This window comes from Triticum dicoccoides, chromosome 6A (genome assembly GCF_002162155.2).
Source record: "Triticum dicoccoides isolate Atlit2015 ecotype Zavitan chromosome 6A, WEW_v2.0, whole genome shotgun sequence".
Taxonomy (NCBI): domain Eukaryota; kingdom Viridiplantae; phylum Streptophyta; class Magnoliopsida; order Poales; family Poaceae; genus Triticum; species Triticum dicoccoides.
The window spans coordinates 597,008,718-597,077,431 of record NC_041390.1 but is presented as its reverse complement, the minus strand read 5'-3'; the positions used below and the strand labels follow the sequence as shown (position 1 = coordinate 597,077,431).

Here is a 68,714-nt window from a genome sequence, read left to right as displayed (position 1 = left end):
TTGACGAACAGCTCGCTCACACACGGAGTCGCCATTGTCGACGTGAGGTTAGCCCCTGATCCTTTCAGTTGTCCACCTCATGGATCATGGATCGTTGATGTCCTGCATTGTTTTTGCAGATGTCTTGCTCGGTTGCTCCGCTAGTTTCGAGTAGGATGAACAAGGGCTGGATGGAGTGCCATAGGTCCAGATAGACAAGCCGGAAAGGAGTCATAGAGACAACCACCATGATTACATCCAGCCAGAAAAAAATATGTACCAGCGGCCCATGTCGTCAACTGCAGCCAGTACGCACATGCCTCAACTTGGTGCCGCCTCCGTACGTCATGTAGTAGTAGACTCGTGTACTAGGGTAGTCGTGCGACCCACGCACAATACATCGTTTTCGGGAGCTCGCGGCTAAAACATTGAATGCGCTGGCAACATGTCAGATCAGGTTGATATATGGTCTTAGATATAGGACCATATGGTAGTATGACCCATATTGCCGCTCTCACTAACAATGATTGTTCTAAAAAATATTAGACCCTTTTTAACCTCTTTTGCAACTTGGGTACATTTGCACCCATACTGACCATGGTATTTTCTCTTTCCAGAGAACAATTATTTTTCTTCAACTTAGTATAATCGCAGATGCTCACATACACACACACAACTTTTTTAAGATAGTACATATTCAGATGCTTACAAATATGAGAAAATCCAAGACACGGGCCCAACAAATCTTGAGATTGACGATCACCCCTGGTGCCTCGTAGTCGGAGAAATGTCATTTACAACTGTTGTTACTCGGAGCATTTTGGGTCAAATAAACATGTTAACCCAATTCATAGAGATGAATAAACCCCTAACATATACTAGATAAATTTGGCTGACCCTTAACATAAGATCATCTCATAGCAGCCATAATTGCCGACATACACACCTATTTCACTCTCCATTTGCTCTGTTATAAACCCCTTTCACTAGTGCCCTGAACGTGGATTCTGGTTGTTCTAGTATGGCACTACTCATACCATCTTGAATGCAAATAAACCTGTTAACCAGTTAGACAAAAGGATAAAGAAAGATGAAAGATTAACATATTTGACACAATCGGCTGGTCCCTTCGAAAATAAATAAGTTGGAACCATGAACTATATAATAAAATTTCAACCTCAAATAGTACTTAACATGTTGCAATATAATTTATCGGCCCATCTTTTTATACTTCATCGATAGGCGATTTAAACCTCGTTCGCTTCTCTCATGAAAAAATAATCAAAACTTCCGGCAAAGAGAAGCAGACGCATTTAACAGTACGGTCAATGAATTAGCACTGCTCGAACTACCTCTCTTGGACAGACGCTTCACCTGGTCCAACAACCGATCCGTACCCACCCTATAACGACTAGACCGAGTGTTTTTTAACCTAGCTTGGAACTCCTGCTTCCCCAACTCCACTCTATCTTCCCTCACTCGCTTTACGTCTAACCATGTTCCTCTAATCATACATATTCAGACATCTATCCCAAAACTGAGACACTTTAGATTCGAAAACTCGTGGATATATAGCACGGCTTGCCATCAAATAATACAAAAAATTTGGACCAACGACCGCCGCCCGAATCATCGGGAAAACTCTGCCGCAGCCTTATCAAAAGTGCTAAAATCATCAAGGCAATCGCTTAAAAAATGGGCCTCCAGACGTTCGTCTGCCCACCAGCGCGAGACGGACACTAAACAAATTATCAACCTCATCGATCGAAAAGAAGAAGCTAGGGCCCTCTCCAAAGCGGAAAAAACCCTACGACTTGTTCTTACAGAAACTCTTCACATGGCCATCTCTGAAAAAATGACCTTCTAGAAACAAAGAGGAAAAGTTAGAGCTGCCATCAACGGCGAGGAAAACTCCCAATACTTCCACGCGGCAGCCTCCGAGCGACTTCGAATAAATAAAATAACTTCCCTCATAGCTGATGGGACGGAATTCCACTCTCACCATCAAAAAGCAGCCATCCTACAAGACCATTTCACAAATATTAGAGGCCGAACTCCAACCACTTTCTGGACATTTCAGCCACAACAATACTACCCTCATCCCTTACCCCATCTCTCCACCCTAGACTCCCCCTTCACCCATGAAGAAATAAAAGAGGCATTCTTCCAAATGAACCCTTTAGCGAGTGCTGGACCTGATGGCTTCAGCCCCCAGTTCTACAGAAAATACTGGAACCTGGTTAAAAACCATATCTACTCCTTCATGGCCGACTTCCAAAACCACCAAGCCCAAACAGAATGCTTAAATAAAGCCCATTTGATTCTACTACCCAAACAGGACCATGCAAACACCTGGGGGCCAACCGACCAATCTCCCTTCAAAATTGTCCTATCAAAGCTGTCGCGGAGGTGCTCACGAATAGACTAAAACCTCTAATCCCACTGCTTGTCCACGGAAACCAGACTGGTTTTATATCAGGCCGTTGCATCGCTGAAAATTTCGTATATGCCGCGGACCTTGTTGGGGCTTGCCGCACTAGGAAGGCCCCAACCATGGTCATCAAATTAGACTTCAGCAAAGCCTTCGACTCCCTCTCTTCTATTCTTCAATGTCGCGGATTCCCGCCAAAATTCTCAGGATGGGTTCATGATCTCCTATCAACTGGAAGAACTGTTGTCATGCTTAACGGGATTCCGGGAAATTGGATAAATTGCAAGAACGGCCTTCGACAAGACGACCCCATATCTCTGTATCTGTTCATCATCGTTGCCCATCTCCTGCAACAAATGATCCTGGAGGACTGTGACTTACTGCACCTCTGCCACCCGTTGTTCTCACACCTTCCTCCGACTGTCCTACAATACGCTGACGACACCCTAATCATAGAAAAAGCATCAAATGATGCTGCACTACAACTGAAAAACATCCTCCACAACTTTGTTATGGCAACCGGTCTCACCATTAATTTCACAAAAAGAATGTTTGTACCTATGCACCTCCAAAATGCAATGGCAGACTCCATTGCCTCCACATTGCAATGCTCCACCTCATCCTTTCCTCAGATCTACCTAGGGCTACCCTTAGCACCCACAAGACTCCCCCCAAACGCCTTCCTGCCTATTATCGAATGTTGCCGAAAATTCTTAGCAGGTTGGAAAGCCAAAATTCTATCCAAGGGATACACGCTAATCCTAATCTCGGCAGTACTCGACTCCATCTTGGTATACTTCATGTCTGTCTTCCTCATCCCAAAAAGCATCCTAAAAACAATAGACTCCATCCGTAGAGCCTTCTTCTGGGCCGCGGAGGAAACTTGCACTGGTGCGCAATGCTTAGTTTCCTGGAAAAATGTTTGTAAACCAAAACATCTGGGTGGTTTGGGGTTGAAAAATCTTCACCAACAAAATAATTGTTTGCTTATGAAATTCGCTGTCAAAGCCCTCCACCCAGAAAAAACACCGTGGCTAGAATGGATCGCCCCACAGCACCCAAATGCATTCATCGCTCCACAAAACAGTCGGTCCTTTCTCTGCCGTACCATCAACCAACAGCTACCAGCTTTGCACGCCATTTATTTTGTACTAACAAATTTAGGTACAACTACTTACTTTTGGTTAGATTGCTGGCTACACCAAAATTTCCTCGCCGCACTTTTCCCATGCCTATACTCGCATACCACTTCACCTCTCGCTCATGTGGCTGTTGTTATGAATCGCGGTTTAGAATCAATCCTTCGGAATCGCTTAACATCTAATGTTGCTTCCGAGTTGTGCTCTTTGTTGTCTCTCCTGTAGGACTTTCAGGTATCACTAGGACCGGATGAGCGCTACCTCAATGGCGGCATATGCTTCTCAACTAAGGCTGCCTACTAGCTATCCATGGGCAACCACGATGAGGACATGCATGTTGTTTCCATATGGTCTTCATGCGTTCCTAACCGTGTGAAGATCTTTGCCTGGCTCCTCTTTCGGGATCGGCTCAACTCGAAGAGCAATCTGCTTCACAAACATATCGTCACTGATGAACTATGTCCAAGATGCGGGTTCGATGGCGAAGACAGCTCTCACATCTTCATCCACTGTCCGCTTGCTCAACGCATCTGGCAAAGGCTTGGCCTTTCCCCCTTTGAGAGCATCGCTGATCTTTGGGGCTGCCGTCTGCCACCACAGGTCGACATGATCATATGGCACTCCATCCTCCTCACTGTTCTCTGGAAAATATGGGACTCCAGGAACGCTATGGCATTCAAGCAACAAAGTCACCATAGCATCTTCACCCTCAAGCGAACCATTAATGACTTCATGCTCTGGATGCACATGATTAAGAAAATAGAGCAGAAACAGGCCGCCTCCTCATGGCGTTCCTATCTCCTATCACGACTACACATGCTTATGTAATTCACTTTATAATCGAACATTTGTTGGGTTACAATCATGAGAAACATATTCAGGCGGGGGACTCCCCCACCCCCCCACCCCGAGTGATTTTTCAAAAAAAAGGATGAATAAACCCTTGAACATATCTGATACAATAAACTAGCATGTTCAAAAATAAAGGAAAGGTGAAATCTTTAGGCTAAATTAATCACAGGTCCACCTCGGGTATTGAAAATATCACAATAGTTGCATAGTCCACCTTCTTTTTTACTTCACCAATCACTAATAATGATCGACTCATTGACTATTTACGGGAACCAACCAAAACGGCAGCCGCGATAGCTCCGTGGCACCTTCGCACTCCTGCACCACCTCCTTGTTTGACCCAATGTTGTACATGTGTAAGCATTTGTCGTGAGGGCTCATCCAGTACAAGGTGTTGGGACGCAGCCTAAACTTGTTGGCAGGACACCACGATGCACGACTCGAGACCCGCAAGTATTGCGCGGCCGCCGATGTTGTTCACCTTGACACACCTTGATCTATCAAAACCCATCTTATAGATGGCAACATCATTGACAGTGCGCAAATCAAAGCCCGCAAAGAAGATCCACACCGTGTGAAGCTTGCCGTCCAGGTCGAGGAGAAAGCTTTCATAATGCACACATCCATCCCCGCTTGGATGATAGGTAAGTTCGACCCCCTTCGTCTTCACGGTGCTCCACGTCGGCTCCGGTGAGAACCCCAGCACACCATACTTGGTACTGTTGATTGTGTAGTAAAACTTTCCACCGTACGGCGTCAGACCGTAGGCGTGCTCTTTTATCCACTCCCGATACTCGCCGAGCACCACCAACTTGCCCCCAAGATCGTACTCGTGCCTTACCCACTCGGGCGCCGGCGAACCGACGTGGCAATACCATAGAACGGTGCTCTCATATGGCTCGGCCAGGACCACCGTGCAGCCGCCGGGAGCCGTGGGATCGCCTGACAGCGCGCAGCCGGAGCCCTCGGGCGGAGCTTGCGCCATCGACGGCAGCGCGACCCGGCCGTGCTCCGGATCCCGCGGGTCCCACAGGAAGGTGGCGTAGGTGTCCGGGTCCCAGGCGAGCACCCAGCCCTGCGCGGTGACCCAGTTCCGCTTGGCTAGCAGCGGGCCGATCTCGCACGGGCGGTACTCGCCGTCGGAGGCCCCGTACAGCTTCATCGGCCGCTTGTCGTCGTAGTTGAGGACGAGGCACGGCAGCGGCGACATCGCCATGAACGATTGAGATATTCCTCTCGCGCGCGTCGCGAGCTGTGGCAGCTTTTTTTGAGCTTCCGGTGACCGGGCGATGCCGCGGCGCTATGCTAGTAGGACGATGTATTGTGGACTGTGGTGCAGTCCGGAGCCGTGTTTGGGTCTGGTTCGTGTGGCACCCGGTCTCTCTTTCTCGGAGCGAACCTACCTAAGCGATGATGGCCCCTAGTCCCCTACCCCTTAGAGTCCCGGCCCGCTGGATACTTGGGTTCGAGTGTGGATCACCATCGTGGTCAAGGCAAACCGACCGAAGCACGCGTACATCTGAATATATCATCATTGGCTACATCCACACAACTTTGAGTTTTGCTAAAAAAATAAACACAACTTTGAGTCTCAGATTAAAAAACAAATGTGTACGTGTACATGTTAATCCCCGCAAAGAAACTTAAATGTTTTTTTTGCGGGGGAAAGAAACTTAAATGTTAAACATACCTGATTTTTTTGCGGGGTAAATATACCTGATTTCTATTAATAAATATTCAAATTTATGTGCTGCACGGAAGAAAAATTTATTGGATCTAAGCAAATAGTACATTCATCATAGAGTTTTTTTGTGTAGCTCTGAAATAAATATACTTCGTGAAATTCTACAGTTATGCATTTATACTTGAGAACAAATTCAGATTTTTTAGTATGTTTTTTTTTGTATAGTGTGAACAAATTCAGGATTTTTTCCCAAACTTAAATGTTCATTTTTTGAAAAAAAAAACTAACGGACTATTTAGCTCTTTTTAGCGTTGTCATTAAGGTGGATCGATCTATCTTTGCAACTTTTACCGTGTAATCTTTGTCAAGGTACAAACCAAAGGATATGAGAGACTCGAATATTTTCATAATACTTCGATTTGGAAATCCCACTCCTGTGTTCGCAAGTCTGCTTTGTAGACAACGGTTACAAAAATTCTTCTTTTTATGCTCGACTCTTGTCAACTTTCAATTGCTAATGACAACACTTGCATCTGGACAAGCCCTTGGTGCAAGGATTAAAAGTATATTCATGATCATGTACTCCCTCCGATCCTTTTTTCTTTGCGTTCTATGCTCAACCCGCATACCAAGGAAAGGAGAAAGCAGCAAAAATCGGACTGTTTTGCCCCTGGTTTGATACGGAAGGGAGGCTGGGTAGTTAAATACTCTCTGCATGCGCATGCGAACGATTGGCTTGCAGGCATTTATTCTCGTGCCCACGTACTCCTCTCTCTCCATCTCTCTGCATGCGCATCTCTCTCTCCTTGCATGCATCTCTCTCTGCATGCTCTCTCTCTCCCTCTTGATATGCATGCACGCGTCTCTCTCTATGCAAAATCTTCTCAGCATCCGCGCCAATCTCTCACCCATTGCATGGCCTATGAGCCTATGAACCGGAAGAGCAGCAGGCGCTTGAAGCTGGAGGAATTGGAGCCAAAAATTTTCGTTTGGTTTGAGTATGAAATCTTTGCGCCAAGAATTCTAGCTCCCTCCTAAACTGAACAGCCCGCCATAGATTAGCAGCTCTAGATTTAGCTTGGCGCCAATGCTTTTGAAACTCAAAAATCCTGCCTATAAAACTCAGGCCCCGCCATGAAGCAAACCACACAAAAATTTCACTTCCCTCTCTTTGCTCCTCTCTCTCTCTTGCCACGGGAATGCAATGGCTACTTTCGACCTCAATACGGCCATCAATTGGGACGAGGTGGAGGATCAATACGATGGCCATGCGGAGGACATGAACTACATCTACGTATTCGAGGAGAGCGACGGCGGTATGAACTCATTCTTGTTGTTTGATTTTACTCTGGTTATTTTGCTCTGTTTGATCTCTTTTGAACGTGTACAGAAGATGAAGCCGCCCAGCAGAACAATGGCGGATTCGGAAGCGGCGGAAACAACCCTTCGCACGACACGGAGGACCCAGGAGGAAGCTGCGACAACGGAAACAACAACCAGTGCACCATGGAGGCGCAAGGAGAAAGTGGCGGTGCTGGTCCGAACCGCACAGACCGGGTACACGGCGCGGACGCTGACGGCGGCAGTGGCGGCGTTGGTCTTAGCTGCACCGACCGCATGCACGAGGATGACCCGTCCAGCGGAGGAAGCACCAGCCACAACCGTGGCCGCGTTCGTCTAGGCTTGACTGGCCATGGGCTCCGCAACGCTGGCCGCGGCAGAGGCCTGCAAGTCACCGGCGGAGGAAGCGTGCAAGACGCCGGGGGAGGAAGCGTGCAAGTCGCCGGCGGAGGACATGAAGCCCCTATTCATGGACGAGGCGCCTCTATCCGTGGACGGCTAGGCCTCGCCGGTCGCGGGCGAGCTTGCGCTGGCACGATCCAGTGGCAGCCAGAGCATCAAGTCGTGGCTGGAAGAGGGCATGGCAGAGGCGCGCCGCCCCATAACGGCCGCGGTCGTGGGAGGGTTGGCATGGCCGGGCGTGGTCGCGGTGGAGGGCGCCAGCTTCCTGACTTGAACCAAGTTGCGCGCGAGGACGTTGAAGATGGAGACGCCGCCGGTGGTAGCAACGGCAATCATGGACATGGCGGTGGTGGAGGCGAGTGGCATGGCGCAGAGGATGGCTCATGCCGGTGGGGGACACGAGGACAATGGCTACGCGGGTGACCCCATGCATGGTGAGAAACTTGCGCCCCACAGATGTTTAGTCTCTATTTTAACCTTTGGAATTAAAACTGACTTTATGTACAATGTCATTCATATAGACGAGAAATGGTTCTATCGCACCAAGAAGTCTCTCAAGCTATACCTAGCAGATGATGAGGAAGAACCGGAACGGTTCACGCAGAACAAGAATTATATAGAGAGGGTTATGTTTCTCGCAGCTGTAGCACGCCCTCGCTTTGATGTGAATGATAATGTGACGTTTGATGGTAAAATTGGTATATGGCCGTTCACTTTTGAGGAGGCGGCTAAAAGGGATAGTCCTAACTGTCTAGCTGGGACAATTGTGACAAAGGTCATCCCCAAGGTGACAAGGGATGTGAGTAGAGACTTCTTGGTGAACAAGGTTATCCCTGCCATCAAGGCGAAGTGGCCTCCTTCTGAACGTGGGCGTCCTATATTCATCCAGCAAGATAATGCTAGGACTCACGTGAATGTTGATGATCCGCTTTTCCTTGCCGCAGCCCAAGCGGATGGATGGGACATTCGTTTGGTGTGTGAGCCACCGAATTCGCCGGATCTTAACATACTTGATCTTGGTTTCTTTGCTGCCTTACAGTCATTGTTCCAGAAGCTATTTCCAGGTTCCATCGATGACATAATTATGAAGGTGTGCCAAGCATTTGAGCAGTACCCCGCCGAGAGGTGCAACCGAATATTTCTCACTCTACAATCTTGCATGCGCGAGGTTCTAAAGGACAAAGGAGGCCAGCACTACAAGGTGCCACACATGAGGAAGCAAGTCCTTCAAGATCGTCGTATCTTACCGGTGACGCTGCCTTGTGATCGATCTATTGTGGACCAAGCGAGGGCATTTTTACTTGAGTAGTGCTATGTTGTCTTGTTGGTGTAATGCGACCATGCAATCCATCTTTTGTTGTAAGATTAGTGCTATGTTGTCTGGTTGATGTAATGAGATCATGTAATCCATCTTTTGTGGTAATGAGAATGAACGTTTGGTTTGAGCATACTGCCAATTTGAACAAAGTAAAAATATACAGAATGTGCAAATTAACATCACATGATCAAAGTTAACATTACATCCAATGATCGACCACAAAATTAACATAATCAAAGTTTCAATTCGAATACAAATGATCGACCACAAAATTAACATAGAACCACTACCGCAACCATCAGTTCATCATCACATATTCTTCGGCCAAGTTCAACAAATGAGAATCACTACTGGTGAAGTCCATGATCAATGTTGGATCATTTTAAAATTTGCTTCAGTTCATCTTTAGTCAAAATATCTTGATAGTAAATGCTCATCAGTTCTAGCCTAACCTCTTCTGCGCCGGGAGGCACAGAGAATTGCTCCAGCGGCAGCAATGGGTCGCCATCGACCATCTTGCTGGCACATACCGGGTCGCGGTCTCCGCACTTGTGCCCGTCGTTGCCGCCACCATGGTCGACGAACGCCTGGTGGCCCTCGTCCTCCACGTTGCCACCGTCCACCTTGATGCCCGCATCGGTGAGCGCCCGCACCAGTTCGGTGAGCCGGTGCACCTTGTCGGTTAGCGCGTTCACCTTGTCGACCAGCGCGCGTACGACATGCCCAAGCGCGTGGACGCCTCCGCCGTCGTCCGGGTGCATGCCGCAGTCCGCGAGCGCGTCGCCGTCCGCGAGCGGGAGCAGGCCGACATCCACGGGCGCACTGCCTACCGGGAACACGCCGCCTTCCCGGCACAGGTCGCTGTCCGAGAGCGCGCCGCCTTCCACGAGTGTGTGGCCGTCCACGGGAGCGCCGCCTACCGGGAACACGTCGCCCGCGAGCGCGCCGCCCTCTGCGAGCGGGAGCACGCCACCGTTCGCGAGCACGCCGCCCATTGCGAGCGGGAGCACGCCACCGTCCGCGAGCGCGCCGCCTGCGGGGAGCGCGCCACCGTCCGCGAGCGCGCCGCCTGCGGGGAGCATGCCTCCGTACGCGAGCTCGCTGTCCTCCACGTACAGCTCGCTGTCCTCCGCGACCAAGCTGTCCTCCGCGAGCAAGCTTTCATCCATGGTCTCGCTATCCTCTACAGGCTGGCTGTCCTCCCACAACCACGATGGATGGATTTCATCCATGGAGATGTACAGGATGTGGAGGAGAAGGGAGAGTGGGATGTGGAGAATGGGAAGCTGAGATGGGACCGGTGGGCAGGAGAGGAAGAGGTAGGCGTCTGGCTGCCTTGAGAAGACGCGAAGGACGTGCATGGGAGAGAGAGACGGGAGTAACTGCAGGCACGCATGCGAAGTTGGAAAGGAGGGGCAAAGTTGGAAAGAAGTGCCAAAACCTGCTAGTACGCAGATAATTGAGGGAAAAATCGTTTTTTCTAATAAGCAAACTAATGAGGACCGGAGGGAGTAAAGCCTAATCTAAAGAGCCTTGTCCTAGCATAATTAGCGACCTTTGGCAGCTCAATTCCAAACTTTGGGATGGAGATACGATTAGCACTTTCTTTGACGAGTCTTTTAAGAATGATATTACGAATGTTCCTGTTATCAGTGCTTATTTTAACGACACTATGTGTTGGACTCACACACCTAATACATATTGTACTATCAAGAGTCCATACAAAACTGTTATGCAAGACACACAAGCTACTTACACTAGGCGAGGCTCGCTTATTACGGATCAAGAAATTGCCATTCTAACAAAGTTTGGAAAAACAGATCCATTGCTCCTATAGTCAAAACCTTTGAATGGAGACTCATTAAAAGGCTTCTGCTTCAAGATTGAGAGCATCCAACTATTCTACCCATATCAAAAAAAAAAGAATGTCGTAGGCGCAGTCATATAGAAAATGATTCACATTTGTTCTTTCATTGCAACTTTGTGAGATCGGTTTGCTTTGATTTGGTTTCAAAATTGATGTTCTCAATCCTAACGTGTATCCTTCTATTGTCATTCAACTATTTTGTCTACTCTGGAAAAACTGAAAAGCTAAGAATGATCTTCTTTTCAAAAAGAAAACTTGGACCACAAAAGCAATGCTTAATACAATTACATGGAGGATACATATAAAAATAGCAAACCCCGGGCCAGAGCTTACATCAAAATTTCACCAAGAACTAATTTGTTGTGCTTTTACATCTTGCATGTATTTTGCCTTATGTAGATGCAACATTCAACCCTGTTGTTGCGACAAACAAAGGTTCATTTGGAGTGTTCCTAAAAAAACAGCATACTAGTCACTCAATATTCGTCTAGTCGGCAACCTCGAATGTGCAATAGGTTTTGCAGGTGGAGGCTATGGGCTTACTTCTTGTTGCTTTAGTTGTTAAGGCTTTGAACTGGAACTTGGTTTTCGTCTTCTCTGATGCAGGATTCTATTCGATGCACACTTCTTGTTACAATAAGTAATTTGTTTGGAAACCCGATACATTGGAGGAACCGGCCTATTCTAACATATTTCTTCAACCTCACTTCTTGCTTTAGCTGTTTCAGGATCAGGCACTTTCCTAGGCTCAATAATCTACTAGCTCATTCTCTTTGCTAAAAAGGCCTTTATACACAAATCCTCTTCTAGTTGTTCTTTCTTATGCAGTAAAGCCTTCAGATGTAATTTCAAAATGGTCTTTGAAGTCATCTCCTTTCCCCTGGGGAAACTCCTCTTTGTACACTGTTTAGGTTGCTAAATAATAAAGTCAAGCCATCTAGAGGGCTTAAGTTTGCCAAAAAAAAGTAGCTGATTACTTGTACAAATGAAGGAGGTACAATTCGTATGGAGAGTTGGAGACTTCTTTCTGTTCATTTTATTTCTCGAAGCAACATACAATAATCCAAGGATGAGTCCCTCGAGGGAAGTCTTTTCGTTTGAGTCTATATTTTTCTAGAAGAAAAATCATGTTCAAAAGTTCTAGAGAATCTTGGAGAAAAATAACCACATGCACATATGGACATATCTTACATACTCCCTCCGGTCCTTTTTACTCTGCATATTAGAATTCTTTGAAGTCAAACTTCACAAAGTTTGACCATATTTATATGAAAAAATATCAACATCTGCCATGCTAAAGTTATATAATATGAAACTTTAAGTCATGACACATCTAGTGGTATTGATTTTAGATTATGAATGTTGGCACTTTTTTCTACAAAGTTAGTCAAACTTTACGAGGCTTGACTTCAGTCAAATCTTATATGCGAACTAAAAAGGACCGGAGGGAGTACATGTCAAATTTATGTATGAAACATTCTTATTAGTGTGCTACATAAAGCAAACTAGCGTATGGTCTTCAATTTTATCAGAATGTAGCTTATATTTATTAGAATCTACCAATAAACCATCGTATCTAAATTTCATCTATATCTCAGCTTAATCCAAGTTGCAAGCATGGCAACCTCCCAACATGCATATATCTCGATGTAGTATATGCATGACTAATATTTTTGGGACAAATGCCCGAGTTCAGATTTGCATTTCATTTTGTTTGTCCCAAAAACCAAAAACAAAAATCTTGAAACTTTACTTATACTTATGAAAATAAAACCAGAATTTGTGGAAACCACAACACATGATTTCTATTTGTTTTTTAGTAACCGATCTCCATGAAGCTAGAGATTTGTTTGGGTTTTATATGAGCACCCTCAAGACTCAAGAGATGTACTTAGTAAAAGGAAACATTCACATATTAAATTCAATAGCATCGTTATTACCAAAGAGAGTTGTGAAGGATCATCTGCACTGGTTCCTTAAGAGCAAGTATAAAAAAGGGGTTATAAGCCTACTTACATGACACTTTTACCTATGTGGGAGCGAGAGAGAGAGAGAGAGAGAGAGAGAGAGAGAGAGAGAGAGAGGAAACAAAATGAAAGAAGCAAGATCTAATGCAAAACTAAATTTCTTGATGTGCTTCAAGGAAAAAAAGTGTATATGAGTGATTCATAATGATATCCCTTGATGACATGGCACCAATATATAGCGGTTGAAGCTATTATTAGCCGTGCTCTAACTCTCCACCTCTTCACTCTATGTAGTTGCTAGAATGACTTGTCCATTAGTAAACGATGTACATCCGCTGACCATGAAGTGCTTGACTGTTCACATGTTCATTCTAGACATTTCATTTCTGCTATCTATTTGCTCAGCTTCAAAGAGAAAATCCACCTTTTTGACCTTTAGGATCAATGGAGAAATGACAATGTGTCGAGAACCATGGTGGCCCTTCTCAATAACAAGGGGAATGGTGATCCAATGGCGAGCCCTTTTTATAATTTGTTGGTTGACGATGACCGCAAATCATGTAAAGAAGTATGTTTTGCTCGAACCTGTACTTGTGCAGTAGCAGATATCTACTTTGCTAAGGTCATTTGCGTCCCTAATATTCATACATTAGGTTTTCTATGTATATATTTGGTGTGACGTAAATCCTTTTACCACATCTCTTAATGCGACTTGTAGTACTTACGAATTTTGTCGATTAAAGCAAAAGTTTTGATATCATAATCTAACCAGAAGTGATTTATCTAGATTAGCGACGGTGTTAGAGTTTTTTACCTTAGCATCTACCATTACATCCTTTAGCACATATGTAAACAAACTATTATATCCCATTTTTTAACTAAGGTCACTCCAAATGTTTGCCCTTAGCACAATATTATAGGTAAAACACGAAGGTGGCACTGTATTTAAAGAAGAGAGAGTGTATAGTTGTATGTTAGTGGAGATACAACTCTTAGCTTGTTTTCCCATGCAGGGTAACGAATGAGTAATGCATTGATTATATGTGGCTTATCTCCCATTTGTTCGCTCGTTCCGTTATCCCCACAACTAGGCCACATGGTTGAGATGCAAATATGACCCCAAAGCCAATTCAATGGATGTATTATATCGATCTTAGACTATATCATATGCATTAAGTGTGCACTTAGGTATATAACGCTTCCAATGCATTGTATCTTATTGTTGTATTTAAAATGGCTTTAATTTAATGTGTTTTGTGAGAGAAAAAGCATGTGTTGTCTTGGCTTTGATGCTAAGAACTATATGAATATTAAGATATGGTTACTCTTTTTTTTCATTAAATAGGATGCCACATCATAGGTGTCAGGAGTCATGACTAAGATGGAGCATTGGAGTTGCCCTTAGATACAATACCTAAGAGATAATGTATTGCGATGGTTGTTTATATTTTTTTACTACATATAATAACAGGTTAAGAGCCAATGCATTGGAAGTGCCCTAAGGTAGAAGAACATTGAGGGAGTCCTGGATTAGGGGGTATTCAGATGGCCGGACTATACCTTCAGCCGGACTCCTGGACTATGAAGATACAAGATTGAAGACTTCGTCCCGTGTCCGGGAGGGACTTTCCTTGGCGTGGAAGGCAATCTTGGCGATACGGATATGCAGATCTCCTACCATTGTAACCGACTCTATGTAACCCTAACCCTATCTGGTGCCTATGTAAACCGGAGGGTTTTAGTCCGTAGGACAACATACACACATCAATAATCATACCATAGGCTAGCTTCTAGGGTTTAGCCTCCTCGATCTCGTGGTAGATCTACTCTTGTACTACCCATATCATCAATATTAATCAAGCAGGACGTAGGGTTTTACCTCCATCGAGAGGGCCCGAACCTGGGTAAAACTTCGTGTCCCTTGCCTCCTGTTACCATCCAGCCTAGACGCACAGTTCGGGACCCCCTACCCGAGATCCGCCGGTTTGACACCGACATTGGTGCTTTCATTGAGAGTTCCTCTGTGTCGTCGCCGTCAGGCTCGATGGCTCCTATGATCATCAAAAGCGATGAAGTCCAGGGTGAGACCTTCCTCCCCGGACAGATCTTCGTCTTCGGCGGCTTCGCACTGCGGGCCAATTCGCTTGGTCGTCTGGAGCAGATCGAAAGCTACGCCCCTGGCCGTCAGGTCAGATTTGGAAGTTTAAACTACACGGCTGACATCCGTGGAGACTTGATCTTCGACGGATTCGAGCCACTGTCGAGTGCGTCGTTCTGTCACGACGAGCATGATTTAGCTTTGCCGCGAACAGTGCCCTGGAGGCCGCACCCGCGTCAGCTCCGATCCCTAATTCGGAGCCAACTGTGCCGATCGAGGATGGGCGGTTGGACGCCACCTTGGGGGCTGCGACCCTAACGGCGATTGAGCCGAACACCAGCCCCTTACTCTGCGAGACTCGTGACTCCAAGGAGCCGGACTCCTCTCCGGACTCCGAACCCTCCGCGCCCCTGCCGATCGAATCCGATTGGGCGCCGATCATGGAGTTCACTGCCGCAGACATCTTTCAGCACTCGCCTTTGGGCGATATCCTGAAGTCACTGAAGTCTCTCTCTTTATCAGGAGAGCCCTGGCCGGACTACGGTCAGCAAGGTTGGGGTACGGACGACGAAGAAATTCAAAGCCCACCCACCACCCACTTCATAGCCACTGTCGACGACTTAACCGACATGCTCGACTTCGACTCTGAAGACATCGACGGTATGGACGCCGATGAAGGAGATGATGAAGAACCAGCGCCTACTAGGCCCGGGAAAGCCACCTCGTCGTATAACATATACATGGTGGACACCCCAAAAGAGGGAGATGGCGATGGAACAGCGGAGGATGACCCCTCCAAGAAACAGCCTAAGCGCCGGCGTCAGCGGCGCCGCTCAAAATCCCGCCAAAACAAACAAGGTGATTCTAGCACGGGAGATAATAATACTTCGGAAAGCGCCGAAGAAAACCCCTCCAGCAAGATTTAGCACAGGAGGATGGAGAAACCAGCCCTCATGAGAGAGCGGCAGACAGAGAGGTCGAGGACGATAATTATATGCCTCCCTCCGAAGACGAGGCAAGCCTCGACGACGATGAATTCATCGTGCCAGAGGATCCCGTCGAGCAAGAGCGTTTTCAACGCAGGCTTATGGCCACGGCAAGAAGCCTCGAGAAAAAACAGCAACAACTTAGAGCTGATCAAGATTTGCTAGTCGACAGATGGACTGAAGTCCTTGCGGCCGAAGAGCATAAACTCGAACGCCCTTACAAGAGCTACCCAAAGCGCACGTTGCTACCCCGATTAGAGGAGGAAGCACTTGATGCGGCCGACCGACCACCTCGTGGCCGCGACAGAGAGGCCTCTCGGCCCTCCACTCAAGCCGCACCCCGTACCAAGGCACGGGAATATGCGCTGGACTTACGAGACATGTTGGAGGACAAGGCAAGGCAAACAAGATCAATCTACGGATCGCGTGGGCGTCCCACGGCTCGAGACGGCAACCGTCACGCCGGCCACAAATTCGGCAGGGCCGAACACAGTAGACAAGGCTCATTGGAGCTACGTCATGATATAGCCCAGTATAGAGGCGCCGCACACCCACTCTGCTTTACAGACGAAATAATGGATCATCAAATCCCCGAGGGTTTCAAACCCGTAAACATCGAATCATATGATGGCACAACAGACCCTGCGGTATGGATCGAAGATTATCCCCTTCATATCCACATGGCCCGCGGCGATGATTTCCACGCCATCAAATACCTCCCACTCAAGCTTAAAGGACCAGCTCGGCATTGGCTTAACAGCTTGCCAACAGGATCAATCAATTGTTGGGAGGACCTGGAAGCCGCATTCCTCGACAATTTCCAGGGCACTTATGTGCGACCCCCAGACGCCGATGACCTAAGCCACGTAATTCAGCAGCCAGAGGAATCGGCCAGGCAATTCTGGACACGGTTCCTAACAAAGAAAAATCAAATAGTCGACTGTCCGGACGCTGAGGCCCTCGCAGCCTTCAAGCACAACATCCGTGACGAGTGGCTGGCCCGGCACCTTGGTCAGGAAAAGCTGAAATCTATGGCAGCACTCACGACACTCATGACCCGCTTTTGCGCGGGAGAAGACAGCTGGCTTGCTCGTACCAACAATATGACCAAGAACCCTGGTAATTCGGACATCAGGGACAATAGTGGCAGGTCGCGTCGCAACAAGCAGAAGCGCCGCATTAATGGCAACAATACTGAGGATATGGCAGTTAATGCCGGATTCAGAGGCTCTAAATCCGATCAGCGGAAAAAGCCATTCAAAAGGAATCCTAGGGGCCCGTCCAGTTTGGACCGAATACTCGACCGCTTGTGCCAGATACATGGCACCCCCGAAAAGCCGGCCAATCACACCAACAGGGATTATTGGGTGTTCAAGCAGGCAGGCAAGTTACACGCCGAAAACGAAGACAAGGGGATGCATAGCGATGACGACGAGGAGCCCCGGCCGCCGAACAATAGTGGACAGAAGGGTTTTCCCCCACAAGTGCGGACGGTGAACATGATATACGCAACCCACATCCCCAAAAGGGAGCGAAAGCGCGCGTTAAGGGACGTATACGCGGTAGAGCCAGTCGCCCCAACGTTCAACCCATGGTCCTCCTTCCCGATCACCTTGAATCGAAGGGACCATCCCACTAGCATCCGTCACGGTGGATTCGCCGCATTGGTCCTAGACCCAATTATTGACGGATTTCATCTCACTAGAGTCCTTATAGACGGTGGCAGCAGCCTGAACCTGCTTTATCAGGATATAGTGTGGAAAATGGGCATAGATCCCTCGAGGATTAAGCCCACCAAAACGACCTTTAAAGGCATAATACCAGGTGTAGAGGCCAACTGTACAGGCTCAGTCACACTTGAAGTGGTCTTCGGATCTCTGGATAATTTCCGAAGCGAGGAGTTAATCTTCGACATAGTCCCATTTCGCAGTGGTTATCACGCACTGCTCGGGCGAACCGCATTCGCTAAGTTCAATGCGGTACCGCATTACGCATATCTTAAGCTCAAGATGCCAGGCCCTCGAGGAGTAATTACGGTCAATGGAAACACCGAACGCTCCCTCCGAACGGAGGAGCACACGGCGGCCCTTGCAGCGGAAGTACAAAGCAGCCTCTCCAGGAAGCTCTCCAGTCCGGCCACTAAACGACCGGACACTGTCAAGCGTGCCCGGAGTAACCTACAACAAGACTGCCTGGCACGATCCGAGCAGGCGTAGCAATGCGGCCTCAACCCCAACCCTTGCAAAAAGGCGACGCCAGTACTTCGCGTACATCACTACGCTCTAGAGATACCATGGGCATAGGGGGAGGGGCACCATCACGGCACGCCCAAAACACGGCTTAAACCATACCAGGGGCTGCCGATTTTTTAATTTTCTCTTATTTTCAGGACTTCATCCTTCTGAAGGCCTGTTCGGCAGTTCAATTGCCGCACAAACGACGCAAGAACCAGGGAAGCAGACAAGCCAGACCGCATTATGGAACTCCCAGGTGGTCTCTATCATGAGCAGTATACCCGTTCCGCATACTATTCCGCAGCTTGCCCCTGAAACGGACATGTTAACTAGTCCAACCTTCCACTTATCGCATTACTTGTATCGTTCTGCCTTGATCGCACACCTTTTTAATAAACAATGCATAGCTTTCGTCTATTTTTGCATTACCTTTTTCTTTATATATGTTCCTTAACAACATGTTGCACCCGTACACGTTGGTACGGCCAAAATACGCCAGGGGCTTTAATACCCCTCAATATGGTGTGAGAAGTCTGAACACTTTAACAAGTGCGGCACCCCGAACTTATAGCATTATATGCATCGGCTCCGAATCATGTCTTGGGTCAATAGTTGGGTTTGCCCGGCTCCTATGTTTTGGTGCCTTACGTTCCGCTATATCGGCTAAGGTAGCACTAGGAGAACCACTGCGATTGTGCCCCGATTGAGCTGGGTCGAGCACCTCAGTGGAGAAAGCTAAAACTGACCGTCATGATGTAGCGAGAGCTGGTCGCTGTTCGAGAGGTTTTTTCGAGTCCCTAAAGACTTATGCCGCTTAGGGCGAGGAGCCGGCTCTGTCCGGCCAAGGCGTGGATAGCGCCCCGAACTCGGTCTTCCGAATACCAGGGGCTTCGCCGAAATTTAAAATTATAGAATTATATGGCTAAGTGGGAGTGTTCACGCATTATAGTCCGATTGCCTTGTTCGTTGGGCTGAGCGCCTCCCTCGAAGGACCCAAACATGGGGAAAAGAGCGCTCAGGTGTATCCCCGAACACCCCAGCACTAGCGGCATGGGGGCAGAAGCCGACGACTCGCCATCTCTCAGAATTGATAAACAGCCGCACAGAAGGTAATATTTTAAATTCAAACAGCATTGCTTAGCGCATATGAACAAGTTTCAGCGCACAGGACAAAACGAGCGAGTTTTACTCAAAAATTACATCTCTGGAACATTCATCCGCCACAAGGCAGGCACCCTTCAGAACATCCTTATAATAATGTTCAGGCTTGCGATGCTCTTTCCCCGCCGGTGGCCCATCCTTCACAAGCTTCTCAGCATCCAGCTTGCCCCAGTGCACCTTAGCACGGGCAAGGGCCCTACGGGCACCTTCAATGCAGACGGAGCGCTTGATGACTTCGAGCCTTGGACAGGCCTCCACCAGCCGCCGCACCAGCCCGAAATAGCTCCCAGGCTAAGCCTCTCCAGGCCACAGGCGAACTATGAGGCCCTTCGGCCTGTTCGGCCGCCTTGTGGAGCTCGACCAGTTACTTCAGCTGGTCGCTCAGGGGCACGGGGTGTCCGGCCTCAGCGTATTGAGACCAGAACACCTTCTCCGTCGAGCTGCCCTCCTCGGCTCGATAGAATGCGGCGGCATCTGATACACTCCGAGGAAGATCTGCGAACGCTCCTAGAGAGCTCCGGATTCGGGTAAGTAACAAGTAACTCACGTTTATGTGTTTGCTTTGCATAAAGAATGCCTTACCCGCCGCTATTTTCTTCACCTCATGCAACTCCTGGAGGGTCTTCTGGGATTCGACCTTGGCAGACTTGGCATTTTCAATAGCCACCGCGAGCTCGGACGCTCGCGTCTTTGAATCAAGCTCCAAACTCTCATGTTTTTCCATGAGAGCCTGGAGCTCTTGCCGCACCTTGCCAACCTCGGCCCTCACACTTCTCCCGCTCGGTGCGCTCCGTGGCCGCCCTCTTCTCGGCCTCGTCCAGCGCTTGCTTAAGGGTCGCCACCTCAGACGTGGCCCCTACAGTAGCCATGACAGTCCTGTCATTTTTTGCAATTGCACCTTATATATATATATATATATATATATATATATATATATATATATATATATATATATATATATATATATATATATATAACAAGGTATTTCTTATCTTCATTGTCCTCGAGCTGCTTCTTGGCACGCCCGAGCTCTTGCTCGGACCGCTCGAGGTTCTGCTTTAGCGTGTCCACTTCCACAGTCAGTGCGGCGGACGCAAGCAGAGAAGCCTGCATACGCATATTGACTCCTTTCTGTTAGACTCTTGTGAATTTTATTTGATCCTATATTCGGCTTTTCTTCCCAAATGCCAAACAGAGCATCAGGGGCTACTGTATATGCGGTAATATTATTTACACATTCTTTACTTACCTCAAAGCCTGTTAAAAGGCTAGTACAAGCTTCAGTCAGTCCGCTCTTGGCGGACTGAACCTTCTGGATCACCGCACTCATAATAGTGCGGTGCCCCTCGTCGATGGAGGCGCCTTGGAGCGCCTCCAACATATTGTCCGGCGCCTTCGGTTGGACGGAGGTCACCGGCACGGCGGGCTTGCTCCTCTTGGAAGGAGGTCGCCCGCCGGACTCTGGAACCTTTGAAGGTTCCAGAGCGGTGTCCGGCTTAGGGCCGGACTTGGAGCCCTGTGGGGTTTCATCCCCTTTACTCCTGGAGTTTGGGAGGTCGCCTTGCGGCGCCTCCAGGACCACCTCCTCCCGGCTCGAAACCTGTTGGGACAACACTTTGATGTCGTCCGTAGGGCGGGGGAAGGAAGCCGTCGGAAGCGAGTTCACATCCGACGAGTCGAGCCGGTCTTTGGGTGGGCTGCATAAACCCATTCGACATAAGGGAAAGTTGTGCAATAAATGAATACTATGAATTACTCTGGTATCCGGATACTTACGGTTTTGCCAGGGGCTTGGCCCTGGGCGCCAACTCCTCTCCACCGTCGTCGGCGTCGGTGGAATAGTCCGAAGGAAGGGTTTTCCCCTTCTTGGACCCTTCGGCCTCCCCAGTTGGGGCGGCCTTCCTTTTCTTCCCTTCCCCCGCTGGAGGGGGAGGGGTCTCTTCCTCCTCCTCCTCGTCTTCGCGGGAGGAGTGTGTCTTGGATTCGTCGGATGATGAATCCGACACCTCCGGGCGTCGGGCACTCTTTCTAGTCCCCGTGGCCTTCTTCTTGACCTTCTTCTCCGGCACCACATAGGGTGCCGGAACCAGCAGCCTCGCCAAGCGAGCGTCCACTGGGCCTTCGGGCAAAGGAGCCGGACAGTTGATCTGTCCGGACGTCACCTGCCAATCCTGTCAAAGGAAAGGGAGCTTAGATCCCGCATGGAGTCAAACTATGAAAAACTGATACCCTATAAAAGGAAAAAACAGCTTACCGCAAGAGCATGATGCTGCGCACTGAATCCGCGATCCTCAGTAGCGGATGCGGGAGCCACGACGCCCTTGAAAAGCACCTTCCAGGCATCTTCGTATGTCATGTCGGAGAGCCTGCTTAGAGTTTGGTGCCGCGCCGGGTCGAACTCCCACAGGTTGAAAGCCCGTTGTTGGCACGGGAGGATCAAGCGGATGAGCATAACCTGGACTACGTTGACAAGTTTGAGCTTCTTGTCCACCAGGGTTTTGACGCATGTTTGGAGTCCGGTCAGCTCTCCTTTTTTACCCCACGACAGGCCCGTCTCTTTCCAGGACATGAGCCGCGTTGGGGGTTCGGAGCGGAACTCGGGGGCTGCGACCCACTTAGGGTCGCGCGGCTCGGTGATGTAAAACCACTCCGATTGCCACCCCTTCAGGGTCACCACAAAGGATCCCTCGAGCCATAGGACGTTGGCCATCTTGCCCACCATGCGCCTCCGCACTCCGCCTGGTTGCCGCGCACCACCTTCGGCTTGACGTTGAAAGTCTTGAGCCATAGGCCGAAATGGGGGCGGATGCGGAGGAAAGTCTCGCACACGATGATGAACGCTGAGATGTTGAGGACGAAATTCGGGGCCAGATCGTGGAAATCCAGGCCATAGTAGAACATGAGCCCCCGGACAAATGGATGGAGAGGGAAACCCAGTCCGCGGAGGAAATGGGGGAGGAACACCACCCTCTCATGGGGCCTAGGGGTGGGGATGAGCTGCCCCTCTTCGGGAAGCCGGTGCGCAATGTCGTTAGACAGGTATCCGGCCTTCCTTAGTTTTTGATGTGCCCCTCCGTAACGGAGGAGGCCATCCACTTGCCTCCCGCTCTGGGCATGGCTGGAGAAGGTTGAGGTGGGGAGTGCGGACTTGGGCGCTGGAGCTCGAGTGCGCGAGAATGGATAAGCAAGGGAGGAAGAAGGCGTAGGTGAAAAGGTGGATCCTTATCCCCTTATATGGGTGGACGCAACTACATGTCCCCACCAGCCTGGTAAAACTCGCTTATCTCCCAAGCACCGTAATCAATGGCGCGGTTGGGTTACCCACACCCGTATTGATGAGAATCCCGGAATAAGGGGACACGATCTCTGCTTTAACAAGACGTGCCAAGGAAACTGCCTCGCATAACGCGCTGAGATGGGACAGTAAAACGGTTCGAATAAAAGCTTGGCCATGGTGTGATGTCACCCTACGGAATACGTCAGCAGATTAGATTTGTGTAAATATTATTCTCTCTATGGCAATATGTGGAAACTTATTTTGCAGAGCCGGAAACTATCTTTGTGTTCAAAAACTTATATGGAGTACTTGGAGGAGGAACCCGCCTTGCAATGCCGAAAACAATCTGCATGCCGGACTCGTCATCATTGAAGCCTGGTTCAGGGGCTACTGAGGGAGTCCTGGATTAGGGGGTGTCCGGATGGCCGGACTATATCTTCAGCCGGACTCCTGGACTATGAAGATACAAGATTGAAGACTTCGTCCCGTGTCCGGGAGGGACTTTCCTTGGAGTGGAAGATAAGCTTGGCGATACGGATATGCAGATCTCCTACCATTGTAACCGACTCTATGTAACCCTAACCCTATCCGGTGCCTATATAAACCGGAGGGTTTTAGTCCGTAGGACAACATACACACATCAACAATCATACCATAGGCTAGCTTCTAGGGTTTAGCCTCCTCGATCTCGTGGTAGATCTACTCTTGTACTACCCATATCATCAATATTAATCAAGCAGGACGTAGGATTTTACCTCCATCGAGAGGGCCCGAACCTGGGTAAAACTTCGTGTCCCTTGCCTCCTGTTACCATCCAGTCTAGACGCACAGTTCGGGACCCCCTACCCGAGATCCGTCGGTTTTGACACCGACAGACATGATAAGAGAAGACGGCAATGTCTTCTCTCTCACAGGGATTTCGTTTATTGCCAGTTGCAAGTACTTATAGCATCTTGAATGCAGAACATTATGTTATTCATATAAAAGGATGAATAAACAATGTAACATACTAGATAATACTCCGCGCGTTACTGCAGAAATTTGTTGCAGTATATTCAATGAAAATTGATTGTATATACATCACTATTAGATTACTAATAGATGGGGTATCTTTGTTCACAACATATGTGCATTTAGTTACAAGTTGAAGGGGAGTTGGAAAAAAATAGTCTCGACTAGTGCGAGAGAATGAAACTATTATGGATGAGTAGTTGAAAGGGAGTTGGAAAAAATAGCATGCACTAGTGGGAGAGAATGAAACTAGCATGGAGGATGCATGCATACATGCAATTAATTGGTAAGGCTAATTGGCCTGACAATCATGATGAGGTGGCACATTTGAATGTGTACTAATAAACTAAGCAGTGAAGGCTAACTTCTTAGTTATGAAAATTTTGACACTTTAGACCAATACATTCAAAAATAAGATAGTGAAATCATCAAACTATGTAATTACATATTGAAAATGTCGCAATACAATTGCAAAAACATCTTTCTTACTTCATCAACAGCTAATACTTTAATACTTTTGTCACAATAAGTTGGCAAAGTGATCTGATCTAGTCACGAACGATGCACGGGAACCAACCAAAACGGCGTGCGCAATAGCTCCGTAGCACCTTCACACTCATGCACCACCTCCTTTTTTGCTCCAATGTCGTACATGTGCAAGCAGTTGTCGTATGGGCTCATCCAATACACGGTGTTAGGACGCAACCTGAACTTGTTGGCAGGACACCACGTTGCATGAAAGCCGCCCGAGCTTGCAAGTATCGCCCGACCGCCAATGTTGTTCACCCGGACACATCTCGATCTGCCAAAACCCCACCTTGTAGATGGCGACGTCATTGATGGTGCGCATATCAAAGCCCGCAAAGAAGATCCACACCATGTGAAGCTTGTCGTCCAGGTCGAGGAGGGACAAGTATGCGTTCACGCACCCATCACCGATCGGATGGAAGGTGAGCTTTACTCCTTTGGTTTTTATGGTGCTTAGCCTTGGCTCCAGCGAGAACTCAAGCACGCCGCACTTATTCTGATGGATCGGATAGTAGAACTTGTCACCGGATGGCACTAGACCGAAGACGTGCCTCTTGTTCCACGACGTCCGGTGTTCCCCGATCTTCACCAACTTGCCTTCGAGATCGTACTCATGCCTTACCCACTCCGGCGTCGCTGAACCGGTGTGGCAGTACCAGAGGACGGTGCTCTCATATGGCTCGGCCAGGACCACCGTGCAGCCGCCGGGAGCTGTGGGATCGCCTGACAGCGTGCAGTTGGAGTCCACCGGCAGAGCTTGCGCGAACGACGGCAGGGCAACCCGGCCGTGCTCCGGATCCTGCGGGTCCCATAGGAAGGTGGCGGAGGTGTCCGGGTCCCAGGCCAGCACCCAGCCCTGCGCCGTGACCCAGTTCCGCTTGGTTAGCAGCGGGCCGATCTCGCACGGCCGGAACACGCCGTCGGCGGCAGCGTACAGCTTCGTGCCCCGCTCGTCGCCGTACTCGAAGACGAGGCACGACAGTGGCGACATCGCCATGACGACTGAGATATTCCTCTCGCGCGCGTCACGAGGAGCTGTGACAGCTTATCTTGGTTTTCCGGTGACCGGCCGATGCGGCGGCGTTGTGCTGCGCGCGGCGACGATGAGTTCGGGTTCAATACGGAGTCGTACTCAGAGCATCTCCAACAGGCGCCGGTCGCGCCGCGCGCAAAAAACAGATATGTCGCGCGCGTATCGTCTGGTTTGGCGCCGCGCGCAACGCTGGCTTCAGCAGCCGCGCTAAAATGCAGCGTGCGCGCCGCTCCAGCAGCGCGCCAAAATGCAGCGCGTGCGACTCGCCGGTGCATTGCATATGGCATTTTCAACACAAAATGATAAACATTTTCAACACAATAAAAATTTCACACAAACAAGGTGATGAAGTTCATGCCCACGAGTTTAAAATCATGCCCACAAGTTCATCCAACCAAGTTCAAAATGCAAATCAAGTTCGATACACAAATGAAAGACACATCATTCCTCGTCCTCGTCTTCATCCTCGTCCTCATCTTCGGAAGACGATTCTTTCGCCTCCGAAGATGAATCTTCCTCCCTCTCCTCATCGCGCACCGCATCACGTGAAGCTCCGACGATGTTGGCAAGATCTTCAACGGCATCTTCATGGGAATGTGTGCGAGGAGGCACATCGAAAGACATTCCGCCCATGGTGGCCAGAGGTGCACCCATGCCTTCCATGAGAGAAGCAAAACCCATGCCTCCCATGGTGGCCATAGCGTCGGGGGGTGCTCCAAAGCCAGCCATGCCTCCCATTGCACCTAAACCGTCCACGATACCTCCGAAGCCACCCATGCCACCCATGGCGCTGAGGCCACCGCCACCCATGGCGCCGAGGCCACCGCCACCCATTGCATGAACCATGGCTCTTTTTTGGATCAAGACTTCTTGTTGGGCAAGATTGACATACTCCTTTTGCGCCTCATTGAGGTTAGTTGTGTCCAAGAAGAACAAGTTCTTCTCCCATTCCAACAATCTAGTTCGCTCCTTATTGCTCACCTTCCTCTCCTGCAAAGTCACCTTCCTCTCCTCGGCCGCCACCCTCCTCTCCTCGGCCGCGGCATCTTGGGTCCTTGCCATTTTCCTCACCTCATTGGCTTCTTTTCTTGCCTTCACAATAGCTTCCATAGCATTTTTGAGCTCATCATCTCCTTTCCTCTTCTTCTTTTTGGTTTTGTCTTTCTTGCACCCATCCAGTCACTTTGGCTTCGAGTATGAAACCGAGTTGGGTGTGGGGCTTCTCTTGCCGTCATCACTTGATGCATCATCCTCATCATCATTATCATCCAACTTAATTGTTCGCTTCCGTTTGTCGCTCAAATGCAAATCATCCAAATCTTCACGCTTCTTCCATTTCTCATCATCCTTCAACACTTCATAGCAATGAGACAAAGTAAATACCCTTCCTTTCTTGATCTTCCCCTTCTTGGTTTTCCTCTCCTCTTCTTTGAACAAGTTTTGCGCAATGTTGTACTACATGAAAACAAAGCAAGTTAGCACCAACAACAAGCAAAACAAAGCAAGTTAGCACCAACAACAAGCAAAACAAAGCAAGTTAGCACCAACATGTAAGATGAAATGGCACTTACTCTATCGTCCTCATTTGTGCCACTTGGGTTCAACTTGTCAACCGCCTTTTGACAGGCCGCCCACCTTTGACAATCCGAGTTGATTGTCGACCATCGGGACCTAAGTGATCAGTTGGAGCGGTCAATTCCACTCACGTTGCGAGCATCAAAGTGTTTCTTCATCCGGTTCCAATAAGCATCTCTACTTTGATCACCTCCAACGGATGGATCCCTCGACACTTGCAACCAACTATTGCATAGTAAGATGTCATCGATGTTGATGTAATTACCCGCTCTTCCTTTTGGTGCGTCGACAATGCCCTCACCCTCCTCGTCCACCTCGAACTCATGGTCTTCAAAATGCATGTCATTGGTTTGAGACCAATGCGAATTGTTGGAGCCAACACCCATCGTTGACATGTATGCATCATCATTGAGACTACAAATTTTTTTGAACAATGCAAATAAGCTATCTACATGTGACGAATGCATTAAAAAAATAACAAAAAAGTGAAAAGTTAGATTTTTTTTACCTTGGAGGCATTTCGTCGAACATGTTGTGCACCGGCCGCCGGCTCAACGAGTGAGCTTGCCGGCGCTTCGGCAGCCGCCGCGCCCGTCGCACGCCCCGCAAGCTTCTTCCTCCTCACCTTGGAGGTGCCGGAGCCGTCCGCCGCCTTGTTTTTCTTCGCCGATGTCTTGCCCTTCTTTGGCCGCGCCGCATTGGGGAGCTTTGAGGAGGAGGGGGCGGCGGCTCGGGCCGGCGCCGGCGCGACGCCACCCGCCGCCAAGGTCATCCGCGGCGGCATGAAGAGGCCGCGCGAGGCCGCTGGTCGGAGGAGCTCCGGCGGAGGCGAGGCCAACGCCACCCGGGCTAGGGTTTGTGCCGGCGGCGGCGGCGGGGGGGTCGCGGCTATAGGACGGGGTAAGCGGGGTGCCGCCGCGTGCGTCCATGGGTGCGGGTCGCCGGCGCCGGCGCGCGCGGGGCTTTGGAGGGGGAGAAGAAGAGCGCGCAGCGCGAGCGTCGAGTGTGCCGCGCGCGAAAGCGGGCGCCGCAAATACACCGCGCGAGGTACCGGTTCCTGCCGCGCGCCCAACTGCTTATACCGCACGCGCGGTTATTGCGCGCCCGCTGGAGCCATCCGCCGGGTTGCGCGCGCTAAAGTGGGTATATTTACGGCGCGGCGCCTGTTTAGCGCGCCTGTTGAAGATGCTTTCAGGTCGGGTTCCTGTTGCGCGCGCGCTCTCTCTCTCTCTCGGCGCGAACCGACCGAAGCGATGATGGGCCCTAGTGTCCGGGCCCGCCAAGCCCATTGAAGCCAGCCTGGCAGCCCGTGGACTTTTCCTCCGCAGCGACCCGGCCCACCACACCCGTCGTCCTCCCGGCGCAGTGGTGCAGCCGTACCGGCACTTCTTCACCCATCGAAATCGTCGGCCCCATCTCTTCTCCCGACCGACCGCTGTCTGGACCGGTGAGCCATGTCGGGGGAGGGGGAGGAGGACGAGGCGGCGGAGATCGAGCTGCAGCTGGAGCAGCACCTGGAGGAGCAGCGGTCCTCCCTCGCCGCCGTCGACGAGGCCCTCGCCGCCGACGCCACCAACGCGGACCTCCTCGAGGTGCGTACGCATCTGTGTGGGCCTGTCCCTGAACGTGCAGCAGGGCCCAGATTGCTGATTAACTAGTTCCCAAGGGATGGGGATTCTTAGGGGTCCTAGGGATTTAGACTTCTGGGGGGCATCCCTGATTCGTCGACGCAGGGAGTAGGGAGCTAGTGGTTGTTCGAGTACAAGTAGAACCTGAATGATTGCCACTATGGATTGCCTGCTTGTGATGGGATTATGGCGTTCTGCAGTATATGCTGGATTATTAGCTGATAGTTGCAACAGTTGCTCAGTTAGGGATGTTCTATTTTGGGAGCTGAGAGCAATTGGTGTCTTGGTTTGATTACAAGAACGGTGCTCCTTTTTTAAGGCGTGGCATTGTTCCAGTGCACTTTGTCCATGGATATTGCTGCAGGGGTTGAATTAGCTCATTCATGTGTTGTTTTCCCATTGACAGCAGCTAAGCTGAGAAACTAGAAGAGATTAAGCATTGTATATTACAAGATCTATTTATACTGGCATGCGGTATTGAGAGCATGCGGTATTTGCATTGGCTGCTGCAAGAAAGTAAGGCATGTACTGTGGAAGTAGTTAGTAGCTCCCCTTTTTTCTTGCTCATTCCTTATCCCTTGGAGAAAGTTCTCGACCCCTTTTGGGGAGATATTTCATGTCACAATGTTTCATAAATCTGCATTTACACTTGTATTATATCTGAGTTAAATTATGTTTTGTTCTGAAGGTGCATGGGGAACTTCTGTCTGCGATTAAGGATGCAGAGGAAGGGCTTCTGCATTTGAAGCGTTCTAGGCTGGTGAAGCAAATCGATGAGATCTTTCCAAATCAGGAGTCAGCATCGCTATCAACTGAAGCTGCTATTGAGCCATTAGATCCAAATGATGTTGAGCCAGAACCATTGGAGCCACAGGAATTTTCAGTAGGATCAAAGTGTAGATTCAGGCACAATGATGGGCGTTGGTATAATGGATGCATTCTAGGGCTTGAAGGTTCAGGCAATGCACGGGTCTCATTTCTGACACCCACATCAGAAAAAATGTCGGTGAGTCATGCAACTTGACCTATCCTTTTTACACAAAGATTGTCTTTTGAATTGAACCAGCCTTGTTACCTGGTAACCACCAGAGTTAACCCCTTACATGCTGATATGGTTGGTATTGGTAACTATGTGGCAGTGGCTCACCAGCCAGTAGGAAATTACTTGGTCACTTTGTAGTATGTATTCCTTTTTGCCGCTTTCCCTTCTTCAAATATGCTTGTGTGTCACTTCCACTAATGCTAGGACCAGTATGGTTGTTTTGTTGAATAGCCTTTGACTATTGCACAACTGAAATAGTTCTGATTGTCACAAAATATACATTGTGGATGTCTCCACCTTTTATCTGAATTTTAAACTCAACAGAAGTCCGTCTGTTGTGAATACGATTGTCTAATGTGGACATGCATAATCAATGTAAACCCTCGCTGGGTTACAAAGCTGTTCATTTGGTTTGATTTCCAAATCCCATCTCCTCAGTAGCTATTGATGAATTGTTACCAGGCAAAGAGACGTTACATTATACTCTTCGTTACTAGAATCATGTGAAATGCGCATATACTCATTATAACCCATCTGTTCGAAAATAAAATTCTCTTGATAAAACCTGAGCGTATTGCACCCTCTGTTTGTTTCCATCCCACTCCCACGGACACCCAGAAATACACAACAAAAGCAGAAAACCCCTCTTAGAGCAGGTTACACAGGTGGGTTGCTACAAGCTACCTTTCCTTCAGCCATAACTTTCTGCTGCTTATAATATAACTGTAGTAATACCCAGAACAAAGATCATTATTCTTACCAGACTTCTAATATAAGTCTGCCCATAGTGCAGATGTGCAAGTTCTTTCTGCAGCAACGGTGTCGGTTTGCTAATAACTGCCGCTTGTCCCATGGTATGTAAATGCTTTTTTCACCGTTTGAAGGACTGAACCCTTTGGACTGTGCTTTTTTCCTGTGTCTTGTCCATTTGTTTTCACATTGAACCCTTTAAAATGAATTGCTCCTTCAATGGATTCATATTGCTTTTTTGGTTAATACTGTGTAAGTATGCAATATTTGCTTGTCCCTGTTTTCCTATGCGTTACTTTAAAGATTTGTGTATGATTCTGTACTTTCATGCTAAGTGGTATGCATGACTTCTAATTCATAATTATCTGCAGGTGTTGTGATTCCTACTTCATCCTTGAAACAGTTCACTCCAACTGCGTGGCGACAGTCCTTGGCAGGATCCAGCATACTGGCAGCTTCTGGGCACCACTCTGGCCTTTGGAGGAGAGCTGAACTCGAGTCGTGGGATGATGAGTTGAAGCGTGGTCAGGTGGTCTTTCAAGATGATGGGAGCACTGCAACGCTTCCGGGCGATTCCCTTTCTATCCCAGAATATGTTGATGTGAGCGGCGAAGATGATGAAAGAGGCTCAAGCGAGGATGAATCCGAGTTAAGTGAAGATGGCGATCAAGAGGATGAATCCATCCATCAGGGTCTTGGCCGTTTGGAAACCACAAATTTAACTGGTGTTCAGTCGGAGACCGTGATCTTTGCGAAATGGGAACAGCACACCAGAGGCGTTGCCTCCAAAATGATGGCAAAGATGGGGTATCGAGAGGGCATGGGGCTAGGCGTGTCTGGCCAAGGCATGCTCGATCCAATCCCAGTCAAAGTACTACCACCCAAGCAATCACTCGACTACGCAGTCACTACAACCACGGGCGAGGACGGCAGAAGCATACACCGCACGAAAGACAAGAAGCGCAGCCGGGGCGGGCAAAGGAAGCGCGACCGGAAGTTTGCGGAGCTGGCCAGGGCCGCCAAGGCCGAGGAGGCGGAGAGGTCCGTCTTCAGCTTCATGAACAGCCAGCTGGTGAGCCAGGACGCGTCGGAAGGCTCCTCGGCCTCCAAAGCCAGGAAAGAGTCGCCATCGGGTCAGGCCAACGGGCATCCCAAGAAGGAAGACAACAGAAGGTCTCTGCTCGCGTACGACGACGAGGTGAAGGAGCTGAGGAGCCAGGTCGGGCGGCTGGAGGAGATGGTGCAGCGCAACCGCAAGGACAAGGCAGTGCACGACGCGGCGTCGAGGAAGCTGGAGCAGACGCGGAAGGCGCTCGCCGACGCCGAGGCGACGCACGCCTCGGCCACCAACGCCGTCTCCAGGAAGGAGAAGGAGAAGAAGTGGTTGAAATTCTGATACGCGACGTCTGTGTGTGCACAGCCGGTGGGCGTTTAATTGGAGCTCTGTTGTAGTTGGCTGGATGTGATATCTAGTTAGAGGGGTTTTCGTATGGCCCTAGAAGTAGAACCATTCCTGTTATAGTTATCTGAACTAAGAAACATCTATGGCACAATTGGTCAGGTCTGGTCATATGCATATCTGATGGTTGGATGCTTTGCTTGGTATATTCTGCTGCTCATGGAGTTTTTACTGGTCCATGTAATATTATGTTGACTAACAGTTGATGAGTACAGTAGCTTCCAAGGTGATGCTTGTCTGCTTCGCTTAGAGGTGCAAAATATCAATTCACTCGAAACATCCAGAAATGCAGCTCAAAAAAAGAAACATCCAGAAATCAATGAAAGCGAAACTTTCACCAATATATGAGCTTCTAGTGGCTTGATTTTTTGCCTCCTCTCGTGAATATATTAACACGCCGGCATAGCAAACGACAGAACGCATCCAAAGCATGAGCTACTTGATTGTCACCAAATTAATTGAGCTAATAATAACTCTGTTGGTTAGCACTTCTTGTTGAAGATACAATAGTTGGTTAGCACTTGAGACTTGAGAGGGAGGAAGAAGCATCTCACACACCCACCTCTGGTCCGCCGCATCAACCGGCCGACGGCGGTGCTCCTGATCGGCGGGCTGGCCCTCGCCGTCCAGCCCCCCTGCTTCATCGTCCCCTACTGCATGCTCTCCTCCGGGCTCTGGCTTTCATGTCTCCTCCCACCTCGCCCTCACTCCTCCTGGATTGGCCGCAGGGGGGGTGTTGGGATGCTGGGTCCGGATGCCGGCGTTGCGCTCCGCACGCGCTCGAGCTTCGGTCCTGTCCCTCTTTGCAGACATTTCGCCGTGGTAAGTAACTGATGAACTCAGCGAGATGGGAATATGTGAGCTTAGCAAGTCAATATTTTTTTTCTTATTGTGCCCATAAGTTTAATGTATACCTGCGCAACCCATTTATGAATATCTTTTCATTCTCATTGGAATCTCGTTTCGAAGTATTTCTAGACATGCTTTCTGAAATAGTAACTTTGTTTACTGTCGATGACAATAAATACAAGTTTGATAACACAAATTATGCTAGTACTTATCTATTATCTCCACTATTGGGTCATTTTCCCACTACAAACAAGTGTCGGGATTAAGCTGATTCATGATAATGAGGCTGGGTTTACATAATTTATAATCATTACTTGAAACTCATTGAGCCTTTATTTATTTACAAAATATGATGTCAATTCCATTAGCTCAGAGAGTCATATTTTTACTTATTGTACATCCTCGAATCCATAAGTTTGTACCAACAGCTAACCATTTATGGAATTTCATTTCCATTGAAACATTGTTTCCAAATAATTCTACACATGCTTTCTGAAATAGCAATTTTCTTTGATGTTGGTGATAATAAATAAAAACTTTGACCACAAAAAACATTCTCCATGTTTATTATCTCCACTATTGCATCATTTTCCTACCACAAGTAAGTGTCACGATTAGGCTGAGTCGTGATAATGTGGTTGGGTTTACATACAATAGTTCATATTGCATGAACCTCATTGAACTTTTCTTCATTTACGGAATATGTTGTTAATTCTTCTCATGATCATATTTTCGTGATAATAGATATTGGCGTACATGTTGCAAAATGCAATGGTTTGCTCCATGCTTCAAGCAATGTTGCATTACAATCGTGCATTTCCTCCCAAAGTCTGGTGCATACCAGGCAAGTGGGATGAAAATCTTGCTCGTGAAGGGTTGATTCTCCATGAATGCGTAAACAGTCTTGTGCTCATTGCGCAAACAAATGGAAACCCTTGCTCGTGGAGGATTGGCTCCCCACAAAAGCAAGGGAACTCTTTCTCGTTTTGCTAAGTATGGGGTGGCATGATCCTCGCCCGTTGAGGATTAATCCTCCACAAAAGCGAGGCAATTTTGCTCCCTTTTATTATAATGAAAGAAACCCTTGCTCACTTAAGATACTCAAGGGGCAAGGCAATCATTGCCAGTGACAAAGAGCAAATTTTTCTCTCCATCAAAAACAATGATTGCCTTGCTCACTTGGCGCAAAGGTAGAAGAGCATATTTTGCTCCTAAAGATTCAAGACAATCTTTGCTCAGTTATACAAATGTAAAGCTAAGCAAATGTTAAGGTGATCCTTGCTAGTGTAGAAGAGCCATTTGGTTTTTCATCAAAATCAAGGAAATCCCTACTCTCTTAAGGTTACTCAAGGGCAAGGCAATTCTTGCTAGTGGTGGAAAGCAAATTTTGCTCTTCATCAAAACCAAGGATTTCCTTGCTCGTCCGATGCATAAATAATTGTATGCAAGGAACAATGCTAGAGTCATTTGGCTCCCTCAAAATCAAGGAACCCTTGAGGCTACTTAAACGGCAAGGCAATTCTTGCTAGTGATGGACAACAAATTTTGCTATCCATCAAAACCAAGATTTGTCTTGCTTATTTGGTGCAAAAAGTAAGCCTATGCAAGGGGCAACATGAGCCTTGCTATAGTTACTTGGCTCGACCTTAAAATTAAGGAGATCCTTTCTTGCTTAAGGCTACTCAAAGGGCAAGGCAATTCTTGGTAGTGGTGGACAGCAAATTTTGCTGTCCATCAAAACCAATGGTTGTCTTACTCATGTGCTAATGTGTTTGGAGGGTGGGTGGGTAACTCTGCCTATGCTATGCATAGCCGGTCCCAAGCCCGGATAAAAAGAGGAGGGACCACAGAATGCATGACCATTTATGTATTTTATTATTCATTGTGTATTTTAATTTGAAAACATAAAAGAGAGTAATTAGAAGAAGACAAACTCTATAGGAAATGGAACACATTTTTCCTTGTTTATAGCTGGATTGCATTCTTGCTAACAACTCGGTTGCCAACCCCTTTTTGGCCTAACGAGCTACTCTTACAAAATATCTATGTATGTTAAATGAACGAAATGCTAGAGCTCCTACTTTCTAGAATAAAACTTCTTAAATTCATATGCTTGTAGCTTTATCTATTTTTCTCGCTCTACACTAGCAAGTAGGGAGTGAAAGCTCATGCTCTTGGTTGATGTATTCGAATTTTCATCTTTCATAGGAGTAATTTTGTCCTGTAGTTATATTCAAAATTCTGCTTTGGTGCCAATTCAAGAACCATTATTAGCTTGAATATTAGTTAGCTCATGAGAAATTTTTCTCCTTTTTCTTCTCAAAGGAGCCTATGAGGCATTGCCGGAAAATTTCTTTGTACCATATTTTAAACTTCAAGTACGATAAATAAATGGACCACTAATTGTTCATTGCCATGTCATACTGTGTGATGCAATTAAATGTGTGTGTTGCATCTCAATGGTAGCACCACGCTAAATCCACCATTGTTGCTCTGCCTTCTAGAGCAAATAAAACTTTCTCATATGGGATAACCTTCTCATAGGAGTGAGATCAGTGAGCATACCGTAGGAGGCCATGCCAAATCCACCGATCAAAGCGTTCGATCATACAGCACGTCCGACACACACGCACGCCGAATGAGAAAACCAACCAGGCCACAAAGTCCAAAATCACGGTGGACGCTCTAAACACGCCATCTTTTGGGGGGCAACAACAATAGCAGGCCAGCTAGGCAAAGCACGTCCACACCCACCTGACGGGAACCAACGTATGCAAGACGGACAAGAGAGCTATCCGTCCACGGGTCACGACAGCAAAAGGACGATTCAACAAGGTAGACTCAACCAACCAACTAACCCCGACAGCGTATAGCCTGCCCTGTGGGTCTAACATGCGTGTGACACGACGACGTACAATACGATGTTCATTTAGCCTTTGGCTGGCTTGGGGAAAAACATAGCCAAATGCAGCGGAGAGGAATAACATCAGGAGCGTGTTTCATTGATCTATTGAATGGCAACCTGCAACCTACAACCAGAAAAGATTAATCGGACCCGGTCTCCTTATCCGGTCCAACCCAACCCAGCCCAACCCAACCCCACGGCCCGGCGGCCACCCGAAGAATAACAAATCCGCGACCGCAACCGAATCCACTTCTCCTCCTCCTCCCTGCCGTCCCCTCCCCAACACGCGTTCCCCACAAATTCCCCAAATCGAACCCTTCCGATCGATTCGATTCGGTTCGGCCCCCGACTGATCGCCGCCGGAGAAGAGGAGAGCCGCCGCCATGTGGGCCGCGTCGTGCCTGGCGTCCTGCTGCGCCGCCTGCGCGTGCGAGGCGTGCCGCACCGCCGTCGGCAGCATCGGCCGCCGCTCCGCGCGGATCGCCTACTGCGGCCTCTTCGCGCTCTCCCTCCTCGCCTCCTGGGTGCTCCGCGAGGTCGCCGCGCCGCTCCTCCAGTCCATCCCATGTACGCCCCGCCCCCTCGCCCTTACCCTACCCTAACCTAACCCCCGAATTCGTTTCCGCGCGATCTGACCGGCGACGCTCGTTCTCCGTTGCAGGGATCAACCACTTCCACAAGACGCCGGGCCGCGAGTGGTTCGAGACGGACGCCGTGCTCAGGGTCAGCCTCGGCAACTTCCTCTTCTTCACCATCCTCGCCGCCATCATGGCCGGCATCAAGGACCAGAAGGACCCGCGCGACAAGGTCCACCACGGCGGCTGGATGGCCAAGATCTTCTGCTGGGTCGTCATCGTCTTCCTCATGTTCTTCGTCCCCAACGGCGTCGTCAGCTTCTACGGTGAGTGAGAGACCCTTTTTCCTTCCGCTCACGCACGCAGCTGGTTGTAATATACTAGTCCGCCTGATATCTGCCGCACATGGTGAACATAATCGTTCAGATACTGCATACTAGGATGGATAACATTTGGTTGAGTGAAACTACTAATCGCCTAAATGAATAGCAAGGCATTACACTTAAAAATAATAAAATCATAGGAGATATTGGTTGCCCCTTCCCTCAAAATTCCCGGAAAGGTTTCATCAGGGGGTGACTCTTTTGTTTTGCACTTTGATTCTACCATGCACTAGAAAATGAACGGAAAGGGTTCATGTAGGCACTTCTTGGACCAAACAATAATATCAGATGGGGATCACTGAATCAAAAGAATAGATGGTACTGTAGAATAACTAATATGCAAAACAAATGTGGGTATGTCGATTCTATGTTATCGAGATATATACTAGGATCCTTATAATGATAGCATAAGGAAAGGCTAAACAATTGTGAATACAGGGATATGGAAATTAGTCAAAATGTGATTGAGCTGTTGGCTAGACATTCTATTGCATTAGAAAGGTGTAAAGAAATGTTGGCGCTGTCAATCATGGTTATCGTTGTATGGAGTCTGCGTTGCAAGGCTGTTCCTACTAATATTTTCTGTCTCCCTTTCCTTAACAAAATGTGAGCTGATTAGATTTGGATTAAAATTTGCTCCTGCTATCAGAGACATCAACTGTTGCTGTCTATCTTTGCTTATTTGCTTGTTTAATAAAACCTGAGTCATGGTTTGGGATTGTACCGGAGGCGTTATTTAATAATTTTTGAAAAAACTGATACCCTTTTGCTGTCTTGTGGTTTAACCTAGCTGTTCGCTTCTGTACTCTTTTCTTTAGGCAATATAGAACTCATAAACCATCGGCTAATACTCCCAATTGAAACTGTCAATACGTTTTGGACTAGTGTATTATGCTATTTGCTTTACTGGAAACTGCACTGTCATCATTATAAAAGTTTATTTTACTGAAGGTGGTGCTTACTGTAGTTATATATTTCTGCAGAATCGATTTCCAAGTTTGGATCTGGACTGTTCCTTCTCGTTCAGGTTGTTCTTCTGTTGGACTTCGTGCACGGATGGAATGAGAACTGGGTTGCTAAAGATGAACAGTTCTGGTGGGTACCTTGTCTTCGTCCTTCAGTTAGCCGTGTTTCCATTGGTTTAAGGAATGCATCTTAGTTCTGTTCAAAATATATTTTTACTTACTCTTCATCAATGTAGGTACATGGCTCTGTTGGTTGTATCGGTTGTTTGTTATATTGGCTCATTCGCTTTCTCGGGTCTACTCTTTCACTGGTTCACTCCATCGGGGCAGGACTGCGGACTCAATATGTTCTTCATTGTCTCCACACTGATTCTTGTTTTTGTGTTCGCTATTGTTGCGCTGCACCCAAAGGTATTCTTATTTTCACATTCTCCTACAACTTAGCTTTTGTTACTGTCATGTTTGGTTGATCCATAATGTTTTTGCTCACTGTTATGCCATGAAAATCACATGATTGTCTTTGTGCATTACGGTAATTGCTATGTAGATCTGCTCCTTAGATTTCTTTTAGGACTTTTAGCTACTAGTTAGGATACAAGCAATCGATGCTATTGGTCTATTGTACTGTGCTATGATAGTTTTTTTGGTTTATAAGAAGGATTAATTTGGGGTTTATGGTTTGGGCAGGTCAATGGAAGCTTGCTGCCTGCATCAGTTATAGGCCTTTACTGCACATACTTGTGCTACAGCGGACTCTCCAGTGAGCCAAGGGATTATGAGTGCAACGGGCTTCACAATCACTCCAAAGCTATGTCAACTGGTAGCCTTACGTTGGGATTATGTACCACCATCCTTTCTGTGGTCTACTCTGCTGTTCGTGCTGGCTCTTCTGCAACCGTGCTCTCAGCACCAGACTCACCACGCGCCGGTTGGATTTTGTTCTCTGGCCACTGAATTAATTAATTATGTAGTGTGTGTGCGTGCGTGTTGCAACTTGCTAAATTCACCGGTGTTTCTTTCAGGTGCCGACAAGCCACTGCTCCCCTTCAGCAAAGCGGACGAGGAGGAGACTAAGGACGTGCCAAAGCCGGTGACATACTCCTACTCGTTCTTCCACCTCATCTTCTCCCTGGCAAGCATGTACTCAGCGATGCTCCTGACTGGCTGGTCGACCTCGGTTGGCGAGAGCGGAAAGCTTGTCGATGTCGGGTGGCCGTCTGTCTGGGTCAGGATCGCGACCCAGTGGGCAACAGCAGGTCTGTTCATCTGGTCCCTTGTTGCTCCCCTCCTGTTCCCAGACAGGGAGTTCTAGATCGACCTGGTTACCTGCTAGTGCATCATCTGATTGGAGCCACCTACGTATTGTATCGTATCGAACGTGTTTTGGCTGTGATGGCTAAGCTGACTATCTGTATTCTGGTCTGTAATATTGTGTAAGCAAACCCATGGCAAGGAGCCGGTGTTTGTGTGACGTTGTTGAGTCTGGTCTGCATAATGTGTGACCTAAGGCATTGTTGCCAGTATTTCAACAGTGAAGATACGGTCTTTGGTTGTATATATATTGAAGTTGATCTATCTCTGTTTCATTGGTGTGTTGCCTAAGTGCGAATGAATGAAATGCATGCGCTGTATGTTATTTTCATGATTTCGGTAATCTGAACAGACTCACTCTATTTTTTTTATTGCATAGCTATTTTTTTTTTACATATACACTACGTGGAAGAAAGTGTTCTTGAGAAGTTAAAAATCCAGTTTCGGTTTATGAACTCGTCTTGCCATGCAATTTCTGATGGCAAAATGATGCTAGTATAGATATATAAACAAGGGTAAAAATGGAGAAGTGTTTCTAGCTGACTAAATTAAAATGCGCTGACAGTATGATCTTATCCCGGCCTCTGCTTATTTACAATCTTCTGTGTGTCCTAATGAAGTTGGTTGTGATCAAAGAAACCACGGAACCGCACGCATACGACGCCGCGGCGAGCACGGCGGCGGCGCCCAGCAAGATGGCCTTCCACTGCCTCGTCGCCGCCAAGACGGCCGCGGCGGCGGCCACGGCGGCGAGCACGACGAAGGCCTTCTTCAGGGCGGTGTACCTGTTGACGGTGTCCCTGCACCCCTTGCAGTGCACGACGTGCCGGAAGTACCTGCTGGTCGGGTTGGGCGCGTGCTGCGTGCCGAAGCCGCCCTTGGCCGGGAAGGACGCGGAGATGCCCGCGGCGGCCCCCGCCGGCGCCTGCTCGACCACGGCCGGCACGGGCGGCGGCGAGATGGTGCTGTGGCCGAAGTAGTATGGCATGCCGTGCCCCGCCCTGTCCATCCACCGCCGGTACTCGGCCACCCAGGTGTCCGACGATCGGAGGTTGAGGTAGAGCTCCTTGGTGGGCACCTTCTCCCGGAGCAGCACCTCGTTCTGCGACGACAGGAACCCCATGTCCTGTTCGAACACCTTGCACGCGTTCTGGTGGAAGTACCACTTGGGCAGCACCCTCAGCAGCGGCGACCTCGCCGTCGACCCGAACCGGACGAGCAGCATCGACTTGCCCTGCCCCGCCGGCCGGCAGAGGAACTGCGCCGAGAAGCACTGCTCCCTGCCGTCCTTGTCCACGAACTCGAGCGTGTTGGTGAGCACGCAGGGCGCCTCGAAGCGGAGCAGGTTGCGGAGGTGCGGCGCGCGCTCGCGCCACCAGTGGCCGGCGAAGCCCCGGGCGGTGCGCTCGGCGACCTCAAAGGCCAGCGGCTGCGCGTCCTCCCGCTTGGCCGTCCAGTCGGTGCGGTCGTGCGAGATGGGCACGTGCGCCGGGTCCATTAGGTTCTCCAGCAGGATGGAGTGGTCGTAGGGGAGCTCGTGCACCGTCGACAGGTCCGTGAACCCCGGCCGCGCGTACGGCTCGAACCACGGCAGCTTCTTGGCGTCCGGCGGGGTCGCCGGCGACATCCACACCCACACCACCCCCTGCGAGTCCCGCACCTCGTAGTTGCGCGCGCACGCGTTCCGCGGGATCTTGGCGCCCTCAGGCAGCTGCACGCGCATCGTCAGTTGCCACCATCATCACATAGTACATGAATCAAGCATTGGATTTTCTCATGCGTTTGCACTGATCCAAGAATGGAATTGATTCAAACCTGTGGGATCTTGACGCACTTGCCCTCGCCGTCGAACTGCCAGCCATGGTAGAGGCACTCCAGCTTGCCGTCGACGAGCTGCCCTTCCGACAGCTTGGCTAACCTGCAGATCGATCATCTGAATTAGAGGAGCTACACAGCACAGGTGTAATTATCGATCATCTGCAGATTGACCAGGTGCACGAAATGTTATTCTGAAACGAGATGAACATATACTGTACAATTGTAAGTCAGCGAGCTGCTGTGGCAAACACAGTGACAGACACGATCACCGAATGGCTGCAGAGTAGCAGTGATCGAGAGCAGAAAATAACCGGCAGTAATTTTCAGACACTCAGAGAAAGATGGTATGCCTGTGCGGGCATCGGTCCTCGTGGCAGCGGAGCACGCCGTCGGCGTCGCGGTAGAGCACGAGCTGGCGGTCGAAGACGGTGAGCGGGAGCGCCGCGTCGTCGGGCACCTCCTTGGACAGGTACAGCGGGTACCACTCCTCCCGCCAGTCGTACCTCCCGGCCGCCTCGCTCCCCTCCTGGGGGAGCAGCACGCCGTCCTCCTGCGCGCCGGCTTCCTCCTCCACCGCCGCCGCCCAGCACCTCCCGACGGCCCGGCTCCTCCCCCTCCTCCCGTCGACCCCGACCCCCTTCCACCGCACGCCGCGCGCCGGGCTCGTCGCCGCCGCGGCCGAGATCTTGAGCGCGGCGGAGGAGACCGCGAGGAGGAGGGAGGGGCGTGGCAGCGCGGTGGTGGGAGGCGGAGGAGGCGTCATGTCTGGTGAGTCTGGTCTGTGGTGGTGGTTTGGTTGGCGCACAGAGCTCGCCCGCTCGATTGCCCGGATAAAAAAACTGTAGAGGCCTCCTCGTGGGTTTGCATGCAGACGCACGACTCTTTGACTCCCGCTACGTTACACGTACGTGAGACTCGAGAGAGGTTCTGGCGAGTTACCCGTGTCCCTGTCGTACAAACCGGCGAGTGAGTTTCACACGCATCGTCGACGAATTCGACATTATGCTACGAGTTCGAAAATGTTCTACGGACAGAGTAGATGAATGACCAGCAAAGAGCGACCTATCAGGAAGTGACCAAAACATTTACGTTCATATGCCTGACATTGTAAATGTTTTGGTTGCGAGCGACTCTGCTGCACCAGTTGGTTAATGGAAGACATATTTTCTGAGTCAAAAAAAAGTTCCCACTTCTTTTAAGATAAACATCTATGTTTGAGGTGCTTTGTATTTCAGATGAATTTCAACTTTGCACAGCGCCGGGCCGGCAATATCCGGGGCCCTGTGCCAAACTTTAAACTGGGGCCCATCTTTTGGTGGCGGAGCTACAAAGAAAAATAAATAGGTGGACTAAACTAAATGAGGGACCTGATTATTTTTTCGAAATCATATATAGTAGTATTTCAGTAATCTGCAAAAATAATAGTATTTCAGTAGAAATATTAAATACTCAGTACCTTTTGTTCTATTGATTACGAGATCAGCATATTCGTCCTTGCAACAATGCAAGCTCGTGGGTGCTTAGGAAAACAGAAGAGAACAGAGGGTCAAAGCCAACCTTGGTACACTGAAATCACTAGATGAAAGGCTGCAAACCATTTGATAAATGGCAGTAAAATAGCAGGGAAAGTACACCGAAATTTGGAGAGCATAAACTAAAATTTAGACGGTCTATCTACGCACTGAAATTTGGATAACTAACACCAATTCTGAATTTTTGGACAACAAAACACTGAAATTTGGACAGCACATACAATGAATTTTTGGACAACAAAACACTAAAATTTGGACAATACATAAACAGAATTTGCATAGCAAGAGAAATGAATTTTGGACATCGTCAACAATACTGAATCACTGTGCTACTCGTACGTCGTCAACAAGACTGAATCAATGCCAAGAATGAACTGAACAGGCGGAGGGGATCCAAGTGGCCCGTTGTAATGATTCCAGGTGCTTAAGGCCTTGTTTGGTGGAGGAGGTTTGGGGAGGTTTGGAGGGGAATATCCTCGCAGGGTTCAAAATCCCCAGAAATCCTTGTCGGCCCATTTGACACGTAGGGATTGAGCAGGCCAATCCTCTCCGTTCCCCACGAACCCCCCTTAATCCATATGGTACATAAAACCCTTCAAGGCATCCATGGAACTGGACGCTTGCTTTGTTGCTGCTGTTGTAAAATGTTTAACCAAATAGAGGGGTTTATGAGGGTGGAGGGATTAGTGAGAAATTAAGGGGATTGGGTGGAAGAGAGGGATTAACCAAATCCCCTCACATCCCCCTCCACTCCGGGGGTGCAAAACCTCCCATGTCAAACGAGGCGTAAGGAGAAGATGTATCCCCCTCCGTGGCGGAGAGACAGCCCGACGAACCACGCCAGCTCCATGGGCTCGCGCAGCAGATCCTTGTCTCCTTGTACCCTATGGTGGTGGAATGCCCGTGCGGCAGTGGAACGTGCTTGCGTTCCAAAAGTTAATTAGGAATTAGAAGTAGGAGTCGAGGTTAATTAAAGAGAAGGATTAGCCAGCCGGAGCCCGGAGGCTACCTATTTTGGCGAGAGGAACTGACGAACTATCGCCGTGTCGCCCGTCGCCGGCGCTCCGGAGTCTGGGTGCGATTGATTTTGTTTTGGTGTGAGGAGAGGAACTGTCGCCGACTCGCCGTGTCGCCCGTCGCCATAGGCAGGATTCATGTAGGCTGTAGCGCCGCGAGTGGCTTTCGCAATGGATCCGAGGATCTCGTTTCCGATCGAGCAGCGACCTGCGGACGCTCGACGCCTTGACTCGCGCGGACGCGCCAGCGGCCCAGCGCCCAGAACGGGGGGTATACATAGGCCTATACAAAAATTCAGGGGCCCTAAAAATTATGGGCCCTGTGCGGGCCGCACAGTCTGCACTACTATGGGCCCGGCCCTGACTTTGCACATCCAACATTGGACATGCGCGAAAAGAAAAAGAAAACGAAAATCACAAAGACAAAGACAAAAAAGAAAGAAAAAGAAAAGGCAAAACATCGTATGTCGATGTCAGTTTGGTGAAATTTAGCCAAACCAATCACTGAGATCTAGCCACACACTTGCCCTTTTCATCCAATGTCACACCCAACCTATAAAAGTGAGAGCATCAACATGAAGACAACACTTTTAGCAACAAGGCGACACAAAATTAACATTGTCAGATTCATCAAGTTAAGGTCGGAATGTGGGCCGCATATGTTGTGGTGCTCTATTCATCTTCTTGATGGTGGATCTTACAATAGACACTCCACTGGTTATTTTAGGAGAATCGACAGGGGTGTGACTAGTTCTACCATAGATAGCCACCTAGGCTACTACCGGAAGTCCTCCACCGGCTTGAACAATATCTTATATCAAACCAAATTAGTAGTCCTCCATCTCCTATGACTTGGCCAATGTTTGCCCTAGTGGCTCAAACATTCATACACCACCTACAGTTGCACATCCCTTGTTGGACATGTGTGAAAGAAGAAAAAGAAGTAGAAACACAAAGACAAGAAAAGGAAAAGGCAAAACATCATATCCTGATGTCAGTTGGAGGTGAAATTTAGCTAAACAATCAACTGAGGTCTAGCCACAGCCTTATCCATTTCATCCTAAATGTCAAATCCAACCAATAAAGATGAGAGCATCAACACGAAGACAACACCTTTAGCAACGGGACAACACAAAACTAACATTGTTGGCTCCATTGAGTCAAGGTCGGAATGTAGGTTGCATATGGAGTGGTGCTCTATTCATTTTCTTGACAGTGAATCTTACAATAGATACTCCACCGGTTATTTTAGAGGAATCCACGGTGGTGTGACTAGTCCCCTCCCCCCCCCATAGATAGCCACCTTGGCTACTGTCGGAACTCCTCCATCGACTTGACCAATATCATCTTATATCAAACCAAATTAGTAGTCCTCCATCCCCTACAACCGAGCCAATGTCTGCACCGGTGGGTAAAAGCCCCACTACTGCATCACACATAAATTCCACACATGACAGGATATCTCTCTCCTACAACCTCAAATGGAGGAAAAACCCACCACCTTCTGTGATAGTAAGAGGAGCAACACCCAAAGGGCGTCGAACCTGTCAGGACGACATACCTCCATTATCAATCTTAGAGACCATATGGCAAATGCCCATGTCACGGCATGCTCACACATCACTAAAGTGCCACCGCCCTAACACAAATGTTTGGCGTGAACACCAGCCAAGTGATGCCTTCTCGTCCATATGACTGTAGCACCGCCACCATCCTCACGCTTTTGGCTCCTACAGCTCTAAAAGATGACGACTATATGTTGCCGCTCCACTCGAAAGAAGACCCCCAACCCTTTGTTATGCCCTTTGGGTACAAGGTCCACCATCGATTGGAAATAGCCAAAGGCAATGATGTTAGGGTAGATCAGAGCCACCGACGACACGGTGGGCAAGGATGGAGCTTCATCGCCATCTAAAGGAGACAAGGGTGCAGAAGAAGGTGGGTTGAGGCGGGGGAGGCGACCGAGAATTGCGTTGATGAAATTCTAGGGTTCTGGACAGGACGACCAAGGGCTCGGGATATGGTTTTCGGTCTGAAGGCCTGCAACCTAGAATTTTAATGAAAATAAAGGCATTTTTTAGGGGAATGAAAATGTAGAGATATTAATGTATATAATTCCAACAATAACCTAAATAATGGTTTAATAAAAAGGCTTGGCATTTTTAAGCTCGGCCGAGCCTAGAATTTAATGAAAATATAGACATATTAGTGTATCCCAACAATAACTAAAATATTGTTTTAAATAAAAAAATGACGGGCATTTTTAAGCCTCGTCCAGCCTAGTATTTTAATGAAAATATAGACATATTAATGTATTCCAACAATTACTAAATATTGTTTTAAATAAAAAATGATGGGAATTTTTAAGCCTCGCGGCTTATATAATTTTTAAGAAAAATATAGACATATTAATGTATTTCCAACAATAACTAAATATTGTTTTAAATATAAAAAATGATTTGCATTTTTAAGCAAGGCCTAGCGAATTCTCTTGTCTAAAATGAAGTAGAGGCACTACCATCCCTCCTGGTCGCATAATTTTTGGCTAAAAATATAAAAATAAAAAACAAAAATTTCCTAGCTTTGTGTTTTAACTTTTCTGTAAGGTGAATTTTTGAGATGATATGTATGTCATGACAACAGATATAAATTGTAAGTGGACTACTTGAGCTCAAATACCCCCTCATGGACAGTAAAATTAAATAAATTATAAATTTCTGATTTTTTTGGCAACAAACAATGAGGGCCCGCTTGGAATAGGTGTAAGTTTTTACGTCCGGATTTAGTTTACACGTGTATAATACCAGAAACAGCGTGACTTCCGGCTGGAAAAACATGACGCACAGAGGTGTGTATCATTTTATGGGGGTATTCGGGGCCAAACAATAATCCAAGCAGGCCTGAAGAGTTGTCTACGTCCAACCAATTTTCGTGAATTTTTTTTCCTAAATGGTTTGGGCAAAAAAATGCTCCAAAAAGACTTTGTTAAAGCATTTTGGAGCATGTTTTTTTCCCACTTTCATGAAAATTTGCACGTATATAGACAATTTGACAATGTTTATTTGCCCCAAAACCAGATCTTTTTTATATCTTACTGTTTTTAAAACGAGAAAGCTATATTCCTGCCGTCCGAATTTTTGCAACAGATCCGGACGATGTCGGAGCCGTTGGATCGTGATCGCCTGGCTATTATTTTAGGTAGCGATTTAAGGTTGCCGTTTCACGTTTTGTGGGAGGTCGCCGGTCGCCGCGATTTTAGCAGGGGCTTTTAATGGGAGGTTGCCGTGATTTTTGGACGTTACCCATTTTCTCTCTCATTGTTGCACTTTTTTTAAGCCAAAAAATTACATTGTGAACAGGATTCGAACTCTGGACCAGTACATGATACAAAGAGGCACTGGCCACTATGCTAGCACAACCTTTGACACATTTGTGAACTAGTTTTCTAATTTGTACGCTATACAGACAACAAATTTCCTTTGCCATTTAGAGTTGATCCTGGTTGCTAATAAACAGAGCGAAGAATCCACCTTATCGAGACTTTGTACCTACACAAATGTTGATCCAAACAAATTGTTGAAACATACCCGCAGTAATTTTGATGTAAATCACATGGTAATTTACTTGACGTAGTCACAAATTACATGCAAGCACTGAGGTTACTTTCACTCGGGAGAAATTTTTATTGAACATTCGTTTTTTTATATTTTCGTAAGCAGGCGATGATGAGGATTCATAAGAAATAATCTTAGATCAAGAAAAACAATGTTCAATCAATTCTAAAAACATGCTTCAGCGTGTACTTGATTTGGGAGGAGTTGAGTAGATTAGGAATGTCCAACGCCCATCCTCTTCTGCATCAATTTTGAAGAGTGGCAAGATCCACCATCTCACAACATAGTTACTATGCGCTATAGTTACCAACATGGTTATTTTGTAGTTATCGGGTTAGATGTACTATAGTTATCAACATGGCTATTTTGTAGTTATCGGGCAAGATCTACTATAGTTATCGGGCAATATCTACTATAGTTATCAACATGCTTACTATGCAGTTATCGGGCTAGATGTACTATAGTTATCAACATGGTTAATTTTTGTAGGTATCAGGCTACATATGGTATAATACACCCCCGGTAGCTTATGCGTAAATAGCATGATATTTTACACACCACAGACATGATAACTCATGCGCAAACATCGTGATAACTTTGACAGGGAGAAAAAGTTGAAGACATCACCCGATAGCTTCTACGCAATTAGCATGATAATTTACACAACATAAACCTGATAACTCATGCACAAATACAGTGATAACTTTGACCCGGGGGAGGAGGTGTTTAAAAACATCACCGACAACTTCCGTCAAATAGCATGGTACAGTATGCACTGTATACGTGATAACTTACGCATAAATACCACAGTAACTTATGGTCCGGGGTGTTGGGAGGGGATGAAGTTGTTTGAAAACATAACCCCTCCTGATAACTTCCATATAAATACCATGATAATATATGCACCGTAAACTTGATAAATCATGTGCAAACACCCGTGATAACTTTGATGGCAGGGAGAGGCAATTGTTTGAAAACATAACCTTGATAACTTATGCGTAAATAACATGGTAATATACGGACCGCGGGCATGGTAACTCACGCACAAACACCGCGTTGTCCAAAAAAAATAGTTGTTGAAAATGTACCATGGTTACTCATGTGTAAATAGCATGATAATAGACACACATCAGATCTGATAACTTACTTAGCCCGGGCCTGATAACTATTTGCATGAAAAAAGTCTGTCAAAACATATCAACATGAGATCTAGTTTCGAAGGTCTCGTCGTGATAGATACTTTATGTGAAATCGACTTTTTGATTGGACCGACGATTTGAGCTATAAAACATTTTGAAGCTTTGAATAAGGAGAACTAGGATGACATGAAAAATTTCTTCTAATGCATGCACGCATGTGCTTGTGAATAGAAGGTTGGAGAAACTTTTTCATGCCCCGGTAATTTTTGTGTAAACAACATGATAACTTAGGCACCACAGATATGATAAATTGTGTAGAACACGTGGTAACTTCTGACCCAAAAAAAACTCGTTGAAACATATCAACATGGGATCTAGTTTTGAAGATCTCGTCGCTACGAATCTTTTACGTGAAAACAGTTTTTTTATCGGAGCGACGGTTTGTGGTACAAAATATTTTGAATTTTCGCATTGGGAAGAATCTTTGATGACATCATCATTTTCGTTTTTTCTGCATGTATATGATTAGCAACTCTAATTAACTGCTAGTGGAGTGGACACGCACAAAAAAAAGATAAAGATGCATGCATGCAAGAACGACGCAGCGGGACGAACGGAAGGATCGATCGAAGGTCGTCCGGATCTGTTGCTAACCATCAGTCACAGTCCTTTTTAAAATTTAATGTTCATCACGGATGCAATTGAGCTCGCGAGCACAGGAACACTTTGTCTGCATCTACAGTGTGCCGGCCCAGCCAGCCCCAGATGAACGAACAGTCATTCCTTTTATATTTGCCGGCTGGGGCACGAGTGCACGACGGGTCCAGGCCCATCCCGTCATCATGGCTCCATCACGACGAAGGCGACGCTTTTTCCTTTAATCACTCCATAACAGTGCTCCCGCATCGATCACCCAAGAACTGTTCCAGCGCGTACAGCGGCGCTCACTTCTCTGTAGCAGAAGAGACACGATCGCATCTGTCCATCATCCCATGTCCATCTGTCACTGCTGCATCTAGTACGTAGTATGAACTACTCCTCTGTCCTATAATAGAAGACCATTTTTAACACTAGTCTAGTGTAAAAAACGGTGTTATATTATGGACGGAGGAAGTGCGTATGATCCATTGCATCTGTGTCTAGTCTCTTGCGTCCAAATTAATTGGCGTCGATCCATCTGCGTCAACGCCGCCTGCCTCGGTTTTCCATCTGCGCTCCGCGCGTCGTCGGCAGGGCTCAGTCGGAACTCCGGTGGCTCTTTCCTTGTGGCGTGCAAGCCACTGTTTCCTTGGACGGCAACGCGCCCAGGCGCCGTGGCGTGGTGACCAGTATGACTCGTTGGAGTCGTGGCCACAGGACCCGCCCATGGTCCGGGCGGCACGGTGGCCTCGGAAGTCGGCACAAGCCTTCCGACCAAAGACCCACGTCGCACTCGCGCGCGCAAATTTGACGACTCCTCTGTAGGTTTTACATGCTGTTCAAGAACTTCTTGGGCGCCAGAAACAGGAGCTTCTTCAGAATCCACCGAGGGTGCGCGCCGAAATTTCGTAACGTGTGTGCTGGTCGTGACCGGACGTACGGGCGCAAAGTGCACGCGAGCGGAGTGAACAGTGCGAACGTGTGTCAAATATATCAGCGGTCAGATCCATGGGAAAACGACGCCGTGCTGGTTCTCCGTGGCCGCTCGATCGGCGACGCGGCCAGGCTACGGCGGTGCAGGCAGCAGGCTACGGTACGTGGTAGGTGTAGCCCGTCGCACGCATGTAAAATCACACGGCAACTCGCGGGTGCGTGCATGCGTGATCACCACAAAAAGATCTGTCGATCGAGGCACCTGCGTCAGCATGCAGACACGCGACTATTATTCTTTTCTTGACAAGTGGAGCCCTGTATTTACAGTCCTACCTAAATGAACTATGCTCGTGATGGTAGTTAGAGTTCAGATCTGTCCAATTCAAGAGTAGAGATCCGAGAACAAATTTTTACCATTGTGAGTATCATGACAGAGTCTCTCAATGATTTCCTTGCCAGAGTCTCTCAATGATAAATACTTAGGATTGTGGCGAAGATTCATTGAAGCAGTCGTTGCCTAGGTTTAAATATGTTTGGGCACCATGGAAGTAATATGGTTGCTTGACATGGATTTGATTATCTATGTTGGAACCTGGAGCGGTAGTGCTTTAGCTTAAGGGCCTGTTCGGAGCCCCTCCGCTCCCGGAGCTGACGGAGTTTCTAGTTAAAAAGTGCAGAGCCAAGGAAACGGTACTCCCGGAGCTGACGGAGTTTCTAGTTAAAAAGTGCAGAGCCAAGGAAACGGTACTCCCGAGATTCTCAATTTCCATGGAGCGGGCGGACTGCCGAACAACGCCTAAATGCGGGATTAATCGTGTGCACCTACCGCTCATATGGAAAATTCCTCTTCTTGATGTTCTCTCTCTGGAGCAATGAAGATACCTACTTGTGTACATTGTGATGCTTTGGCTGTTTTTGTAGATGAGGATCATGCATTTGTCTTCAATGCAACATATGTTTACGCCTTTCTAGGATCCAGAGGGTGTGTCAAGAGAAGGGCGGGATGGGTATTTTAATGCTTTTTCACTTTTACGCAGATTTTGGCAGAAGCTAGGTAACAAAAACACCCTACACATGCATGTCTAGAGTTGGACAGCGGAAAGAAACGATCATGCAAATGCAAATAATTAGGGAGTAGAATTTGAGAGATTCGCAAACAAGGGTTGGCACAAAAGATTTTTGACCTGTGGTTCTGATAGGTGGTGCTATCTTGCATCCACGTTGATGGAGACTTCAATCTCAAGGATAAGGTAGTGAGATTCCATGGAGGAATCGAGTCCGTGGAGGGCTCCACCCACAAAGGGTCCATGAAGAAGCAACCTCGTCTATCCCATCATGTCTTACGTCCACAAAGGACTAGCCTCACTCAGGGTAGATCTTCACGAAGTTGGCGATCTCCTAGCCTTTACAAACTTCTTGGTTTCTCCACACGATTCAGAGACTCCCAAGCACACCTAGTCAAGCTACCATCCTCCAAAAGGTAATAGATGGGGTTGTTGATGATGAACTTCTTACTCTTGTGCTTCAAAAGATAATCTCCTCAACACTCAAACACTCTCTCGCAGATTTTAGCTTTGGGATAGGAGAGGATTTGGGTGGAAAGCAATGAGGTGACTAGAAATCAAAGGTTGTATGGTTTGAGTGGAATTCCTTTGATATCAACACAAGGATGGAGAGTTCTCTCTCAGAAAAATGGATATGAACCGCTTTGGTTGCTCCCTAACAGTTTGGTAGAGTGGGTGGGGTATATATAGGCAGCACCAAAAATCCAACCGTTCCACACCTTTATGCAAAGTTTGGTGGGACCAGGTGAAACTACTCAGTGAGACTGACCTGTACAAAAGGTTTGAACTTTAGGCGTTTCGGCGGGACCAGGTGAAATCCTTAGATTGCTCCGAGATGTGATGACCTAAGCATTTTCCATGCTTCGGTGTCACCGACTGAAACCAATCAAATTTTTTGATTGGATTTCAATTAGCAATAGAAGGTTGGCAAGTGCTCTTCGCTGAGTGTTTGACAAAAAACTATCACTTTAAGGGTCGTCGTCCCACAAAACTACCACTTTTTAAAAAAGTGGTCGAAAACTACCAAAAATTCTTAATTTTGTGACTAAAAACTACCAATTTCACTTGATGATCGTTTTAGACGATTTAAACAGAAAACTGACAAAACTGGCCCACCCGTCAGGGCTAATGTGGCTGAAAAGTCAATGCCAGGGGAGACTGGCCCACCCGCAGCCGTCGCCTCCCACCTCTCACCCCCACCCGCGCTGCAGATCGACGCCGCCGGACCTGTCCCCCGTCTCGCCGCCGGACCCGTCCCCCCGTCTCGCCGCCGATGGACTCCCGGGGTCCGACGCCTGCTCCCGTCTCTGTCACGGACGCGCCCAAGGCCCCCAAGAAGCAGGCGCGCCACTGGCCTGTAGCGGACGCGCCCGGACCGGCTGCCAAGGACGCGAGTCCGATGACTTGCCACTGCCGCCCAGTGCCCACACACGATAGCTCTCCAGGCGCAGGGGCATGGGCTGTCTCGCGCACCAAGACAAGCGGGCGACGGCGCTAGGCACCAGCGACGGGAGGCGGAGATGAGGGGCGACTGAAGGGAACTCCGGCGAGGCGGCGTACGCGAGGCAGCGGATCTGGTCGGCGACGAGCTGCTCAACCTGCTCGCCGCCAGCCCCGACGGACTAGCTTCCGGCAGCAAGGACTCGCCGCGACGGTGGTCCTAATTCCGGGGGAGGGAGAGCCGGCCTTCGGCGGCAACCAGGATGATGACGACGTGGAGGACGCCTCGCCGAGCAGCAAGGAGCTGGCGACCACAGCGTGCAGCAGGGGCGTCTCCCCGGCGGGCGCGTCACCGGAGTTTGACCTCCTTCCCTCCCATGCACAGAAGCTGTTTGTGAAAATGCCAAAGAAAGATAGAGAGAGGAGGAAGAAGAATAACGTGTGGGTCCCACCTGTAATAACGGTCAACTGAACGGTCAACATGTTTAAATCGTTTAAACTGTCTATTACCTGAAACTGGTAGTTTTTAGTCACAAAATTAAGATTTTTTGGTAGTTTTCGACCACTTTTCAAAAAGTGGTAGTTCTGTGGGACGACGACCCCTAAAGTGGTAGTTTTTTGTCAAACACTCGCTCTTCGCTAGACCAAAGGGCCAACTCGGTGAGACCGGATGTGAGTGGATCGGTGGGACCGAGTTTGACTTAGGGTTTTGGACATAGTGCAATGTTAGAGTTTGACTGGGCTTTTGGAGCTTGATCTCTAAGCACGTGAGCAGTGAGTCAATGATCACAACCTTATCCACTTTTGATAGCATTGGCATACCTATGGACCCAATGTGATCTTGAAAAACTAAAATATAAATAGAGTTTTGAAATTTGGCCAACACTTGTCCTTAACATCTGAGGGGTGCCATTTCATATCCCAAAGTCGTGCCCAAGTTAAACTTATCCTAAAATGTACTTAAGGAAAACATTAGTCCAACAATATGTATATTGACCTGAATTATCAAAACGATCAACGGAGTGGATGTGCTTTCAACCTTGTATCCTATAAAGGCAATGTCTATTTTTATATATCTTTTTGTTCATCACTATTGGTCTGATGCTTTCTTTGTCCCTCCTCTGACATTGGTTTTGATAATGGGCTACATTATGTGGCATACCTGCAAGGAAGTGTTTAGCTTCCAACCAATTTTTTTCCATTCCTTACTTTTCAGATGCACCATAAGAAATTCATAATGTTTGTGGTAGTAGCTTGTGGGTGATTGGAATTTATAATGGACAGAATGATGGAGGGATTAGGAATAGAAGCACAGTTTTGTGATAGTTGTCCAGTTATAACATACCCAGGCTGGAAGAACCATCGAGCTTTTGCATAAGAGCAAGTGAAAAATAGGTTCATGCGAGCACAACATATCTTGACATGAGAGGAGCATCTACCTTCCCTCTTGTGTGTTGATATAGCCTTCCTTAGAAGCATCTATGCAAAGGTTTGTACCCTTGGGAGCATTCCTTTTTCTTTCCAAGCTCGCTTCAAAAGTTGCATAACCTCCATTCGCACCTGTCTAGGTAATGGTTCTCCTTGTTGTTGCATATCATGCGAGCAAAATCTCTAAGCAGTTTCGAAGGTGCATTTCCCTCATGATGAGGTTTTCGACAATAAATATTCGGTCCTTCATTTGTTACTATTAGGGAACCTACATAATATTATCACTTCTTTGTTGGCTAAAAAGGGTGTAAATGAGATTAGCCTCCGAACATCCACCATATTGTCGTGATGCTCACATCTTGCGTTCATCCTCCGAAAAATGACTTGTACGTCAAATTTTTCACATATCGGATTTTCTCTAACATGCTTGTACGTCAACTTGTCAGCAGTTCCCCGGCTTTGCCAAGGGCCACAAATCCATGATGAGCCAGGCCCAGCCCCTCATCCATCATTGCTCCATTACGACGTTCACGCTTTTCCCTTTAAACACCCTCTAATTACTGTACTCGTTAATGCTGGTCCCGCGATTTATCACCCCATCGACGTATATATCACCCACGAACTGTTCCACCATAAATATTATAGCATGGCTGCTCTCACTTCTCTGTAGCTACAGGCTACAGCATCAGCATCGTCCGTCGATCTGTCTATCGCCCGTCATCGCATCTACTCTTACATAGATGATCCATGGTCCATGCCATCTTGAATTACTTGTCTTAAATTTGTTTAGATATTGATGGATCTAATGCTGAAAATTGTTACTGTAGATACAACAGTATATACACAAATGTAGGATGGAGGTAATATATATACTCCCTCATTTCCGGTTTATAAGGCTCAATTCAAAAATCTCACCAACCAAGGTAGATGATGAGTGATGGAATATTTTTTGTAGTTTGTAAAAGCATCCAATTAATGCTCTTGTTTTTCTCAAAAAATTATGTTTATGAAGTTTTCTCTTAATACTTGCATGCAATGATTTAATGCACCTTGAAGTCTGAATATATGATGGGGAACAATCAAATTGAGCCTTATAAAATAGAAAAACTAAAATTTTGAGATAAGACCTATAAACCGGAAAGGAGGGAGTAGCAAGCAACTCTTCCTAGGGACTTCTTAAATGAACAGTTGATCATTCTAATAGAAATCTGAGAAAGCACAAATGATAGGAAGCGTGGTAGTATATGTTTACATATTTGTCTTGATCCTATTCGTCGAACCACCACTTTTCAACACTCTGATATATACTCCCTCCATTTTTAAATATAAGTTTTTTTTATAGATTTAAATATAGACTACATACGAAGCAAAATGAATGAAATCTGTATTTTAATCTAGTCTATATACACCCGTATATAGTCCATATTATAATCTGTAAAGTGACTTGTATTTAGAAACGAAAGGAGTACATACCTATATTGATCTAGGTGCTCCAACATCAAAACATTGGCTACCAACAACAATGGAAAAAAAGTTTAATACGTCTCCCAACCAAGATAATGCGTTAGTTCTTCGCTGATTAATAGTACTAGTACAGTCGTGTGCATCTCATGCATGGACCTCTCTCCTAGCGGATCCCATACACCAAGGCTCGTTTAGCGAGCGGGAAAGTTGTCTGTCAGTGAAAACCCAGAGGGCCACAAAAGGGCCGCCTCGAGGTGCGTGCTAGTCGTCCATGGTGGTGGCCTGTCTGACCTCGGCAAACTCGCGCACTTCATCAGAATTTTTTACTGAAAAATGCAGCAGTCTTTGTCAGTCAGTCACTGTGTCTTTGTGCCTTTGCACTCTCTGCTCGAGCCCTGAGCTCGCCGGCTAGCTAGCCTTGGAAACGCCTAATTACCCGATTATTGCTTTGCTTCCTCCCATCATGGCCTGGCCTGGCTAAGGTAGAATTGTTGTGTAACATGATGTTTGTCAGGCTGGTCACAATAGGCAAGAACATAGTTTAGTAACTTACACATTTTCCTAGACTATGTTACTATCTTCATAGTGGGTAGGAACATCTATATAGTATCATGCAACAATGTATTTATTAGGTTATAGACTCATTGTTTTTTGAAGTGTGTGATGTTTCGGTAACTTAGCTAGTTATCACAAGCATCTCTCTCTTCATTAAATATGTGACACATAAGCAAAATTGTATTAAAGTGTGTAATGTTACTCCTAAGTTCCTCCCCATTGTGACCAGCCTCAGGAGACGGTAATCATCTTCCATGGAGTAACAAGCGTTTCAGCTAATTATAACCACGTGCGTTGCGTACTCTTATGATTGACCTGTCTACGTCACCCAGCCACTGAGCTGACCAACATTTCACTTTTCTTTCTTCTACAAGGTAATTGTGCGTGCGTTGCAACCGGGTATACACGATACATTGATGATGATAATTTTTAATGATTATTTCTACACGATCACCATAAATTGCATGCCATTTTATTATTAATGTGACGGTGTACAGATATACTTTAGCTATCGACTAAATACAAACTTGGCTTATAAAAAAATTAGCACTATGATTTACTTGGTAAGCCAATAAGAAGTGTGATAGCTTAGTACTGTATCAACTAATGTATACATTAAAAAATTTCTCAAGGCGTATACACTTGAAAAAATTGCGTATTTTCATCTCCTTATATGAGTCACGGATTTGGTTTCTCCATAAAAAAACATAAAGCAATTACCCTGCTATCCGGGACAAATATCCGTGGCCCGAGGGAATGGAAAGCCGGCAACCCATTGAAGTTGAAGGCAACTATCTGCTAGATTCAGAATATGCATATATTTTAAATGACCTAACTTTATCAATGTATCTCGAAATTCAAAGTAATAAACATCATCAATCACTCATGTGATAGTATAAGATTTAAAATGAGATCATCTCGCATTCATGCTTTATTATTCACTAGCACATATGCCCGTGCGTTGCAACGGGAGATAAATTGTATGCATTTAAAGTCAGTGACAATTATATGTGCAAGAAAAATCTTATGTGCATACGAAATAAAGAACGTTTAGATTCTCGGTTTCACCACATGTGAAAGAATCAATCCGCTATTTTTCCATTCATAATCGAGGGCATTTAAGAGTTTTGTTACGTAACCGCACGTCAGATAAGGCCCATGAGATATTCAATCTACTTTTCCTTTCAATCCTTTCGATCGATGGGATTTTAAGGTATGAAGTTTCTAAATATTCTAGGAAACATGAACAATTTTTTAAATACGGAACAATTTTTTTTAATTATGTACACTTCAAAAAAAACACGAAAAAATATGAAAGGGAACATCTTTTTAAATTCACAAACATTTTCTGAAAATACCAACGTTTTTTATAAAAATATTAACATTATTTGACATTGTGAACTTTTTTAAAAACGGGAACATGTGTTGAAAATTTATAAGATTTTTAGAAAATGTGTATCTTTTATACAAAGCATTATTTTTAATTTTGCAAATTTCACTAAAAAGGAATATTTTTCGAATTTGGGGCATTTTTTAAATGCCATTTTCATTTAAGACATCTCGAACAATTTTTAAAAACAATAATTGTTTTTTAAATGATTTTTTTGCAGGTTCCGCATATTTTTCAAAATACCAAAAAAAATCAGAATTCTTAACATTTTCAAAAAATTGTTTTTCTTAAGTTTGAATATTTTGAGAGTTTTTAATTTAAGAAATAAATTCTAAAAGAAAAAGAAAAATAAACTTGGAAGGGAAGAAAGAGATAGGGAAAGGAGAATAAAATAGAAATAAAGACAGAAACAAAGCAAATGGGCCAGCCTACTATTGGCTGTCCTGTGCGAAACACGAAGATCATTTTTAGTTGTGGCAATTTAACTAAAACAATAATATTTTCTTAATTTGATGCATTTTTTGAAATGCCAGTTTCTTTTTAGACATCTCGAATAATTTTGAAAAATACGTTTTTTTGTAAAAATGGGAAACTTTTTGCTTGTTCTGAATATTTTACAAAATAGCAAGAAAATTTCGGAATTCTGAACATTTTCAAAAATTTGTTTTTATTTCTGAACGTTTTTTGAGAATTTTTAATTTACGAAATAAATGATAAAACAAAAATAAAATTGGAAGGGAAAAACGAGATAGAAAAAAATAATAATAAAAGAAGTAAAATACAGAAACAAAGAAAAATGGGCTAGCCCAATATTCGCTGTCCTATGCGAAACTCGACTATTTGTCGCCTTATGCGGGAAATAGTATTCTGCCAGCTGCGTGGGCAGACAAATAAGTGGGCTGGCTTCGCAGGGCCAGAGCGCGCGACCCACGTACGGAAATTCTTTTTTAGCAAACAAAGGCATAAAAAATTAGTACCACCTCGGATAGCAAAAAAAGTTTTTTTCGATGATGAACGGATGAAAAAATTGGCGAAACGCACCTTGCTTTATTAGTAGGTATAGATATAGATACACATTCAAACTATTACAAATAGGAGATAAACATACTTCTCTGACATTCTAATTCGGTAAAAAGCGTAGATTGATTGTGTCGTGTTTGCTGAGTTGTCACAAAATGTCTTGCTTCCAAGATCTAGGAACACCAACCATGCACCATCCAAACAACCCAGGCCAGCTCCTTTTATATCCTAGAGTGAGTTGTCAATGATTTTCATCAGGTTATTATTACTGCATTTCATCAAGCACTTGGTAGTATAAAAAAGTAATGTATCTAAAAAATTACCATACCGAGGCCATCGGCAAGATGCACAAGATTGATTGGCATCATCGTACCCGAGTATCTCCAAACTGAGCAGGACCAGACTTCCAACTGAAGGAAATATGCCCTAGAGGCAATAATAAATTTGTTATTTATATTTCCTTATATCATGATAAATGTTTATTATTCATGCTAGAATTGTATTAACCGGAAACTTAGTACATATGTGAATACGTAGACAAACAAAGTGTCACTAGTATACCCCTACTTGACTAGCTCGTTTATCAATGATGGTTAAGTTTCCCAACCATAGACATGGGTTGTCATTTGATTAACGGGATCACATCATTAGAGAATTATGTGATTGACAAGACCCATCCGTTAGCTTAGCACGATGATCGTTTAGTTTGTTGCTATTGCTTTCTTCATGACTTATACATGTTCCTACGACTATGAAATTATGCAACTCCCAAATACCGGAGGAACACTTAGTGTGTTATCAAACGTCACAACGTAACTGGGTGATTATAAAGATGCTGTACAGGTGTCTCCGATTGTGTTTGTTGAGTTGGCATAGATCGAGATTAGGATTTGTCAATCCGATTGTTAGAGAGGTATCTCTCGACCCTCTTCGTAATGCACATCACTGTAAGCCTTGCAAGCAATGTGACTAATGAGTTAGTTGCGGGATGATGCATTACAGAACGAGTAAAGAGACTTGCCGGTAACGAGATTGAACTAGGTATTGAGATACCGACGATCGAATCTCGGGCAAGTAACATACCGATGACAAAGGGAACAACGTATGTTGTTATGCGGTTTGACCGATAAAAATCTTCGTACAATATGTGGGAGCCAATATGAACATCCAGATTCTTTATTGGTTATTGACCGGAGATGAGTCTCGGTCATGTCTACATAGTTCTCGAACCCGTAGGGTCCGCAGCTTAATGTTCGATGACGATTGATATTATGAGTTTATGTGTTTTGATGTACCAAAGGTTGTTTGGAGTCCCGGATGTGATCACGGACATGACGAGGAGTCTCGAAATTGTCGAGACATAAATATTGATATATTGGAAGGCAATGTTTGGACACCGGAAAGGTTTTGGATGAGTTCGGACATTTTCCGGAGTACCGGGAGGTTACCGGAACCCCCTGGGGAGTTAATGGGCCTTAATGGGCTATGGTGGGAGATAGGAGGAGGCGGCCAAGTGGGAGGTGCGCCCCCCCAAGCCCAATACGAATTGGGGGGGGGGGGGGCTTTCCTTCTCTCCTTCTCCCTCTTCCTTCTTCTCCTACTCCAACTAGGGAAGGGGGGAAACCTACTCCTACTAGGAGTAGGAATCCTCCTTGGGGCGCGCCATAGAGAGGGCCAGTCCTCCCATCCTCCACTCGTTTATATACGGGGAGGGGGACACCCCATTGACAGACAAGTTGACAGTTGTCTTAGCCGTGTGCGGTGCCCCCCTCCACATATTTCCACCTCGGTCATATCATTGCAGTGCTTAGGCGAAGCCTTGCGCCGGTAACTTCATCATTGATACGTCTCCGTCGTATCTATAGTTTTTTATTGTTCCATGCCAATATTCTACAACTTTTACATACTTTTGGCAACTTTATACTATTTTTGGGACTAACATATTGATCCAGTGCCTAGTGCTAGTTCCTGTTTGTTGCATGTTTTTTGTTTCGCAGAAAATCCATATCAAATAGAGTCCAAATGGGATAAAAACTGATGGAGATTTTTTGGAATATATGTGAATTTTGGGAAGTGGAATCAACGCGAGACGATGCCCGAGGGGGCCACGGGGCAGGGGGCGCGCCCCTGACCCTCGTGGACACCCCGTAAGGTAGTTGTTGCCCTTCTTTCGCCGCAAGAAAGCTAATATACGGATAAAAATCATGTTCAAATTTCAATCCAATCGGAGTTAGGGATCGCCGGGAATATAAGAAACGGTGAAAGGCTAGAACCAATGAGCGCAGAAACAAAGAGAGACAGAGAGACAGATCCAATCTCGGAGGGGCTCTCGCCCCTCCCATGCCATGGAGACGAAGGACCAGAGGGGAAACCCTTCTCACATCTAGGGATAAGGTCAAGAAAGAAGAATAAGAAGAAGGGGGGCTCTCCCCCCTCTCTCCCGGTGGCGCCAGAACGCCGCCGGGGCCATCATCGTCACCGCAATCTACACCAACAACTTCACCGCCGTCATCACCAACTCTTCCCCCCTCTATGCAGCGGTGTAACCCCTCTTTTACCCGCTGTAATCTCTACTTAAACATGATGCTCAACGCTATATATTATTTCCCAATGATGTATTGCTATCTTATGATGTTTGAGTAGATCTGTTTTGTCCTATGGGTTAACTGATGATCGTGATTAGTTTGAGTTGCATGTTTTATTATTGGTGCCGTCCTATGGTGCTCTCCGTGTCATGCAAGCGTGAGGGATTCCCGCTCTAGGGTGTTGCAATACGTTCATGATTCGCTTATAGTGGGTTGCTTGAGTGACAGAAGCATAAACCCGAGTAAAGGGTTGTTGCGTATGGGGTAAAGGGGACTTGATGCTTTAATACTATGGTTGGGTTTTACCTTAATGATCTTTAGTAGTTGCGGATGCTTGCTAGAGTTCCAATCATAAGTGCATATGATCCAAGAAGAGAAAGTATGTTAGCTTATGCTCCTCCCTCAAATAAAATTGCAATAATGATTACCGGTCTAGTTATGGATTGCCTAGGGACAAATAACTTTCTTGTGTGACAACAAGCTCTCTGCTAAAACTAACTTAGTTGTGTCTTTATATAAACAATCCCTAGATTTTATTTACGCGCTCTTTATTATCTTGCAAACTTATCCAACAACACCTACAAAGTACTTCTAGTTTCATACTTGTTCTAGATAAAGCGAATGTTAAGTGTGCGTAGAGTTGTATCGATGGTCGATAGAACTTGAGGAAATATTTGTTCTACCTTTAGCTCCTCGTTGGGTTAGACACTCTTACTTATCGAAAGAGGCTACAATTGATCCCCTATACTTGTGGGTTATCAATCATCACCGTCACCATGCCGTCGTCCTAACAAAACTCTCCCTCGGCCTCAGCTGGATCAAGAGTACGAGGGACGTCACCGAGCTGAACGTGTGCAGATCGCGGAGGTGTCGTGTGTTCGGTACTTGATCGGTGGGATCGCGAAGACGTTCGACTACATCAACCGTGTTACTCAAACGCTTACGCTTTCGGTCTACGAGGGTACACAAACACACTCTCCGCGCTCGTTGCTATGCATCTCCTAGATGGATCTTGCGTGATCGTAGATTTTTTTTGAAATACTGCGTTCCCCAACAGTGACATCCGAGCCAGGTCTATGCGTAGATGTTATATGCATGAGTAGAACAGAAAGAGTTGTGGGCGATAATAGTCATACGGCTTACCAGCATGTCATACTTTGATTCGGCGGTATTGTTGGATTAAGCGGCTCAGACCGACATTACGCGTACGCTTACGCGAGACTGGTTCTATCCACATGCTTCGCACACAGTTGGCTAGTGGGTGTCTGTTTCTTCAACTTTAGTTGAATCGAGTGTGACTACGCCCGGTCCTTGTTGAAGGTTAAAACAACACACTTGACGAAAAATCGTTGTGGTTTTGATGCATAGGTAAGAACGGTTTTTGCTAAGCCCGTAGCAGCCACGTAAAACTTGCAATTACAAAGTAGAGGATGTCTAACTTGTTTTTGCAGGGCTTGCTGTGATGTGATATGGTCAAGACGTGATGATATATAAATTGTTGTATGAGATGATCATGTTTTGTAACAGTTATAGGCAATTGGCAGGAGCCTTATGGTTGTCGCTTTATTGTATGCAATGCAATCGCCATGTAATTTGCTTTACTTTATCACTAAGTGGTAGCGATAGTCATGATAGAAATAGTTGGCGAGACGACAACGATGCTTCGATGGAGATCAAGGTGTCAAGCCGGTGACGATGGTGATCATGACGGTGTTTTGGAGATGGAGATCAAAGGCACAAGATGATGATATCATATCACTTATATTGATTGCATGTGATGTTTATCCTTTATGCATCTTATTTTGCTTAGATCGGCGGTAGCATTTTAAGATGATCTCTCACTAAATTTCAAGGTATAAGTGTTCTGCCTGAGTATGCACTGTTGCGACAGTTCGTCGTGCCGAGACACCACATGATGATCGGGTGTGTTAAGCTCTATGTTCACGTACAATGGGTGCAAGCCAGTTTTGCACACGCAGAATACTCGAGTTAAACTTGACGAGCCTAGCATATGTAGTATGGCCTCGGAACACTGAGACCAAAAGGTCGAGCGTGAATCATATGGTAGATATGATCAACATAGTGATGTTCACCATTGAAAACCACTCCATCTCACGTGATGATCAGACATGGTTTAGTTGATTTGGATCACGTGATCACCTAGATGATTTGAGGGATGTATGTCTAAGTGGGAGTTCTTACGTAATATGATTAATTGAACTTTAATTTATCATGAACTTAGTACCTGATAGTATTTTGCATGTTTATGTTGCTCTAGATCAATGGCCCGTGCTACTGTTCCTTTGAATTTTAATGCGTTTCTAGAGAAAGCTAAGTTGAAAGATGATGGTAGCAACTACATGGACTGGGTCCGTAACTTGAGTATTGTCCTCATTGCTGCACATAAGAATTACGTCCTGGAAGCACCGCTAGGTGCCAGGCCTGCTGCAGATGCTGCTAATGACGTTAAGAACGTCTGGTAGAGTAAAGCTGATGATTACTCGATAGTTCAGTGTGCCATGCTTTACGACTTAGAACCGGGACTTCAACGATGTTTTGAACGTCATGGAGCATATGAGATGTTCCAGGAGTGGAAATTAATATTTCAAGCAAATGCCCGGATTGAGAGATATGAAGTCTCCAATAAGTTCTGCAGCTGTAAAATGATGGAGAACAGTTCTATTAGTGAACATATACTCAAAATGTCTGGGTATCATAATCACTTGACTCAGCTGGCAGTTAATCTTCCGGCTGATAGTGTCATTGACAGAGTTCTTCAATCACTGCCACCAAGCTACAAAAGCTTCATGATGAACTATAATATGCAAGGGATGGATAAGACAATTCCCGAGCTCTTCGCAATTCTAAAGGCTGTGGAGGTTGAAATCAAGAAGGAGCATCAAGTGTTGATGATCAACAAGACCACCAGTTTCAAGAAAAAGGATAAAGGGAAAAGGTGGAACTTCAAGAAGAACGACAAGCAAGTTACTTCTCAAGTGAAGAAGCCCAAGTCTAGACCTAAGCCTGAGACTGAGTGCTTCTACTGCAAAGGGACTGGTCACTAGAAGCGGAACTGCCCCAAGTATTTGGCGGATAGGAAGGATAGCAAAGTGAAAGGTATATTTGATATACATGTTATTGATGTGTACTTAACTAATGCTCGCAGTAGCACCTGGGTATTTGATACTGGTTCTGTTGCTCATATTTGTAACTCGAAACAGGGGCTACAAATTAAGCGAAGATTGGCTAAGGACGAGGTAAGGATGCGCGTGGGAAATGGTTCCAAAGTCTATGTGATCGCTGTCGGCATGCTACCTGAGGGAGTCCTGGATTAGGGGGTGTTCGGGTAGCTGGACTATACCTTTAGCCGGACTCCTGGACTATGAAGATACAAGATTGAAGACTTCGTCCCGTGTCCGGATGGGACTTTCCTTGGCGTGGAAGGCAAGCTTGGCGATGCGGATATTCAAGATCTCCTACCATTGTAACCGACTCTATGTAACCCTAACCCTATCCGATGTCTATATAAACCGGAGGGTTGTAGTCCGTAGGCAATCAACTCCATATACAACAATCATACCATAGGCTAGCTTCTAGGGTTTAGCCTCCTTGATCTCGTGGTAGATCTACTCTTGTACTACCCATATCAATATTAATCAAGCAGGACGTAGGGTTTTACCTCCATCAAGAGGGCCCGAACCTGGGTAAAACATCGTGTTCCCTGCCTCCTGTTACCATCCGGCCTAGACGCACAGTTCGGGACCCACTACCCGAGATCCGCTGGTTTTGACACCGACATTGGTGCTTTCATTGAGAGTTCCTCTGTGTCGTCGCCTTTAGGCCCGATGGCTCCTTTGATCATCAACAACGATGCGGTCCAGGGTGAGACTTTGCTCCCCGGACAGATCTTCGTCTTCGGCGGCTTTGCTCTGCGGGCCAATTCGCTCGGCCACCTGGAGCAGATCGAAAGCTACACCCCTGTCCATCAAGTCAGGTTTGGAAGCTTAAACTACACGGCTGACATCCGTGGAGACTTGATCTTCGACGGGCTCGAGCCACGGCCAAGCGCGCCGCACTATCTTGAGGGGCATGATCTAGCTCTGCCCCCGGACAGTGTCCTGGAGGCCGCACACGCATCGGTTCCGACCCCTAACTCGGAGCCTATTGCGCCAATCGAGGATGAGCGGTTGGACGTCACCTCGAGGGCTGCGATCCCGAAAGCGATCGAGCCGAACGCTAGCCCCGCACTCTGCACGACCCGTGACTCCGAGGATCCGGACTCCTACCCGGACTCCGAACCCCCCGTGCCCCTGCCAATCGAATCCGATTGGGCGCCGATAATGGAGTTCACCGCCGCAGACATCTTTCAGCACTCGCCTTTTGGCGACATCCTGAATTCTCTTAAGTCTCTCTCTTTATCAGGAGAGCCCTGGCCGGACTACGGTCAGCGAGGGTGGGATACAGACGATGAGGAAATTCAAAGCCCACCCACCACCCACTTTGTAGCCACTGTCGACGATCTAACCGACATGCTTGACTTCAGCTCCGAAGACATCGACGGCATGGACGACGATGTAGGAGACGAACAGGAACCAGCACCTGTAGGACGCTGGAAGGCCACGTCGTCATATGACATATATATGGTGGATACTACAAAAGATGGAGATGGCGATGGAATAGTGGGGGATGACGCCCCCAAGAAACAGCCAAAGCGTCGGCGTCAGCGGCGCCGCTCTAAATCCCGCCAAAGCAGAAACGGCGATTCCGGCACGGGAGATAATACTACCCCGGATAGCGCCGAAGAACACCCACCTCAGCAAGATTCGGCACAGGAAGATGGAGAAGCCAGCCCTCATGAGAGAGCGGCAGACCGAGAGGTCGAGGATGATAACTATACGCCTCCCTCCGAAGACGAGGCAAGCCTCGATGACAATGAATTCGTCATACCATCATACCCCGCCGAACAAGAGCGTTTTAAACGCAGGCTTTTAGCCATGGCAAGCAACCTCAAGAAAAAGCAGCAACAACTTAGAGCTGCCCAAGATTTGCTAGCTGACAGATGGACTGAAGTCCTTGCGGCCGAAGAGTATGAACTCGAACGCCCCTCCAAGAGTTACCCGAAGCGCAGGCCGCTACCCCAATCAGAGGAGGAAGCACCTACATCACCAGCGCATGACATGGCAGACCGGCCACCTCGCGGCCGCGACAGGGAGGCCTCTCGGCCCTCCACCCAAGCCATGCCCCGACGCCGCTCAACTAAGGCACGGGAAAATGCGCCCGACCTGCAAGACATACTGGAGGATAAGGCAAGACAAACAAGATCGATCTACGGATCGCGCAGGCGCCCTACGGCATGTGACAATGATCTTCACTCCGGATACAACAAATCCGGTCGGGCCGAATGCAACAGACATAGCTCTTCCGAGCTGCGTCGTGATATAGCCCAGTACAGAGGCGCCGCAGACCCGCTATGCTTCACGAATGATCATAAAATCCCAGAGGGTTTCAAACCTGTAAACATCGAATCATACGATGGCACAACAGATCCGGCGGTATGGATCAAGGATTATCTCCTTCACATCCACATGGCACGCGGCGATGATCTACACGCCATCAAATACCTCCCGCTCAAACTTAAAGGACCGGCCCAGCATTGGCTTAACAGCTTGCCAGCAGACTCAATCGGTTCTTGGGAGGACCTGGAAGCCGCATTCCTCGACAACTTCCAGGGCACTTACGTGCGACCGCCGGATGCCGACGACTTAAGCCACATAATTCAGCAGCCAGAGGAATCGGCCAGACAATTCTGGACATGGTTCCTAACAAAGAAAAACCAGATAGTCGACTGTCCGGACGCAGAGGCCCTAGCAGCCTTCAAGCATAACATCCGCGACGAGTGGCTTGCCCGGCACCTGGGACAGGAAAAGCCGAAGTCCATGGCAGCCCTCACGACACTCATGACCCGCTTTTGTGCGGGAGAAGACAGCTGGCTAGCTCGCAGTAACAACTTATCAAAGAACCCTGGTAATTCAGATACCAAGGACAAAAGTGGCAGGATACGTCGGAATAAGCAAAAACGCTGCGTTAACAGCGACAACAATGAAGACACGACAGTCAATGCCGGATTCAAAGGCTATAAATCAGGTCAGCGGAAAAAGCCATTCAAAAAGAATACTCAGGGCCCGTCCAGTTTGGACCGAATACTCGATCGCTTGTGCCAGATACATGGCACCCCCGAAAGGCCAGCCAATCACACTAACAGGGATTGTTGGGTGTTCAAGCAGGCAGGCAAGTTAATGGCCGCAAACAGAGACAAGGGGCGGCACAGCAATGACGAGGAGCCCAAGCCACCGAACAACAATGGACAGAAGGGCTTTCCCCCACAAGTGCGGACGGTGAACATGATATACGCAACCCACATTCCCAAGCGGGAGCGGAAGCGTGTGCTACGGAACGTATACGCGATGGTGCCAGTCGCCCCAAAATTCAACCCATGGTCCTCCTGCCCGATCACTTTTGATCGAAGGGACCATCCCACTAGCATCCGTCATGGCGGCTTCACCACATTGGTTCTCGACCCAATCATCGACGGATTTCATCTCACAAGAGTCCTCATGGACGGCGGCAGTAGCCCGAACCTGCTTTATCAGGATACAGTGCGGAAAATGGGCATAGATCCCTCAAGGATTAAGCCCACAAGAACGACCTTTAAAGGCGTTATACCAGGTGTAGAAGCCAACTGTACAGGCTCAGTAACACTTGACGTGGTCCTCGGATCCCCGGACAATTTCCGAAGCGAAGAGTTAATCTTCGATATAGTCCCGTTTCGCAGTGGCTATCACGCCCTGCTCGGATGAACCGCATTCGCAAAGTTCAATGTGGTGACGCACTATGCATATCTCAAGCTCAAGATGCCAGGCCCTCGAGGAGTAATTACGGTCAACGGAAACACCGAACGCTCCCTCTGTACGGAGGAGCATACGGCGGCTCTCGCAACGGAGGTACAAAGTAGCCTTCTCAGGCAATTCTCCAGTCCGGCCATTAAAAAGCCAGACACTGCCAAGCGCGCCCGGAGTAACCCACAGTAGGACCGCCTGGCACACTCTGAGCAAGCGTAGCAATGCGGCCCCAACCCCAGCTTTCGCGACATAGCGAAACCAGTACCTCGCGTACATAACTACGCCCTTGAAATACCATGGGCACAGGGGAAGGGGCACAATAACGGCACGCCCAGAATACGGCTTAAAACGTACTAGGGGCTGCCGGATTCTTTTTTTAATTTTTTCTTACTTTCACGACTCCATACTTCGGACGACCTGTTCGGCAATTCGACTGCCGCACAAATGATGCAAGATCCAGGGAGGCAGACAAGCCATGCCGCATTATGGAACTCCCAGGTGGTCTCTGTTACGAGCGGTATACCTGTTTTAAATACAATTCCGCGGCCTGCCCCTGGTCAGGACATACTGAATAGTCCAATATCTTTTGCTTACCGCATTATTTGTATCGTTCGGCTTTGATAAATAGCCTCTCTATAAACAATGCTTAGCTTCTTGTCTATTTTTTGCATTATCTTCTTTTCACATTTATGTTTATTAAATGACATGATTGCACCCGTACACCATGGTACGGCAAACACGCCAGGGGCTTCAGTACCCCTCATAATGGTGTGAGAAGTCCGTACACTTTCACAAGTGCGGCACCCTAACTTATAGCACTATATGCATCGGCTCCGAATCATGATTTGGGTCAATAGTTGGGTTTGCCCGGCTCCTATGTTTTGGTGCCTTACGTTTCGCTCTATCGGCTAAGGTAGCACTAGGAGAACCACTGCGATTGTGCCCCGGTTCAGCTGGGTTAAGCACCTTAGTGGAGAAAGCTAAAACTGACTGTCATGATGAGGCGAGAGACCGGTCGCTGTTCGAGAGGTTTTTCGAGTCCCTAAAGACTTATGCCGCTTCGAGCGAGGAGCTGGCTTTGTCCGGCCAAGGCGTGGATAGCGCCCCGAACTCGGTCTTCCGAACTAGGGGCTTCGCCGAAATTTAAAATTATAGAGTTCTATGGCTAAGTGAGAGTGTTCAAGCATTATAGTCCGATTGCCTGGTTCGTTGTGCTGAGCGCCTCCCTCGAAGGACCCAATTATGGGGAAAAGAGCGCTCAGGTTTATCCCGAATACCCCAGCACTAGTGGCATGGGGGCAGAAGCCGACGACTGGCCATCTCTCAATTTTTTGTTAAACGGCCGCACAGAAGGTAATATTTTAAATTCAATAAGCATTGCTTAGCGCATATGAACAAGTTTTCAGCGCACATGATAAGCACGAGCGA

At 47.2% G+C, this 68,714-nt stretch overlaps 3 protein-coding genes across 3 annotated transcripts; 2 read left to right on the top strand and 1 right to left on the bottom strand.

The window, feature by feature from the left end:
- The first annotated feature begins 28,223 nt into the window (after positions 1–28,223).
- Positions 28,224–31,929, top strand: LOC119318275 (zinc finger CCCH domain-containing protein 18-like). Its single transcript, XM_037592801.1, has 4 exons — positions 28,224–28,475; positions 29,200–29,517; positions 30,347–30,407; positions 30,675–31,929. The coding sequence occupies exons 1-4, from the start codon at positions 28,338–28,340 to the stop codon at positions 31,697–31,699; spliced, it is 1,542 nt and encodes a 513-aa protein (XP_037448698.1). The 5' UTR covers positions 28,224–28,337; the 3' UTR covers positions 31,700–31,929.
- Positions 31,930–35,754: 3,825 nt separating this feature from the next.
- LOC119318276 (probable serine incorporator) lies at positions 35,755–39,025 on the top strand. Its single transcript, XM_037592802.1, has 6 exons — positions 35,755–36,083; positions 36,178–36,417; positions 37,458–37,569; positions 37,676–37,850; positions 38,127–38,367; positions 38,462–39,025. Exons 1-6 carry the CDS (start codon positions 35,900–35,902, stop codon positions 38,749–38,751), a joined length of 1,242 nt encoding a protein of 413 aa, XP_037448699.1. The 5' UTR covers positions 35,755–35,899; the 3' UTR covers positions 38,752–39,025.
- Positions 39,026–39,171: 146 nt separating this feature from the next.
- On the bottom strand, positions 39,172–41,403 carry LOC119318272 (protein TIC 55, chloroplastic-like). Its single transcript, XM_037592800.1, has 3 exons — positions 40,919–41,403; positions 40,566–40,668; positions 39,172–40,461 (listed from the first exon to the last, which is right to left on the bottom strand). The coding sequence occupies exons 1-3, from the start codon at positions 41,329–41,331 to the stop codon at positions 39,343–39,345; spliced, it is 1,635 nt and encodes a 544-aa protein (XP_037448697.1). The 5' UTR covers positions 41,332–41,403; the 3' UTR covers positions 39,172–39,342.
- Positions 41,404–68,714: the final 27,311 nt, after the last annotated feature.

What these genes read in the sequence shown, in the direction of transcription:
- LOC119318276 (XM_037592802.1), top strand. Translation starts at nt 35,900, where the DNA reads ATGTGGGCCGCGTCGTGCCTGGCGTCCTGCTGCGCCGCCTGCGCGTGC. An exon ending in CGGCGTCGTCAGCTTCTACG is followed by an intron (nt 36,418 to 37,457) that starts GTGAGTGAGAGA and finishes ATATTTCTGCAG; the next exon opens with AATCGATTTCCAAGTTTGGA. An exon ending in GCTAAAGATGAACAGTTCTG is followed by an intron (nt 37,570 to 37,675) that starts GTGGGTACCTTG and finishes TCATCAATGTAG; the next exon opens with GTACATGGCTCTGTTGGTTG.
- LOC119318275 (XM_037592801.1), top strand. Translation starts at nt 28,338, where the DNA reads ATGTCGGGGGAGGGGGAGGAGGACGAGGCGGCGGAGATCGAGCTGCAG. An exon ending in CCAACGCGGACCTCCTCGAG is followed by an intron (nt 28,476 to 29,199) that starts GTGCGTACGCAT and finishes TTTGTTCTGAAG; the next exon opens with GTGCATGGGGAACTTCTGTC. An exon ending in TAACTGCCGCTTGTCCCATG is followed by an intron (nt 30,408 to 30,674) that starts GTATGTAAATGC and finishes AATTATCTGCAG; the next exon opens with GTGTTGTGATTCCTACTTCA.
- LOC119318272 (XM_037592800.1), bottom strand. Translation starts at nt 41,331, where the DNA reads ATGACGCCTCCTCCGCCTCCCACCACCGCGCTGCCACGCCCCTCCCTC. An exon ending in GAGGACCGATGCCCGCACAG is followed by an intron (nt 40,669 to 40,918) that starts GCATACCATCTT and finishes ATCGATCTGCAG; the next exon opens with GTTAGCCAAGCTGTCGGAAG. An exon ending in AGTGCGTCAAGATCCCACAG is followed by an intron (nt 40,462 to 40,565) that starts GTTTGAATCAAT and finishes ATGCGCGTGCAG; the next exon opens with CTGCCTGAGGGCGCCAAGAT.